Genomic DNA, 72,089 nt, shown 5'->3' with positions numbered 1-72,089 from the left:
TAATTGCCAAAATCATATAAATACATAAGTTTTGAACAATATCAGAGGTCAGCAACGGTCTTTCCTCTATAATACTAAGATAATATGGGAATATTTCATCATTTTTTCCCTTATACATTTATACATATAATATTAATCATTTTTATATGTATATTATTTTTACTCATATAATTGCCAAAATCATATAAATACATAAGTTTTGAACAATATCAGAGGTCGGCAACGGTCTTTCCTCTATAATACTAAGATAATATGGGAATATTTCAGCATTTTTTCCCTTATACATATAATAATTAATCATTTTCATATGTATATTATTTAATTTACTCGTATAATTGCCAAAATCCTATGAAGACATAAGAGAATACAATATGAGAGGTCGGCGCAACCATAATATAGTAGTTGATGACGAGGTGTTTGGCAACTTGATACAATTCTTTAAAAAGTCTTTATATTAATTATATGATAGGGACAATATCATATGCGTCACTAAATTGATGACGAGGTGTTTGGCAACGTGACACAAATCATTAAAGTCTTTATATTAATTATATGATAGAGACAATATCATATGCGTCACTAAATTGATGACGAGGTATTTGGCAACTTGATAGAATTCTTTAAAGTCTTTATATCAAAAATTATATGATAGGGACAATATCATATGCGTCACTAAATTGATGACGAGGTGTTTGGCAACTTGACACAATTCATTAAAGTCTTTATTAATTATATGATAGAGACAATATCATATGCGTCACTAAATTGATGACGAGGTATTTGGCAACTTGATACAATTCTTTAAAGTTTTTATATCAAAAATTATATGATAGGGACAATATCATATGCGTCACTAAATTGATGACGAGGTGTTTGGCAACTTGACACAATTCATTAAAGTCTTTATATTAATTATATGATAGGGACAATATCATATGCGTCACTAAATTGATGACGAGGTATTTGGCAACTTGATACAATTCTTTAAAGTTTTATATCAAAAATTATATGATAGGGACAATATCATATGCGTCACTAAATTGATGACGAGGTGTTTGGCAACTTGACACAATTCATTAAAGTCTTTATATTAATTATATGATAGGACAATATCATATGCGTCACTAAATTGATGACGAGGTATTTGGCAACTTGATACAATTCTTTAAAGTTTTTATATCAAAAATTATATGATAGGGACAATATCATATGCGTCACTAAATTGATGACGAGGTGTTTGGCAACTTGACACAATTCATTAAAGTCTTTATATTAATTATATGATAGGGACAATATCATATGCGTCACTAAATTGATGACGAGGTATTTGGCAACTCTTTAAAGTCTTTATATCAAAAATTATACGATAGGGACAATATCATATGCGTCACTAAATGATGACGAGGTATTTGGCAACTTGATATAATCTTTAAAGTCTTTATATCAAAAATTATATGATAGGGACAATATCATATGCGTCACTAAATTGATGACGAGGTGTTTGTTTGGCTACAGGAAAAATCATTTATTTATCGAATCATCAAGCAAAGGATAAGCTTCAGTGGATCGCAGTATGGCAGCTGCTCAACCACTTACAACACCTTGCCTGTTACAAAAGTCGTTTACAATTGATTCTAGGCTTTGTCATTGTATTAAATAATGCTTTTATATGTAACTAGCGCGGCATCAGGTGATCGAAGATCCTCCTAATTTACTATGTTACAAATTACATTGGCATCACATCCATTGTCGTTTATAAAATAAATTATAAACTTTAAATGGTTTAGAAGCCATACAATGCAAATTGCCCCTTTTATCATTGCAGTCCAGCACGGATACGACCTTAGAGGCGTTCAGGCATAATCCAACGGACGTAGCGTCATACCACTGTTCGCTCGAACAAGTATTGTGCCATTGGTCCGTACCTGCGGTTCCTCTCGTACTACGCAGGAATGCTGTCGCAACAACGTTTTGTCATTAGTAGGGTAAAACTAACCTGTCTCACGACGGTCTAAACCCAGCTCACGTTCCCTTGCATGGGTGAACAATCCAACGCTTGGTGAATTTTGCTTCACAATGATAGGAAGAGCCGACATCGAAGGATCAAAAAGCGACGTCGCTATGAACGCTTGGCCGCCACAAGCCAGTTATCCCTATGGTAACTTTTCTGACACCTCTTGTTAAAAACTCTTTAAACCAAAAGGATCGATAGGCCGAGCTTTGCTGTCCCTGTGTGTACTGAACACCGAGATCAAGTCAGCATTTGCCCTTTTGCTCTATGTGTGGTTTCTGTCCGCACTGAGCTGGCCTTGGGACACCTCCGTTATTATTTGAGAGATGTACCGCCCCAGTCAAACTCCCTACCTGGCAATGTCCTTGAATTGGATCATACCTGAGTAATTGGAGTTATACCAAATTTTCAAATCAAAATACATAAATGCATCGTTTTATTAAAGAATTGTTTGCGATTATATAACAAACTCGTGATACTTTGATCAAGAAGCTTGCATCAAAACCCAATACCATAAGATATAATAAATATATCCGTATAATGGCTAGGAAATGATACACGTTCCATTTAATCAAGTAAGTAAGGAAACAATAAGAGTAATTTCATTGACGATACCAAACCGAGGTCTAATATCTCCCACTTATTCTACACCTCTTATGTCTCCTTACACTGCCAGATTAGAGTCAAGCTCAAAAGGGTCTTCTTTCCCCGATTTCGCTAGATAGGACCTCGTTAATCCATTCATCACTAATTAGATTTTGGCCGCCTATCGAGAAGCATTCATTTGGCCCATATGGTTCCATGAATTGGACGCGGCGCGCCCCAAAACGAAGGAGGAACGCCTAATTTTATTAAAGGGCAAAAAGGCAAGTAAAGTACCTTACCGCAGAAATTGTAGTGAGATAACGGGGAGCTAACCTTCCTTGGGTCATTATTCCCCATAAAATTAAATTTGCTGAGCAAGGAGTTAATTACCCGCTTGTGGACCGGGTTCTCCTTGGCTTGAATTTCTTCACTTTGACATTCAGAGCACTGGGCAGAAATCACATTGTGTCAACACCCGCTAGGGCCATCACAATGCTTTGAGTCGGATTCCCCAAGTCCGTGCCAGTTCTGAATTGATTGTTAATTGATAATCGTTATAATTGATAAGAACTAATTGGTTTAACCCAAATATATTTAAAAATTTTAGCAAGAAACAATTGGCTACGTAAAAAACTATCCGGGGAACAAGTAACTAACATAAATGCTAGAAACTCTATTTACCCAGAACGAGCACATAAACCATGTTATTGTTTCCCAATCAAGCCCGACTATCTCAATCTTCAGAGCCAATCCTTATCCCGAAGTTACGGATCTAATTTGCCGACTTCCCTTACCTACATTATTCTATCGACTAGAGACTCTTCACCTTGGAGACCAGCTGCGGATATTGGTACGGCCTGTTGAGAAGTTTGCGTGTCCCACCATAAATTTTCAAGGTCCGAGGAGAAAATATCGACACAACAGTATATGTCATGCTCTTCTAGCCCATCTACCATATCTCTCTGCGAAAGACTTCCATGGTAGTACGGCTATAAAACAGAAAAGAAAACTCTTCCGATATCTCTCGACGGCTTCTTTATGGTCGTTCCTGTTGCCAGGATGAGCACGAGGCCCATATTTAATAACAAACGGATACTCAACAGGTTACGGAATTGGAACCGTATTCCCTTTCGTTCAAAATTATTCAAGTGTATTATATTCGCTTTGTTTATATAGTTAGGCATTTTTGTTTTACTTGAAAATTTTCGGCTTTCGCCTTGAACTTAGGACCGACTAACTCGTGATCAACCACTGTTCACACGAAACCCTTCTCCACTTCAGTCCTCCAAGGTCTCATTCGATTATTTGCTACTACCACCAAGATCTGTACCAATGGCAGCTCCATGCAGGCTTACGCCAAACACTTCTACGCATACCATTGTACCTTCCTACTCACTAAAGTTTCAAAATTTATATCACAAGTAATATAAATCATCTACTTTAGCGGTAATGTATAGGTATACAACTTAAGCGCCATCCATTTTAAGGGCTAGTTGCTTCGGCAGGTGAGTTGTTACACACTCCTTAGCGGATTTCGACTTCCATGATCACCGTCCTGCTGTTTTAAGCAACCAACGCCTTTCATGGTATCTGCATGAGTTGTTAATTTGGGCACCGTAACATTACGTTTGGTTCATCCCACAGCGCCAGTTCTGCTTACCAAAAGTGGCCCACTGGGCACATTATATCATAACCTTGAACTTCATATCAGAAAGTTAAGGTTCTTACCCATTTAAAGTTTGAGAATAGGTTAAGATCGTTTCGACCCTAAGGCCTCTAATCATTCGCTTTACCAGATAAGATTATTTTATATAATATTAAAATGCACCAGCTATCCTGAGGGAAACTTCGGAAGGAACCAGCTACTAGATGGTTCGATTGGTCTTTCGCCCCTATACTCAATTCTGACAATCGATTTGCACGTCAGAACTGTTTCGGTCTTCCATCAGGGTTTCCCCTGACTTCAACCTGATCAAGTATAGTTCACCATCTTTCGGGTCACAGCATATATGCTCAAGGTACGTTCCAGTTAGAGGCATAAATAATATAAATATACATTATACATAACTATATAGAACGCCCCGGGATTGTGTTAATTAGCTATAAATAGCTAAAAAACTAATCCCATTATTAGTCAAGTTAATTACGCTATTAGGTTTACATCCCAATAACTTGCACATATGTTAGACTCCTTGGTCCGTGTTTCAAGACGGGTCCCGAAGGTATCCTGAATCTTTCGCATTGTTAATCATACAAGAGCATATAATAACACAAAAAATCAATGATAATTATGCCATTATATAATTCCGAAAAATTAACGCTCTGTAATAATATAAATCTATCAGCACTTTATCAAATTAATAACATTTATTCTGTGTTAAAATGCAAGCAATTTAATTGGAATAAACTATAAGTTATATTTTATGATAAATTTGGGATATGCTAATAGATTACAATGTCCTTATATGGAAAAAATGCACATTATTCTTAATAATATTATTTAAATATTACAATTTTAATGATGAATTTTCCATAACGGATATTCAGGTTCATCGGGCTTAACCTCTAAGCAGTTTCACGTACTGTTTAACTCTCTATTCAGAGTTCTTTTCAACTTTCCCCCTCACGGTACTTGTTTACTATCGGTCTCATGGTTATATTTAGTTTTAGATGGAGTTTACCACCCACTTAGTGCTGCACTATCAAGCAACACGACTCTTTGGAAACATCATCTAGTAATCATTAACGTTATACGGGCCTGGCACCCTCTATGGGTAAATGGCCTCATTTAAGAAGGACTTAAATCATTAATTTCTCATACTAGAATATTGACGCTCCATACACTGCATCTCACATTTGCCATATAGACAAAGTGACTTAGTGCTGAACTGTTTTCTTTTCGCTCGCCGCTACTAAGAAAATCCTTGTTAGTTTCTTTTCCTCCCCTAATTAATATGCTTAAATTCAGGGGGTAGTCCCATATGAGTTGAGGTTGTATATATAACTATTTTTTGCCATAAATTCTTTATATATAAATGATAAAACAATCAATTAAATTCGTTATAAATAGTTCCAATAGTTCTTGTAAGCAAAGTTATTTTTTATCCATTTAACGAACCAACGAAGAATAATAACAAAACCAAGATTTTTCTTTTTCCGAATCATTAATAAGAGACAATTCTAGATGAAAAATATTTCAATTTTTTATGCTAGACATTTCTCAGTATTATTTGATTGAAAAAGAAAATATTTCTCTTCGTTTTTCACATTCAAATGTGAGATAATGTTTTTCTTTTTTTTAATATTATGAATAAAATCATTATTTAATCCAATAATATACCATATGCTTATAAAAAATTTATAAACACTTAATTAGCATAGTCTTACAACCCTCAACCATATGTAGTCCAAGCAGCACTATAAAATTAATTAAAGTACATAACAGCATGGACTGCGATATGCGTTCAAAATGTCGATGTTCATGTGTCCTGCAGTTCACACGATGACGCACAGTTTGCTGCGTTCTTCATCGACCCATGAGCCGAGTGATCCACCGCTTAGAGTTTTATAATTCATTTTATATAATATCAATATTGTTTTTATTGAAAGAAATTAAAAATACACCATTTTACTGGCATATATCAATTCCTTCAATAAATTTATTTTTATACCTAAAAATAAATGTTGCGATATGTCTTAGTTTCATATAAGCATTATGTATCATAAAAATCTGGTTATGGTTTGCTATTTTGGGTGACACATACTGCAAAATTTATATAAAACATTAACCTGATGGATGACAGGTACAAACATTGTATATTTTAGGTTGTTGCATTAGCCAACGTATGCTCATAACATAGATGAACAATACATATTCGCAACGCGTGTATATTATGGTCCATATACACACACACTTATTTTGAATACCACATTCAAAATTATTTTAATTTTAATTCGACTTCTACTTTCAAATTTTGTTCAGTTTTCTTCGATTTCCATTTTCGAGAATTTGTTTTTATAGGAAACGCCATTGTTGTAGTAGGTACTGCCACAAATACGCACAACAACATTAATAATGTTAAAGTCTTTTTATGAGGTTGCCAAGCCCCACATATAAAATAAAAGCCATCTTCATTTTATTTTGACTTTAACTTTTGATTCCGTGGAATCATTTTGTAATATTTTTATTTTGGTAAATTGTATTTATTTGTATTATAACAAATGTTTATTAACGATAAGGATTATTATACAATAATGATCCTTCCGCAGGTTCACCTACGGAAACCTTGTTACGACTTTTACTTCCTCTAAATAATCAAGTTCGGTCAACTTTTGCGAAACAACCGTAACACGCAAGGCGTCACAGTGATCACGTCCGGAGACCTCACTAAATAATTCAATCGGTAGTAGCGACGGGCGGTGTGTACAAAGGGCAGGGACGTAATCAATGCGAGTTAATGACTCACACTTACTGGGAATTCCAAGTTCATGTGAACAGTTTCAGTTCACAATCCCAAGCATGAAAGTGGTTCAGCGGTTTACCCGGACCTCTCGGTCTAGGAAATACACGTTGATACTTTCATTGTAGCGCGCGTGCAGCCCAGGACATCTAAGGGCATCACAGACCTGTTATTGCTCAATCTCATTATTGCTAGACGCAATTTGTCCATTTAAGAAGCTAGTGTCCTTATAATGGGACAAACCAACAGGTACGGCTCCACTTACATAAACACATTCAAACACAATAAACATTTTACTGCCACCATGAATGAAGGCTACATAAGCTTCAGCACCATAATCCTGAAGATATCTATTTAATATATTTGAGTCTCGTTCGTTATCGGAATTAACCAGACAAATCACTCCACGAACTAAGAACGGCCATGCACCACCACCCATAGATTCGAGAAAGAGCTATCAATCTGTCTTACACACTTATGTTCGGACCTGGTAAGTTTTCCCGTGTTGAGTCAAATTAAGCCGCAGGCTCCACTCCTGGTGGTGCCCTTCCGTCAATTCCTTTAAGTTTCAGCTTTGCAACCATACTTCCCCCGGAGCCCAAAAGCTTTGGTTTCCCGGGAAGCGACTGAGAGAGCCATAAAAGTAGCTACACCCAATTGCTAGCTGGCATCGTTTATGGTTAGAACTAGGGCGGTATTGATCGCCTTCGAACCTCTAACTTTCGTTCTTGATTAATGAAAACATCTTTGGCAAATGCTTTCGCTTAAGTTAGTCTTACGACGGTCCAAGAATTTCACCTCTCGCGTCGTAATACTAATGCCCCCAAACTGCTTCTATTAATCATTACCTCTTGATCTGAAAACCAATGAAAGGCAGAACAGAGGTCTTATTTCATTATCCCATGCACAGAATATTCAGGCATTTGAAGCCTGCTTTAAGCACTCTAATTTGTTCAAAGTAATAGTACCGGCCCACAATAACACTCGTTTAAGAGCACTAGTGCAGGTTTTTAAATAGGAGGAACATATGAAAAAATACAAGTATTTAATCACATATAAGAACTCCACCGGTAATACGCTTACATACATAAAGGTATAGTACTAACCACAATTGTAAGTTGTACTACCCGTATGAAGCACAAGTTCAACTACGAACGTTTTAACCGCAACAACTTTAATATACGCTATTGGAGCTGGAATTACCGCGGCTGCTGGCACCAGACTTGCCCTCCAATTGGTCCTTGTTAAAGGATTTAAAGTGTACTCATTCCAATTACAGGGCCTCGGATATGAGTCTGTATTGTTATTTTTCGTCACTACCTCCCCGAGCTGGGAGTGGGTAATTTACCGCCTCTGCTTCCTTAGTGTGGTAGCCGTTTCTCGGCCCTCTCCGGAATCGAACCCTGATTCCCCGTTACCCGTTGCAACCATGGTAGTCCTAGATACTACATCAAAAGTGATAGGGCAGACATTTGAAAGATCTGTCGTCGTACAAGACCATACGATCTGCATGTTATCTAGAGTTCAACCAATATAACGATCTTGCGATCGCTTGGTTTTAGCCTAATAAAAGCACATGTCCCATAAGGTTCATGTTTTAATTGCATGTATTAGCTCTAGAATTACCACAGTTATCCAAGTAACTGTTAACGATCTAAGGAACCATAACTGATATAATGAGCCTTTTGCGGTTTCACTTTTAATTCGTGTGTACTTAGACATGCATGGCTTAATTTTGAGACAAGCATATAACTACTGGCAGGATCAACCAGAATAATGTTTTTCCTTCATATTCCATTCATATATTTTGAATCGAAATAAGCAATATAATAGATATATAGATATATAGATTTTTTCACTTTATATAATTCCATGATTTTTATTATATTGAATAAAATTCAATATTTCGCCTTTGGGTAAAATTTTAAATATATAAGTAAAAAATCCATTCGATTACGGCCATTTTTATATAGCATTCGTAATCCATATTTTCATTTTTAATTTATACTTGTTTTACCAATATAACAAGAATTTCATCTAATTATTGTAATATATATATTTCTATAATTTTATCTTTTATACATACATATTTCATTATAAAATATCATTTTATTTCCAACATACATAATTATTGTATCCACACATGTACAATTTTTGTTTAACCAATATAAATATTAAGTTAAATCATTTGCATTTTGAAGATAAATTTAAAATTTATCTCTTTTCATATATATCTCTGGTAAAACCAAGCGCATATGATAATATTTCCACATTTAATATATAATTTTATATTTCTTTCATAAGAATCCATATTTGTATTATACCGTAACGATATAATAATCCAACTATACGGCAGGTAATAAATTAATATTTGCCTGCCTCCAAAAATTAACGATAATATATGGAAACGATTTGTTATTCTATATATAATAGAAACTTGACTTTTGTTTCAACGATATTATCTATAAAGCGTATATTCCTATTATCCGCGGAGCCAAGTCCCGTGTTCTATAGAACTGAGAAACAAATTTGTACGGATAATAATATACTTTATTGTATGTAACCAATATAAACATAATCCGAAATAAATATTTCGAATAATGCGGGAGGTCGGCACCACTGCCTACCTATAGTAGTTTTGAACCCGCTGTCCTAAAGCGGGTATTTTCAATTCCGTTTGCCACCCAACATACGGGCTATTCTCTTATATATTAGAGATTATAGGAACATTTCATTTTTTTTCCATTATTCATATATATATGATATTTTTTCCCCTATACATATAATAATTAATCATTTTCATATGTATATTATTTAATTTATCATATTATTGCCAAATCATATGAATACATAAGTTTTGAACAATATGAGAGGTCGGCAACCACTGCCTACCTATAGTAGTTTTTGAACCCTCTGTCGTAATTCCGGTCGTTTACACTACTATACCCTCTCACTATAATGGCTTTTTCTCTATAATACTAAGAGAATGTGGGATATTTTCAGCATTTTTTCCCTTATACATATAATAATTAATCATTTTCATATGTATATTATTTAATTTACTCATATATTGCCAAAATCATATGAATACATAAGTTTGAACAATATGAGAGGTCGGCAACCACTGCCTACCTATAGTAGTTTTTGAACCCTCTGTCGTAATTCCGGTCGTTTACACTACTATACCCCTTCACTATAATGGCTTTTCTCTATAATACTAGAGAATGGGATATTTTCAGCATTTTTTCCCTTATACATATAATAATTAATCATTTTCATATGTTATTATTTAATTACTCATATTAATTGCCAAAATCATATGAATACATAAGTTTTGAACAATATGAGAGGTCGGCAACCACTGCCTACCTATAGTAGTTTTTGACCCTCTGTCGTAATTCCGGTCGTTTACACTACTATACCCTCTCACTATAATGGCTTTTCTCTATAATACTAAGAGAATGTGGGATATTTTCAGCATTTTTTCCCTTATACATATAATAATTAATCATTTTCATATGTATATTATTTAATTTACTCATATTATTGCCAAAATCATATGAATACATAAGTTTTGAACAATATGAGAGGTCGGCAACCACTGCCTACCTATAGTAGTTTTTGAACCCTCTGTCGTAATTCCGGTCGTTTACACTACTATACCCTCTCACTATAATGGCTTTTCTCTATTATACTAAGAGAATGTGGGATATTTTCAGCATTTTTTCCCTATACATATAATAATTAATATTTTCATATGTATATTATTTAATTTACTCATATAATTGCCAAAATCATATGATATACATAAGTTTTGAACAATATGAGAGGTCGGCAACCACTGCCTACCTATAGTAGTTTTTGAACCCTCTGTCGTAATTCCGGTCGTTTACACTACTATACCCTCTCACTATAATGGCTTTTCTCTATAATACTAAGAGAATGTGGGATATTTTCAGCATTTTTTCCCTATACATATAATAATTAATAATTTTCATATGTATATTATTTAATTTACTCATATAATTGCCAAAATCATATGTATACATAAGTTTTGAACAATATGAGAGGTCGGCAACCACTGCCTACCTATAGTAGTTTTTGAACCCTCTGTCGTAATTCCGGTCGTTTACACTACTATACCCTCTCACTATAATGGCTTTTCTCTATAATACTAAGAGAATGTGGGAATTTCAGCATTTTTTCCCTATACATATAATAATTAATAATTTTCATATGTATATTATTTAATTTACTCATATAATTGCCAAAATCATATAATACATAAGTTTTGAACAATATCAGAGGTCAGCACGGTCTTTCCTCTATAATACTAAGATAATATGGGAATATTTCATCATTTTTTCCCTTATACATTTATACATATAATATTTAATCATTTTATATGTATATTATTTAATTTACTCATATAATTGCCAAAATCAAATAAATACATAAGTTTTGAACAATATCAGAGGTCGGCAACGTCTTTCCTCTATAATACTAAGATAATATGGGAATATTTCAGCATTTTTCCCTTATACATATAATAATTAATCATTTTCATATGTATATTATTTAATTTACTCGTATAATTGCCAAAATCCTATGAAGACATAAGAGAATACAATATGAGAGGTCGGCGCAACCATAATATAGTAGTTGATGACGAGGTGTTTGGCAACTTGATACAATTCTTTAAAAAGTCTTTATATTAATTATATGATAGGACAATATCATATGCGTCACTAATTGATGACGAGGTGTTTTGGCAACGTGACACAAATCATTAAAGTCTTTATATTAATTATATGATAGAGACAATATCATATGCGTCACTAAATTGATGACGAGGTATTTGGCAAACTTGATACAATTCTTTAAAGTTTTTATATCAAAAATTTATATGATAGGGACAATATCATATGCGTCACTAAATTGATGACGAGTGTTTGGGCAACTTGACACAATTCATTAAAGTCTTTATATTAAATTATATGATAGGGACAATATCATATGCGTCACTAATTGATGACGAGGTATTTGGCAACTTGATACAATTCTTTAAAGTTTTTATATCAAAAAATTATATTGATAGGGACAATATCATATGCGTCACTAAATTGATGACGAGGTGTTTGGCAACTTGACACAATTCATTAAAGTCTTTATATTAATTATATGATAGGGACAATATCATATGCGTCACTAAATTGATGACGAGGTATTTGGCAACTTGATACAATTCTTTAAAGTTTTTATATCAAAATTATATGATAGGGACAATATCATATGCGTCACTAAATTGATGACGAGGTGTTTGGCAACTTGACACAATCATTAAAGTCTTTATATTAATTATATGTAGGGACAATATCATATGCGTCACTAAATTGATGACGAGGTATTGGCAACGTTGATATAGAATTCTTTTAAAGTCTTTATATCAAAAATTATACGATAGGGACAATATCATATGCGTCACTAAATTGATGACGAGGTATTTGGCAACTTGATATAATTCTTTAAAGATCATTTTTTATATCAAAAATATATTATGATAGGGACAATATCATATGCGTCACTAAATTGATGACGAGGTGTTTGTTTGGCTACAGGAAAAATCATTTATTTATCGAATCATCAAGCAAAGGATAAGCTTCAGTGGATCGCAGTATGGCAGCTGCTCAACCACTTACAACACCTTGCCTGTTACAAAAGTCGTTACAATTGATTCTAGGCTTTGTCATTGTATTAAATAATGCTTTTATATGTAACTAGCGCGGCATCAGGTGATCGAAGATCCTCCTAATTTACTATGTTACAAATTACATTGGCATCACATCCATTGTCGTTTATAAAATAAATTATAAACTTTAAATGGTTTAGAAGCCATACAATGCAAATTGCCCCTTATTTATCATTGCAGTCCAGCACGGATACGACCTTAGAGGCGTTCAGGCATAATCCAACGGACGTAGCGTCATACCACTGTTCGCTCGAACAAGTATTGTGCCATTGGTCCCGTACCTGCGGTTCCTCTCGTACTACGCAGGAATGCTGTCGCAACAACGTTTTGTCATTAGTAGGGTAAAACTAACCTGTCTCACGACGGTCTAAACCCAGCTCACGTTCCCTTGCATGGGTGAACAATCCAACGCTTGGTGAATTTGCTTCACAATGATAGGAAGAGCCGACATCGAAGGATCAAAAAGCGACGTCGCTATGAACGCTTGGCCGCCACAAGCCAGTTATCCCTATGGTAACTTTTTCTGACACCTCTTGTTAAAAACTCTTTAAACCAAAAGGATCGATAGGCCGAGCTTTTGCTGTCCCTGTGTGTACTGAACACCGAGATCAAGTCAGCATTTGCCCTTTTGCTCTATGTGTGGTTTCTGTCCGCACTGAGCTGGCCTTGGGACACCTCCGTTATTATTTGAGAGATGTACCGCCCCAGTCAAACTCCCTACCTGGCAATGTCCTTGAATTGGATCATACCTGAGTAATTGGAGTTATACCAAATTTTCAAATCAAAAATACATAAATGCATCGTTTTATTAAAGAATTTGTTTGCGATTATATAACAAACTCGTGATACTTTGATCAAGAAGCTTGCATCAAAACCCAATACCATAAGATATAATAAATATATCCGTATAATGGCTAGGAAATGATACACGTTCCATTTAATCAAGTAAGTAAGGAAACAATAAGAGTAGTGGTATTTCATTGACGATACCAAACCGAGGTCTAATATCTCCCACTTATTCTACACCTCTTATGTCTCCTTACACTGCCAGATTAGAGTCAAGCTCAAAAGGGTCTTCTTTCCCCGCTAATTATTCCAAGCCCGTTCCCTTGGCTGTGGTTTCGCTAGATAGTAGATAGGGACAGTAGGAATCTCGTTAATCCATTCATGCGCGTCACTAATTAGATGACGAGGCATTTGGCTATTTTTTTTTTTTTTTTTTTGATCGCGGAGGTATGGAAATCTATCGAAAGATACTAGGTCTGTCAACACTTCAGTTTCCTAGCATGCACGATTCATTGCTGAACCGAAGTTCCGCAACGCCTACGTACTAAAACCATCCTCATAGCCATTTATATATTACCATTATTTGCGATGTTTATGCCTTTATTGATGTTATGCCAAGACAGCAAGCAAATGTTTTGAACCAAACGTTTTAGCTAAGTCCAATCTCGGGAAAACCCGCTCAGGTACATGAACTGTTTAAAACAACCGAGACTGCCTCTCATAACCTGGACGCTAATGATATGACTATCATATTTGCTGAGGAGACCCTTCGCTATCAATCTTTTAACGGATTGACCACTCCAGATCCCCCTCCAGTTCAGGGTGGCAGAATGGAATTCAATGTCACCTGCGGCTTCGAATCTGCGACGCAATTCAGTTCGTATGTCCGGTCTGTCGTATCTATTGATTTTGCGCTGGTGCGCATCATCCATAGAGTGTCCGTCTGTCACAATTTGTATGTCGATCACATCAATGTGATTTTGTCGTAGTGCCACCAGGTCCGGTTTATTAAGGCCGGATTCGCACTGCAGACTTGGTTCAACAATGACCGCGCAGCCTCTCTCCTCAAGTCCCCGCTTGATTCGATTTACTACGCAGTTGTGTCTAGCTACGCGCCTCCCATGCGATCGGTAACATTTTTGCATTATATGGTTTGTTGTTTCGGGAGCGTCACATCCTGCACGACACTGTCGTTCCAATTCGTGCCTTCCCCTTGTAGTACGAGACTTCGTGGGTAGGGCATTTATCCGCAGACGAATACCGTCTATATATTCCTTTCCTGTTAGTAAACGCGTGGGTTGATTAACCCACCCGTGTTGCGGTCCCCAATGGCCCGCTTCACGGAGTCCGCTGCCATCAACTGAGAGGTACAATTTGTTCGCCCAATATTTTTCTATTGCCGGACGCGATAACAATTCATGTTGTTCTGCAAATAATCTATCTCGGGCCCGTTGTTTTTCGGCTTCGAGGAAAGAGCTGGCTACCTCGTTTTGCGTGAGGTGAGGCCATTTAATGTTACTCAAACGTCTTAGCCTTAACATTGGAGCTACCCATCTAAGTGATGGAATTCCGAGACCTCCACTTTTTGGGGCTGCGTGAATGAATGCTATCGGCACATCCAGCGGAAGATTTAGCCATCTTCGCACATAGTATCGTATTAGTTTGTCAGTTTTTCGTAGGACGCCTATCGCCACACTCCAAGGGCTAACTTGTGATAGAGCTGTGGGATAAGGACAGTCCTTAGGGCGAACATCCTCTGTTGTGGTTTGAGGGGGGCCTTTGTCAATCTTTGTAGCTTTGGACCAATGTCCTCGGCCGGATTGCATCGAACCCTCCCAGTTGCAGTGAAGTTGATGCCTAAGTACTTCCACTCGTCCGTTCGCTTCAATGATGGAATCTCTCTTGAGCCTACGTAAAAGCTCTGTGCCTCTAGCACGGTACACTTCTGTTTCGGCTGGCCCTTAATGCCAACGGTAAAACATTTGTCGGCATTAAGTTTGAGGCCGACGAGAGATAGAAAATCCAACGTTCTGTCCAACAATACTTGAAGTCCCATTCGAGTTTCAGCAAATAGTACCAAATCATCTGCAAACGCGGCCGCGTTAGTAATGGCATTTCCGACTCTGGCACCAATTTCGCTGGGTAGGTTTCTAAGTAACCTGTCCATTACCAAGTTAAATAGAATAGGAGACAAAGGGTCACCCTGCTTCACTCCTCTAGCAGGGACGAATTCCTCTGAACTCCAACCGTCCCCATTGAGACTGGTACCGCCACCCTCGTACGTATTCTGTACGTAGTCAACGAAGCCCTTTGGCGCACCATAAGCACGTAAGGTGTCATATATAGATGCATGCGATAGAGAGTCATAGTTACTCCCGCCGTTGACCCGCGCTTACTTGAATTTCTTCACTTTGACATTCAGAGCACTGGGCAGAAATCACATTGTGTCAACACCCGCTAGGGCCATCACAATGCTTTGTTTTAATTAGACAGTCGGATTCCCCAAGTCCGTGCCAGTTCTGAATTGATTGTTAATTGATAATCGTTATAATTGATAAGAACTAATTGGTTTAACCCAAATAGTATTCATAAAAATTTTAGCAAGAAAGTTCCACAATTGGCTACGTAACTAAACTATCCGGGGAACAAGTAACTAACATAAATGCTAGAAACTCTATTTACCCAGAACGAGCACATAAACCATGTTATTGTTTCCCAATCAAGCCCGACTATCTCAATCTTCAGAGCCAATCCTTATCCCGAAGTTACGGATCTAATTTGCCGACTTCCCTTACCTACATTATTCTATCGACTAGAGACTCTTCACCTTGGAGACCAGCTGCGGATATTGGTACGGCCTGTTGAGAAGTTTGCGTGTCCCCACCATAAATTTTCAAGGTCCGAGGAGAAAATATCGACACAACAGTATATGTCATGCTCTTCTAGCCCATCTACCATATCTCTCTGCGAAAGACTTCCATGGTAGTACGGCTATAAAACAGAAAAGAAAACTCTTCCGATATCTCTCGACGGCTTCTTTATGGTCGTTCCTGTTGCCAGGATGAGCACGAGGCCCATATTTAATAACAAACGGATACTCAACAGGTTACGGAATTGGAACCGTATTCCCTTTCGTTCAAAATTATTCAAGTGTATTATATTCGCTTTGTTTATATAGTTAGGCATTTTTGTTTTACTTGAAAATTTTCGGCTTTCGCCTTGAACTTAGGACCGACTAACTCGTGATCAACCACTGTTCACACGAAACCCTTCTCCACTTCAGTCCTCCAAGGTCTCATTCGATTATTTGCTACTACCACCAAGATCTGTACCAATGGCAGCTCCATGCAGGCTTACGCCAAACACTTCTACGCATACCATTGTACCTTCCTACTCACTAAAGTTTCAAAATTTATATCACAAGTAATATAAATCATCTACTTTAGCGGTAATGTATAGGTATACAACTTAAGCGCCATCCATTTTAAGGGCTAGTTGCTTCGGCAGGTGAGTTGTTACACACTCCTTAGCGGATTTCGACTTCCATGATCACCGTCCTGCTGTTTTAAGCAACCAACGCCTTTCATGGTATCTGCATGAGTTGTTAATTTGGGCACCGTAACATTACGTTTGGTTCATCCCACAGCGCCAGTTCTGCTTACCAAAAGCGGCCCACTGGGCACATTATATCATAACCTTGAACTTCATATCAAGAAAGTTAAGGTTCTTACCCATTTAAAGTTTGAGAATAGGTAAAGATCGTTTCGACCCTAAGGCCTCTAATCATTCGCTTTACCAGATAAGATAGCACCAGCTATCCTGAGGGAAACTTCGGAAGGAACCAGCTACTTGCCCTCCAATTGGTCCTTGTTAAAGGATTTAAAGTGTACTCATTCCAATTACAGGGCCTCGGATATGAGTCCTGTATTGTTATTTTTCGTCACTACCTCCCCGAGCTGGGAGTGGGTAATTTACGCGCCTGCTGCCTTCCTTAGATGTGGTAGCCGTTTCTCAGGCTCCCTCTCCGGAATCGAACCCTGATTCCCCGTTACCCGTTGCAACCATGGTAGTCCTAGATACTACCATTAAAAGTTGATAGGGCAGACATTTGAAAGATCTGTCGTCGGTACAAGACCATACGATCTGCATGTTATCTAGAGTTCAACCAATATAACGATCTTGCGATCGCTTGGTTTTAGCCTAATAAAAGCACATGTCCCTTAAGGTTCATGTTTTAATTGCATGTATTAGCTCTAGAATTACCACAGTTATCCAAGTAACTGTTAACGATCTAAGGAACCATAACTGATATAATGAGCCTTTTGCGGTTTCACTTTTAATTCGTGTGTACTTAGACATGCATGGCTTAATCTTTGAGACAAGCATATAACTACTGGCAGGATCAACCAGAATAATGTTTTTCCTTCATATTCCATTCATATATTTTGAATCGAAATAAGCAATATAATAGATATATAGATATATAGATTTTTCACTTTATATAATTCCATGATTTTTATTATATTGAATAAAATTCAATATTTCGCCTTTGGGTAAAATTTTAAATATATAAGTAAAAAATCCATTCGATTACGGCCATTTTTATATAGCATTCGTAATCCATATTTTCATTTTTAATTTATACTTGTTTTACCAATATAACAAGAATTTCATCTAATTATTGTAATATATATATTTCTATAATTTTATCTTATTATACATACATATTTCATTATAAAATATCATTTTATTTCCAACATACATAATTATTGTATCCACACATGTACAATTTTGTTTAACCAATATAAATATTAAGTTAAATCATTTGCATTTTGAAGATAAATTTAAAATTTATCTCTTTTCATATATATCTCTGGTAATATATAACATAAAACCAAGCGCATATGATAATATTTCCACATTTAATATATAATTTTATATTTCTTTCATAAGAATCCATATTTGTATTATACCGTAACGATATAATAATCCAACTATACGGCAGGTAATAAATTAATATTTGCCTGCCTCCAAAAATTAACGATAATATATGGAAACGATTTGTTATTCTATATATAATAGAAACTTGACTTTTGTTTCAACGATATTATCTATAAAGCGTATATTCCTATTATCCGCGGAGCCAAGTCCCGTGTTCTATAGAACTGAGAAACAAATTTGTACGGATAATAATATACTTTATTGTATGTAACCAATATAAACATAATCCGAAATAAATATTTCGAATAATGCGGGAGGTCGGCAACCACTGCCTACCTATAGTAGTTTTTGAACCCGCTGTCCTCAAAGCGGGTATTTTCATTTCCGTTTGCCACCCAACATACGGGCTATTCTCTTATATATTAAGAGATTATAGGAACATTTCATTTTTTTTCCATTATTCATATATAATATGATTATTTTTTCCCTTATACATATAATAATTAATCATTTTCATATGTATATTATTGAATTTACTCATATTATTGCCAAAATCATATGAATACATAAGTTTTGAACAATATGAGAGGTCGGCAACCACTGCCTACCTATAGTAGTTTTTGAACCCTCTGTCGTAATTCCGGTCGTTTACACTACTATACCCTCTCACTATAATGGCTTTTCTCTATAATACTAAGAGAATGTGGGATATTTTCAGCATTTTTTCCCTTATACATATAATAATTAATCATTTTCATATGTATATTATTTAATTTACTCATATTATTGCCAAAATCATATGAATACATAAGTTTTGAACAATATGAGAGGTCGGCAACCACTGCCTACCTATAGTAGTTTTTGAACCCTCTGTCGTAATTCCGGTCGTTTACACTACTATACCCTCTCACTATAATGGCTTTTCTCTATAATACTAAGAGAATGTGGGATATTTTCAGCATTTTTTCCCTTATACATATAATAATTAATCATTTTCATATGTATATTATTTAATTTACTCATATTATTGCCAAAATCATATGAATACATAAGTTTTGAACAATATGAGAGGTCGGCAACCACTGCCTACCTATAGTAGTTTTTGAACCCTCTGTCGTAATTCCGGTCGTTTACACTACTATACCCTCTCACTATAATGGCTTTTCTCTATAATACTAAGAGAATGTGGGATATTTTCAGCATTTTTTCCCTTATACATATAATAATTAATCATTTTCATATGTATATTATTTAATTTACTCATATTATTGCCAAAATCATATGAATACATAAGTTTTGAACAATATGAGAGGTCGGCAACCACTGCCTACCTATAGTAGTTTTTGAACCCTCTGTCGTAATTCCGGTCGTTTACACTACTATACCCTCTCACTATAATGGCTTTTCTCTATTATACTAAGAGAATGTGGGATATTTTCAGCATTTTTTCCCTTATACATATAATAATTAATAATTTTCATATGTATATTATTTAATTTACTCATATAATTGCCAAAATCATATGAATATACATAAGTTTTGAACAATATGAGAGGTCGGCAACCACTGCCTACCTATAGTAGTTTTTGAACCCTCTGTCGTAATTCCGGTCGTTTACACTACTATACCCTCTCACTATAATGGCTTTTCTCTATAATACTAAGAGAATGTGGGAATATTTCAGCATTTTTTCCCCTATACATATAATAATTAATAATTTTCATATGTATATTATTTAATTTACTCATATAATTGCCAAAATCATATGAATACATAAGTTTTGAACAATATGAGAGGTCGGCAACCACTGCCTACCTATAGTAGTTTTTGAACCCTCTGTCGTAATTCCGGTCGTTTACACTACTATACCCTCTCACTATAATGGCTTTTCTCTATAATACTAAGAGAATGTGGGAATATTTCAGCATTTTTTCCCCTATACATATAATAATTAATAATTTTCATATGTATATTATTTAATTTACTCATATAATTGCCAAAATCATATAAATACATAAGTTTTGAACAATATCAGAGGTCAGCAACGGTCTTTCCTCTATAATACTAAGATAATATGGGAATATTTCATCATTTTTTCCCTTATACATTTATACATATAATATTTAATAATTTTATATGTATATTATTTAATTTACTCATATAATTGCCAAAATCAAATAAATACATAAGTTTTGAACAATATCAGAGGTCGGCAACGGTCTTTCCTCTACCATATAATACTAAGATAATATGGGAATATTTCAGCATTTTTTCCCTTATACATATAATAATTAATCATTTTCATATGTATATTATTTAATTTACTCGTATAATTGCCAAAATCCTATGAAGACATAAGAGAATACAATATGAGAGGTCGGCGCAACCATAATATAGTAGTTGATGACGAGGTGTTTGGCAACTTGATACAATTCTTTAAAAAGTCTTTATATTAATTATATGATAGGGACAATATCATATGCGTCACTAAATTGATGACGAGGTATTTGGCAACTTGATACAATTCTTTAAAGTCTTTATATTAATTATATGATAGGGACAATATCATATGCGTCACTAAATTGATGACGAGGTATTTGGCAACTTGATACAATTCTTTAAAGTTTTTATATCAAAAATTATATGATAGGGACAATATCATATGCGTCACTAAATTGATGACGAGGTGTTTGGCAACTTGACACAATTCATTAAAGTCTTTATATTAATTATATGATAGGGACAATATCATATGCGTCACTAAATTGATGACGAGGTATTTGGCAACTTGATACAATTCTTTAAAGTTTTTATATCAAAAATTATATGATAGGGACAATATCATATGCGTCACTAAATTGATGACGAGGTGTTTGGCAACTTGACACAATTCATTAAAGTCTTTATATTAATTATATGATAGAGACAATATCATATGCGTCACTAAATTGATGACGAGGTATTTGGCAACTTGATACAATTCTTTAAAGTTTTTATATCAAAAATTATATGATAGGGACAATATCATATGCGTCACTAAATTGATGACGAGGTGTTTGGCAACTTGACACAATTCATTAAAGTCTTTATATTAATTATATGATAGGGACAATATCATATGCGTCACTAAATTGATCAGTCGCGATCGAACACTCAACGAGTGCAGACGTGCCTGCGGACCGCAAGCAAGAAATTGTTTCGCTTTTTTCGTATTTCGTTACCTCCGTTATTCGCATACCGGTCACCGCGTCGCGAGATATCGCCGCGCGCTCTGATTGGTTCAGCTCGCGTGCCTAACGGACTCGCACCAACACTAACGCACACTCGAGCGTGCGTGTTATCTGGTTGTTTACATCAAGCGCATAGTTAAGCAACTTTAACACAGCAGCAGCCACGTGCAGTGGTTTGTTCTCCGACCAACTGTACCCAGCTCCCCCCCCCCCCCCCCCCCCCCCCCCCCCCCCCCCTTCTACCCATCACCCTACACCATGGATTGGCAGGCCCCCCCGCGTGTCATCAAGCCAGGCAAATCTACGCCCTGCAAGAAGGCCCTAAGAGCAAGGGAGCCCAGCACTAGCAGCGACTCCAGCACCTCGCATTCGGAGCCCGGTGAGGTCAAGCGCAAGCCTGCGCGCAAGCCCCAAATGGAGGAACTAGACGTCACGCCCAGCACCAGCGCAGCTTCGCGTCGTAGGTTAGCAAACAACCAGTTTGCCATCCTCTCGAGCGATGAGGAAGACAATGACGACGACGACCAAGCCGCCTCAGACGAAGAACCTGTACCCGCTGCCAACAAAACCCCGGACAAACCCAAGCCTACCCCGAGGACTTTCAAGCCACCCCCGATATTCATCCCGGACGTGACCAACATTTCTGCTCTGATCAAGATGATTACGACTCTCGTGGGTCCCAGCAAAGACTTCACATACAAATCGGAACGCAACAACGTGCGTGTAATGATGCCTGACAAGGAGTCTTACTCCGAGCTTCGTAGGCACCTGGTTTCCCAGAACAAAAGGCATCGCACGTTCCAGCCCAAAGATGAGAGGGCATACAGAGTCGTAATCAAGGGATTACACCACACCGCCGATCGTGACGAGATTCAAGAGGAACTTGAAAGACTAGGGCATAAGGTCAGAGACCTGCATAATCCTATTGGTAGGAAAACCAAGGAGCCACTCGGGTTATTTTTCGCCAACATGGAACCCGCCAGTAACAACAAGGAGGTCTACCAAATCAGGAGACTGTGCAGGTCGGTCGTCACCATCGAGCCTCCCCGTAAATTCAACGACGTGCCTCAGTGCTTTAGATGCCAAGGGTTTGGACATACCCAGCGCTACTGCTTCCTCGAGCACCGATGCGTGAAATGTGGTGGCCAACACGACTCCAGGACTTGCACTAAGAAGGAGGATGAGAAGGCATGCTGCCTTCACTGCCAAGCTGACCACCCCGCTTCATACAGAGGATGCCCTGCCTACAAGAAGGCCAAGGCACAGCAAGCCCCTAAACCCAGACCGGCCACACCCACCAGCAAGCCCAGCACCATCCAGATCCCAAACATCTCCAACATGAGCTATAAAGACGCGCTCAAGGCTACTCATGTACCACAGCAATCCGATCCCAACCAAAACCGCCAAACCCCACCCGAAGCTCCGCAATCCAATAACCTGGAACAAATCTTTTCCCCGTTTTCAAGGAATGGTTGAAAGTATGATGGAGAAAATGTTCTCCCAAATGACGCAGCTTATTGCTTCCATCCTCAATGCCAAATCATGGAAATAAGCCTGAACATAGTCATTTGGAATGCTAACGGCCTGCAGAGGAGCAGAGCCGAGGTAGAATACCTTATAAAAACGGAAGCGATTGACATACTCCTTGTATCCGAAACCCATTTTTGTCCACGATCCCACTACAACATCAGCGGCTATGATGTTTTACTCGCCAACCATCCATCTGGCAGAGCGCGCGGAGGAGCAGCCATGCTCATCAGGAGTGGTATCCAGTACACGGAGCTACCTGCGTTCCAGGAGGAATGGGCCCAGTGTGCCCTGGCTCGAATCTCCAGCCTTCAGGGGGACATCACCATTGGAGCGGTCTACTTCCCCCCAGACACTCAGTCACCGAGACTCGCTTACAAGAGCTTTTCGAGTCCTTTGGTCCTCGATTCATAGCAGCCGGTGACTTTAACGCCAAACACTCTTGGTGGGGGTCCCGCTCCATCAACCCCAAAGGCAGAACGCTCCACAAGTTCGTGCAGAGCAGAAGACTGAATTGCCACTCCACTGGTGAGCCAACCCACTGGCCTACTAACCCTGCCTTGTCTCCCGACCTCTTGGATTTTGCCATCTCCAAAGGCATAGGACAAGCCATGCTTCACCGGGAAGCATACCGACTCCTCCAAATTTACCTTCTGGATGCTATCCTCCCTGGACCTGGATCCTCCTCTTTCCTCCCCAAGAGACATTGATGCGGCGATTAATACACTCACTGAGGAAATGCACAATGCGGCTAAGTTCGCCAACACTCCTCCTCCAACTACCCCGAGAACACCTGAGCGAGATCTCCACCTTTGGTCTCCAGAGATTGCGGCCTTCGTGGCGGAGAAGAGGCGCCTCAGACGTATTTGGTTCTCCTCGCGCAACCCAAGGGATAAAGCGGCACTCAACAGAGCCAGCAAGGAGCTTAAGGTCAAGCTTTGCACACTACGGCAGATCTCATTCAATCGATTCCTTGAAGAGCTGGAACCTGGTGACCCGCAACACAATCTGTGGCATGTCACGCGCCACATCAGGAGGCCTGCAAAAAAGGCGTCGCCAGTGCGCAAAGCGGATGGCTCTTGGTGCCGTTCCGATGACGAAAGAGCAGAAGCATTCGCAGATCACCTCCAGAACGCATTCACCCCATTCAACAGATGCACTGGTGAAGAGCGTGCTGCCACCACCAGGTTCCTTGAGAGTCCATCTCCACCCAGCTTGCCGATAGAGCCCGTCACCCCTGAAGAGGTTGCGCAGGAGATCGCCTCCCTAAAGGCCAGCAAATCCCCCGGACTGGATCGTATCGACGCCACTTCCCTCAAAATTATGCCTCCTCCTTGCTCCCAGATGTTGGCTAACATCTTCAACAGCTGCTTCTCACTAGGGTACTTCCCGAGATCATGGAAACGTGCAGAAGTCATCCTCATCCTTAAACCCGGAAAACCTGAAGCCAATCTTGCCTCATATAGACCGATTAGTTTGCTGGCAATACTCTCCAAAATACTCGAAAGAGTATTTCTGCGCAGAGTGTTGCCAGTACTGGACGAGGCTGGTTTGATCCCGGATCACCAGTTTGGATTCAGGCGATCTCATGGAACACCCGAACAATGCCACCGGCTCGTATCAAGAATCCTCGATGCATTCGAGAAGAAAAGATACTGTTCGGCCGTCTTCCTCGATGTCAAGCAGGCGTTTGACAGAGTGTGGCATTCCGGTCTCCTCCACAAACTCAAGTCCCACCTTCCCAGTTCCCACTACGCTCTACTCAAATCTTACACCGAAGGAAGAGAATTCCAAGTGCGTTGCGGATCCTCATCCAGCACGCCAAGGCCCATAAGAGCCGGAGTACCTCAAGGCAGCGTCCTTGGTCCCATCCTCTACACCCTCTTCACAGCAGACCTTCCTATAATACCCTCCCGTCACCTCACAATAGCCACCTATGCCGACGACACCGCGTTCCTCGCCACCGCTACTAATCCAGATGGAGCTTCAGCCATCATCCAGAGGCAACTGGATGCTTTGAATCCATGGCTAAAACGATGGAATATTGCGGTTAACGCCGAAAAATCCTCCCATACAACATTTTCCCTGCGCAGAGGAGAATGCCCTCCGGTCACTCTTGACGGCGACACGATCCCCACTACCAGCACCTCCAAATACCTAGGGCTTACACTGGATAGAAGGCTGACATGGGGCCCTCACATTGATAGGAAGCGTACCCAGGCCAACATACGCCTTAAGCAACTCCACTGGCTTGTTGGGAAAAGTTCCAAGCTGAGGGACAAAACGAAGCTGCTTGTCTACAAGACTATTCTCAAGCCAATATGGACTTATGGAATCCAGCTGTGGGGCACCACAAGTGCTTCAAACAGAAGAAAGATCCAGCAATTCCAGAACCGATGCTTGAGAATAGTCTCCAACGCCCATCCCTATCACGAGAATACTGCCATCCACGAGGAGCTCGGAATTCCCTGGGTGGAAGACGAGATCTACCGACTCAGTGAGAGATACGCCAGAAGACTGGAGAATCACCCCAACCACCTGGCCATCAATCTGTTAGACAACAGTCAATCCACAAGACGTCTGCAGAGAACGCACCCGCTTGACCTCACGCAACATTAATGTAAATTTGTAACCCCTACCCAAGTACATTTTAAGTACTCCCCGTATGTCAATGTTCCCCCACATAAAATTTAATTATTGTCCATTAGGACAGATTTTAAATAAATAAAACAGATACACAAAAAAAAAAAAAAAAAAAAAAAAAAAAACTAAATTGATGACGAGGTGTTTGGCAACGTGACACAAATCATTAAAGTCTTTATATTAATTATATGATAGAGACAATATCATATGCGTCACTAAATTGATGACGAGGTATTTGGCAACTTGATAGAATTCTTTAAAGTCTTTATATCAAAAATTATATGATAGGGACAATATCATATGCGTCACTAAATTGATGACGAGGTGTTTGGCAACTTGACACAATTCATTAAAGTCTTTATATTAATTATATGATAGAGACAATATCATATGCGTCACTAAATTGATGACGAGGTATTTGGCAACTTGATACAATTCTTTAAAGTTTTTATATCAAAAATTATATGATAGGGACAATATCATATGCGTCACTAAATTGATGACGAGGTGTTTGGCAACTTGACACAATTCATTAAAGTCTTTATATTAATTATATGATAGGGACAATATCATATGCGTCACTAAATTGATGACGAGGTATTTGGCAACTTGATACAATTCTTTAAAGTTTTTATATCAAAAATTATATGATAGGGACAATATCATATGCGTCACTAAATTGATGACGAGGTGTTTGGCAACTTGACACAATTCATTAAAGTCTTTATATTAATTATATGATAGGGACAATATCATATGCGTCACTAAATTGATGACGAGGTATTTGGCAACGTGATAGAATTCTTTAAAGTCTTTATATCAAAAATTATACGATAGGGACAATATCATATGCGTCACTAAATTGATGACGAGGTATTTGGCAACTTGATATAATTCTTTAAAGTCTTTATATCAAAAATTATATGATAGGGACAATATCATATGCGTCACTAAATTGATGACGAGGTGTTTGTTTGGCTACAGGAAAAATCATTTATTTATCGAATCATCAAGCAAAGGATAAGCTTCAGTGGATCGCAGTATGGCAGCTGCTCAACCACTTACAACACCTTGCCTGTTACAAAAGTCGTTTACAATTGATTCTAGGCTTTGTCATTGTATTAAATAATGCTTTTATATGTAACTAGCGCGGCATCAGGTGATCGAAGATCCTCCTAATTTACTATGTTACAAATTACATTGGCATCACATCCATTGTCGTTTATAAAATAAATTATAAACTTTAAATGGTTTAGAAGCCATACAATGCAAATTGCCCCTTATTTATCATTGCAGTCCAGCACGGATACGACCTTAGAGGCGTTCAGGCATAATCCAACGGACGTAGCGTCATACCACTGTTCGCTCGAACAAGTATTGTGCCATTGGTCCGTACCTGCGGTTCCTCTCGTACTACGCAGGAATGCTGTCGCAACAACGTTTTGTCATTAGTAGGGTAAAACTAACCTGTCTCACGACGGTCTAAACCCAGCTCACGTTCCCTTGCATGGGTGAACAATCCAACGCTTGGTGAATTTTGCTTCACAATGATAGGAAGAGCCGACATCGAAGGATCAAAAAGCGACGTCGCTATGAACGCTTGGCCGCCACAAGCCAGTTATCCCTATGGTAACTTTTCTGACACCTCTTGTTAAAAACTCTTTAAACCAAAAGGATCGATAGGCCGAGCTTTTGCTGTCCCTGTGTGTACTGAACACCGAGATCAAGTCAGCATTTGCCCTTTTGCTCTATGTGTGGTTTCTGTCCGCACTGAGCTGGCCTTGGGACACCTCCGTTATTATTTGAGAGATGTACCGCCCCAGTCAAACTCCCTACCTGGCAATGTCCTTGAATTGGATCATTCCTGAGTAATTGGAGTTATACCAAATTTTCAAATCAAAAATACATAAATGCATCGTTTTATTAAAGAATTTGTTTGCGATTATATAATAAACTCGTGATACTTTGATCAAGAAGCTTGCATCAAAACCCAATACCATAAGATATAATAAATATATCCGTATAATGGCTAGGAAATGATACACGTTCCATTTAATCAAGTAAGTAAGGAAACAATAAGAGTAGTGGTATTTCATTGACGATACCAAACCGAGGTCTAATAACTCCCACTTATTCTACACCTCTTATGTCTCCTTACACTGCCAGATTAGAGTCAAGCTCAAAAGGGTCTTCTTTCCCCGCTAATTATTCCAAGCCCGTTCCCTTGGCTGTGGTTTCGCTAGATAGTAGATAGGGACACGACGACGACGACTTTTCAGATCTCTCCGAACTTGTTTTACGTGGCGTGTTCCACACTGAAGGGATTACAACCACGACACCCTGAACACCCACAAGTGGTGCATGTATCAACATGGTGTATGTGTCTGGATATGCCAGACAAGCGTCCCGGACTAGAAGCTATAGCTATGTACATAGCGACCACCCCGGTAGCAATTCGAGTACTTGCTTGCCGGGCAAGCACTCCCCCTTGCTGAGGAGCGAGATCTACCTAAAATCTCTACTGATCTCTGGGTCACAGCACCCGAGTTTTGCGCAACTAGCACCGTAACTCAAACGTCGAACACGAAGGCTCTACCCGCGATATGGGTACCAACCACAGCCACCACGATACTCCCACCAGGGGGCCTACCTCAATGTGCAGTCTTGGATAGCTGCACAACCCGTGGTACCGAAAGAGAGGCTCGGTGGGCCTCCTCCTTTTGCTCCGACAAGCAGGGTTAGAGGGACCTATGGCTATATTAGTCGCCTCTTACGACAAGCAATAGCGGACTGTGGAAGTATTCTCGCCCGCTAACCACACGGCGAAGTTGTTGGGCTAAACACCCCTCCTCCTACGGAACACTTCGTCTGCAAACACTGCCAGCCGTTGAGTCCTCTGTTGATCTTCCAGGATTCTATCGAAGGTCCAGTTTTCGCCAAGGCGCTGCACTCCAAGTCCATCGAGGTTCCGCAAATCTGCATATAGGGGGCAAGCGCACAATATGTGCATCCAGTCCTCATATGGATCTCCACAAGCGCAAGCAGTGGTATCGCTGAGGGCTCTCCCTTGCAAAAATGCGTTAAACGACCCGTGACCTGTCAGCAGGTCGTTAATCCATTCATGCGCGTCACTAATTAGATGACGAGGCATTTGGCTATTTTTTTTTTTTTTGATCGCGGAGGTATGGAAATCTATCGAAAGATACTAGGTCTGTCAACACTTCAGTTTCCTAGCATGCACGATTCATTGCTGAACCGAAGTTCCGCAACGCCTACGTACTAAAACCATCCTCATAGCCATTTATATATTACCATTATTTGCGATGTTTATGCCTTTATTGATGTTATGCCAAGACAGCAAGCAAATGTTTTGAACCAAACGTTTTAGCTAAGTCCAATCTCGGGAAAACCCGCTCAGGTACATGAACTGTTTAAAACAACCGAGACTGCCTCTCATAACCTGGACGCTAATGATATGACTATCACATTTGCTGAGGAGACCCTTCGCTATCAATCTTTTAACGGATTGACCACTCCAGATCCCCCTCCAGTTCAGGGTGGCAGAATGGAATTCAATGTCACCTGCGGCTTCGAATCTGCGACGCAATTCAGTTCGTATGTCCGGTCTGTCGTATCTATTGATTTTGCGCTGGTGCGCATCATCCATAGAGTGTCCGTCTGTCACAATTTGTATGTCGATCACATCAATGTGATTTTGTCGTAGTGCCACCAGGTCCGGTTTATTAAGGCCGGATTCGCACTGCAGACTTGGTTCAACAATGACCGCGCAGCCTCTCTCCTCAAGTCCCCGCTTGATTCGATTTACTACGCAGTTGTGTCTAGCTACGCGCCTCCCATGCGATCGGTAACATTTTTGCATTATATGGTTTGTTGTTTCGGGAGCGTCACATCCTGCACGACACTGTCGTTCCAATTCGTGCCTTCCCCTTGTAGTACGAGACTTCGTGGTAGGGCATTTATCCGCAGACGAATACCGTCTATATATTCCTTTCCTGTTAGTAAACGCGTGGGTTGATTAACCCACCCGTGTTGCGGTCCCCAATGGCCCGCTTCACGGAGTCCGCTGCCATCAACTGAGAGGTACAATTTGTTCGCCCAATATTTTTCTATTGCCGGACGCGATAACAATTCATGTTGTTCTGCAAATAATCTATCTCGGGCCCGTTGTTTTTCGGCTTCGAGGAAAGAGCTGGCTACCTCGTTTTGCGTGAGGTGAGGCCATTTAATATTACTCAAACGTCTTAGCCTTAACATTGGAGCTACCCATCTAAGTGATGGAATTCCGAGACCTCCACTTTTTGGGGGTGCGTGAATGAATGCTATCGGCACATCCAGCGGAAGATTTAGCCATCTTCGCACATAGTATCGTATTAGTTTGTCAGTTTTTCGTAGGACGCCTATCGCCACACTCCCAAGGGCTAACTTGTGATAGAGCTGTGGGATAAGGACAGTCCTTAGGGCGAACATCCTCTGTTGTGGTTTGAGGGGGGCCTTTGTCAATCTTTGTAGCTTTGGACCAATGTCCTCGGCCGGATTGCATCGAACCCTCCCAGTTGCAGTGAAGTTGATGCCTAAGTACTTCCACTCGTCCGTTCGCTTCAATGATGGAATCTCTCTTGAGCCTACGTAAAAGCTCTGTGCCTCTAGCACGGTACACTTCTGTTTCGGCTGGCCCTTAATGCCAACGGTAAAACATTTGTCGGCATTAAGTTTGAGGCCGACGAGAGATAGAAAATCCAACGTTCTGTCCAACAATACTTGAAGTCCCATTCGAGTTTCAGCAAATAGTACCAAATCATCTGCAAACGCGGCCGCGTTAGTAATGGCATTTCCGACTCTGGCACCAATTTCGCTGGGTAGGTTTCTAAGTAACCTGTCCATTACCAAGTTAAATAGAATAGGAGACAAAGGGTCACCCTGCTTCACTCCTCTAGCAGGACGAATTCCTCTGAACTCCAACCGTCCCCATTGAGACTGGTACCGCCACCCTCGTACGTATTCTGTACGTAGTCAACGAAGCCCTTTGGCGCACCATAAGCACGTAAGGTGTCATATATAGATGCATGCGATAGAGAATCGAATGCCTTGCTTACATCTAAATTTGCGATGTAGCAAGATCTAAAGTGCTTATGGCTATGCCTCAAGACTAAGTCAACTATCGTCGCATTATCGGCACATCCGTCGGTAGGTAAGAAGCCCGCTGGCGCGGGTCCCAATTGATTGATGAGTTCAACCGGGTTGCTAATATTGCATTTAGCTGTCTTACCAGGACTGAAGGCACCGATATTGGACGAAAGTCTTGCGGTCGCTTCGCCGTCACCGTCTTCGGGATGAAGACAGTTCTGGCCAGTCGGATAGAGTGTGGTAGATTGCCGCACCATAGAATTAGGTTCATTATTCGTAGCATAATACCTGACGGCACCTCCCTGGCTGTTTTTGGAGTTATCCCGTCAGGCCCCGGAGATGAAGATAATGAGATTCTTGATGCCCTAAGGTCATGCTCCGTAATAGCAGACCAAACCCTCTCAAGCGAGTGATCCATTTGTATCACTTCTCCACTGCAAGAGCTTGGGCTAGGCTGAGTCATTACTTCTCTCCAGTAGGGAACCATTACTTCTTGGCTTGGCATTACCGACTCATCAGTTCCATTTAGCAAGGACTTAATGCATCTTCCTTTATGCTTATCCCAGTTGCGCTGGGTGACAGCATACTGTTGCCTTCTGCTTCTCTCCTATTTCGAGGTCTCCGAGGAGGTCTCGTCAGCGTGTGTCGTACACCCTGTGCCGGAAAAATTCCTAGGAGATATAGCGATAAGCATTGGAGAGTGGTTTCCTTTCCCTCGAGCTCTGCCCTGTCAATGATCGTTTGTAGCTCTTGGGCTCTCCATTTGGAATGGCATTCTACGGGGCTATACCCACGCAGTGTCCGCAAAATTTCCCTGTTCGACTGTTCGAAGGGAGTGATTGGAGTTGTTTCTGATGTTGTTACTTGGTGGTTTTGCTCACTTCTACTAGGGCGGCGCCTTATGGTTAGATTAGCAACTTCCGGGACGCGAGCTGATTGCCCTCTTATCTGCTCTATTTTCTCCTTATAATCGCCCCTCTGTCTTAGCTTTTTGATGGCTTCGACGCTGCGGTTTGCAAAATACACCGCTAGTTGCTTGTTTATGTGTTTATGTCCATTTGCTGTGAGCTCAACCTCCTTTCTCGCCATCATCCACTTCTCTTCCTCACTCCACCTTGCCTTTATCTCGACACGTCGACGTTCTTCATCAAGTTCGTCTGGGTGCCGAGATCGCATGTGAACACCGAGTCTCTCTTGCTGTTAAAGGACCGGCCCATCTGTGCAGGAACCCTAGATAGAGTAGCGCTGCGTTGGTTCATTGGTCCCGGGAAGGTGTCCACGGAGGGTCGGTCGCATCAGATTGTAAATTCATCCGAGGCCGTATTTCTATTGTATTCCAATATGAATAAATTTCCTCTGGAACCAACCCATCGGAAAAGTTTTCCGCTAAATTAGCTGCTAAACAAGTTTAGCATACCGGGACCACACAGGAGGTTTTAGTCGATTGATAAAGAAACTTGAGTTACAGATAAAATTCCCTTCCGCACACCATATATATGACTAGAATTACAGAAAATACTCCCCCTCTCGCAATTACCCCAGATCCCTAAGAGAGTAAGTTACTCCGCCGTACCCGCTTACTTGAATTTCTTCACTTTGACATTCAGAGCACTGGGCAGAAATCACATTGTGTCAACACCCGCTAGGGCCATCACAATGCTTTGTTTTAATTAGACAGTCGGATTCCCCAAGTCCGTGCCAGTTCTGAATTGATTGTTAATTGATAATCGTTATAATTGATAAGAACTAATTGGTTTAACCCAAATAGTATTCTTAAAAATTTTAGCAAGAAAGTTCCACAATTGGCTACGTAACTAAACTATCCGGGAACAAGTAACTAACATAAATGCTAGAAACTCTATTTACCCAGAACGAGAACATAAACCATGTTATTGTTCCCAATCAAGCCGACTATCTCAATCTTCAGAGCCAATCCTTATCCCGAAGTTACGGATCTAATTTGCCGACTTCCCTTACCTACATTATTCTATCGACTAGAGACTCTTCACCTTGGAGACCAGCTGCGGATATTGGTACGGCCTGTTGAGAAGTTTGCGTGTCCCCACCATAAATTTTCAAGGTCCGAGAGAAAATATCGACACAACAGTATATGTCATGCTCTTCTAGCCCATCTACCATATCTCTCTGCGAAAGACTTCCATGGTAGTACGGCTATAAAACAGAAAAGAAAACTCTTCCGATATCTCTCGACGGCTTCTTTATGGTCGTTCCTGTTGCAGGATGAGCACGAGGCCCATATTTAATAACAAACGGATACTCAACAGGTTACGGAATTGGAACCGTATTCCCTTCGTTCAAAATTATTCCAATGTATTATATTCGCTTGTTATATAGTTAGGCATTTTTGTTTTACTTGAAAATTTTCGGCTTTCGCCTTGAACTTAGGACCGACTAACTCGTGATCAACCACTGTTCACACGAAACCCTTCTCCACTTCATCCTCCAAGGTCTCATTCGATTATTTGCTACTACCACCAAGATCTGTACCAATGGCAGCTCCATGCAGGCTTACGCCAAACACTTCTACGCATACCATTGTACCTTCCTACTCACTAAAGTTTCAAAATTTATATCACAAGTAATATAAATCATCTACTTTAGCGGTAATGTATAGGTATACAACTTAAGCGCCATCCATTTTAAGGCTAGTTGCTTCGGCAGGTGAGTTGTTACACACTCCTTAGCGGATTTCGACTTCCATGATCACCGTCCTGCTGTTTTAAGCAACCAACGCCTTTCATGGTATCTGGCATGAGTTGTTAATTTGGGCACCGTAACATTACGTTTGGTTCATCCCACAGCGCCAGTTCTGCTTACCAAAAGTGGCCCACTGGGCACATTATATATAACCTTGAACTTCATATCAAGAAAGTTAAGGTTCTTACCCATTTAAAGTTTGAGAATAGGTTAAGATCGTTTCGACCCTAAGGCCTCTAATCATTCGCTTACCAGATAAGATTATTTTATATAATATTAAATGCACCAGCTATCCTGAGGGAAACTTCGGAAGGAACCAGCTACTAGATGGTTCGATTGGTCTTTCGCCCCTATACTCAATTCTGACAATCGATTTGCACGTCAGAACTGTTTCGGTCTTCCATCAGGTTTCCCCTGACTTCAACCTGATCAAGTATAGTTCACCATCTTTCGGGTCACAGCATATATGCTCAAGGTACGTTCCAGTTAGAGGCATAAATAATATAAATATACATTATACATAACTATATAGAACGCCCCGGGATTGTGTTAATTAGCTATAATAGCTAAAAAACTAATCCCATTATTAGTCAAGTTAATTACGCTATTAGGTTTACATCCAATAACTTGCACATATGTTAGACTCCTTGGTCCGTGTTTCAAGACGGTCCCGAAGGTATCCTGAATCTTTCGCATTGTTAATCATACAAGAGCATATAATAAACACAAAAATCAATGATAATTATGCCATTATATAATTCCGAAAAATTAACGCTCTGTAATAATATAAATCTATCAGCACTTTATCAAATTAATAACATTTATTCTGTGTTAAAATGCAAGCAATTTAATTGGAATAAACTATAAGTTATATTTATGATAAATTTGGGATATGCTAATAGATTACAATGTCTTATATGGAAAAAATGCACATTATTCTTAATAATATTATTTAAATATTACAATTTTAATGATGAATTTTCCATAACGGATATTCAGGTTCATCGGGCTTAACCTCTAAGCAGTTTCACGTACTGTTTAACTCTCTATTCAGAGTTCTTTCAACTTTCCCTCACGGTACTTGTTTACTATCGGTCTCATGGTTATATTTAGTTTAGATGGAGGTTTACCACCCACTTAGTGCTGCACTATCAAGCAACACGACTCTTTGGAAACATCATCTAGTAATCATTAACGTTATACGGCCTGGCACCTCTATGGGTAAATGGCCTCATTTAAGAAGGACTTAAATCATTAATTCTCATACTAGAATATTGACGCTCCATACACTGCATCTCACATTTGCCATATAGACAAAGTGACTTAGTGCTGAACTGTTTTCTTTTCGCTCGCCGCTACTAAGAAAATCCTTGTTAGTTTCTTTCCTCCCCTAATTAATATGCTTAAATCAGGGGGTAGTCCCATATGAGTTGAGGTTGTATATATAACTATATTTTGCCATAAATTCTTTATTTATAAATGATAAAACAATCAATTAAATTCGTTATAAATAGTTCCAATAGTTCTTGTAAGCAAAGTTATTTTTTATCCATTTAACGAACCAACGAAGAATAATAACAAAACCAAGATTTTCTTTTTCCGAATCATTAATAAGAGACATTCTAGATGAAAAATATTTCAATTTTTTATGCTAGACATTTCTCAGTATTATTTGATTGAAAAAGAAAATATTTCTCTTCGTTTTTCACATTCAAATGTGAGATAATGTTTTTCATTTCTTTTTAATATTAGAATAAAATCATTATTTAATCCAATATATACCATATGCTTATAAAAAATTTATAAACAACTTAATTAGCATAGTCTTACAACCCTCAACCATATGTAGTCCAAGCAGCACTATAAAATTAATTAAAGTACATAAACAGCATGGACTGCGATATGCGTTCAAAATGTCGATGTTCATGTGTCCTGCAGTTCACACGATGACGCACAGTTTGCTGCGTTCTTCATCGACCCATGAGCCGAGTGATCCACCGCTTAGAGTTTTATAATTCATTTTTATATAATATCAATATTGTTTTATTGAAAGAAATTAAAAATACACCATTTTACTGGCATATATCAATTCCTTCATAAATTTATTTTATACCTAAAAATAAATGTTGCGATATGTCTTAGTTTCATATAAGCATTATGTATCATAAAAATCTGGTTATGGTTTGCTATTTGGGTGACACATACTGCAAAATTTATATAAAACATTAACTGATGGATGACAGGTACAAACATTGTATATTTTAGGTTGTTGCATTAGCCAACGTATGCTCATACATAGATGAACAATACATATTCGCAACGCGTGTATATTATGGTCCATATACACACACACTATTTTGAATACCACATTCAAAATTATTTTAATTTTAATTCGACTTCTACTTTCAAATTTTGTTCAGTTTCTTCGATTTCCATTTTCGAGAATTTGTTTTATAGGAAACGCCATTGTTGTATAGTACTGCCACAAATACGCACAACAACATTAATAATGTTAAAGTCTTTTTATGAGGTTGCCAAGCCCCACATATAAAATAAAAGCCATCTTCATTTTATTTTGACTTTAACTTTTGATTCCGTGGAATCATTTTGTAATATTTTTATTTGGTAAATTGTATTTATTTGTATTATAACAAATGTTTATTAACGATAAGGATATTATACAATAATGATCCTTCCGCAGGTTCACCTACGGAAACCTTGTTACGACTTTTACTTCCTCTAAATAATCAAGTTCGGTCAACTTTTGCGAAACAACCGTAACACGCAAGGCGTCACAGTGATCACGTCCGGAGACCTCACTAAATAATTCAATCGGTAGTAGCGACGGGCGGTGTGTACAAAGGGCAGGGACGTAATCAATGCGAGTTAATGACTCACACTTACTGGGAATTCCAAGTTCATGTGAACAGTTTCAGTTCACAATCCCAAGCATGAAAGTGTTCAGCGGTTTACCCGGACCTCTCGGTCTAGGAAATACACGTTGATACTTTCATTGTAGCGCGCGTGCAGCCCAGGACATCTAAGGGCATCACAGACCTGTTATTGCTCAATCTCATTATTGCTAGACGCAATTTGTCCATTTAAGAAGCTAGTGTCCTTATAATGGGACAAACCAACAGGTACGGCTCCACTTACATAAACACATTCAAACACAATAAACATTTTACTGCCACCATGAATGAAGGCTACATAAGCTTCAGCACCATAATCCTGAAGATATCAATATTTTGCGTTCGTTAAGAAGACCAACAAAACTCCAAAAAACCCCATGCACCACCACCCATAGATTCGAGAAAGAGCTATCAATCTGTCTTACACACTTATGTTCGGACCTGGTAAGTTTTCCCGTGTTGAGTCAAATTAAGCCGCAGGCTCCACTCCTGGTGGTGCCCTTCCGTCAATTCCTTTAAGTTTCAGCTTTGCAACCATACTTCCCCCGGAGCCCAAAAGCTTTGGTTTCCCGGGAAGCGACTGAGAGAGCCATAAAAGTAGTCAATTCCTTAAGTTTCAGCTTTGCAACCATACTTCCCCGGACCAAAAGCTTGGTTTCCGGGAAGCGACTGAGAGAGCCATAAAAGTAGCTACACACCCAATTGCTAGCTGGCATCGTTTATGGTTAGAACTAGGGCGGTATCTGATCGCCTTCGAACCTCTAACTTTCGTTCTTGATTAATGAAAACATCAAATGCTTCGCTTAAGTTAGTCTTACGACGGTCCAAGAATTTCACCTCTCGCGTCGTAATACTAATGCCCCAAACTGCTTCTATTAATCATTACCTCTTGATCTGAAAACCAATGAAAGCAGAACAGAGGTCTTATTTCATTATCCATGCACAGAATATTCAGGCATTTGAAGCCTGCTTTAAGCACTCTAATTTGTTCAAAGTAATAGTACCGGCCCACAATAACACTCGTTTAAGAGCACTAGTGCAGGTTTTTAAATAGGAGGAACATATGAAAAAATACAAGTATTTAATCACATATAAGACTCCACCGGTAATACGCTTACATACATAAAGGTATAGTACTAACCACAATTGTAAGTTGTACTACCGTATGAAGCACAAGTTCAACTACGAACGTTTAACCGCAACAACTTTAATATACGCTATTGGAGCTGGAATTACCGCGGCTGCTGGCACCAGACTTGCCCTCCCAATTGGTCCTTGTTAAAGGATTTAAAGTGTACTCATTCCAATTACAGGGCTCGGATATGAGTCCTGTATTGTTATTTTCGTCACTACCTCCCCGAGCTGGGAGTGGTAGGCCTGTGAATTGCTTTAGCCGCGCCTGACCCTTGGCTGGAAGTCCTTACCACATTAGATAGTAGGAGAATTAAGATCCTCCAACCAAATATAACCGATCTTGCCGATCGCTTGGTTTTAGCCTAATAAAAGCAATGTCCCATAAGGTCATGTTTTAATTGCATGTATTAGCTCTAGAATTACCACAGTTATCCAAGTAACTGTTAACGATCTAAGGAACCATAACTGATATAATGAGCCTTTTGCGGTTTCACTTTTAATTCGTGTGTACTTAGACATGCATGGCTTAATCTTTGAGACAAGCATATAACTACTGGCAGGATCAACCAGAATAATGTTTTTCCTTCATATTCCATTCATATATTTTGAATCGAAATAAGCAATATAATAGATATATAGATATATAGATTTTTCACTTTATATAATTCCATGATTTTTATTATATTGAATAAAATTCAATATTTCGCCTTTGGGTAAAATTTTAAATATATAAGTAAAAAAATCCATTCGATTACGGCCATTTTTATATAGCATTCGTAATCCATATTTTCATTTTTAATTTATACTTGTTTTACCAATATAACAAGAATTTCATCTAATTATTGTAATATATATATTCTATAATTTTATCTTTTATACATACATATTTCATTATAAAATATCATTTTATTTCCAACATACATAATTATTGTATCCACACATGTACAATTTTTGTTTAACCAATATAAATATTAAGTTAAATCATTTGCATTTTGAAGATAAATTTAAAATTTATCTCTTTTCATATATATCTCTGGTAATATATAACATAAAACCAAGCGCATATGATAATATTTCCACATTTAATATATAATTTTATATTTCTTTCATAAGAATCCATATTTGTATTATACCGTAACGATATAATAATCCAACTATACGGCAGGTAATAAATTAATATTTGCCTGCCTCCAAAAATTAACGATAATATATGGAAACGATTTGTTATTCTATATATAATAGAAACTTGACTTTTGTTTCAACGATATTATCTATAAAGCGTATATTCCTATTATCCGCGGAGCCAAGTCCCGTGTTCTATAGAACTGAGAAACAAATTTGTACGGATAATAATATACTTTATTGTATGTAACCAATATAAACATAATCCGAAATAAATATTTCGAATAATGCGGGAGGTCGGCAACCACTGCCTACCTATAGTAGTTTTTGAACCCGCTGTCCTCAAAGCGGGTATTTTCAATTCCGTTTGCCACCCAACATACGGGCTATTCTCTTATATATTAAGAGATTATAGGAACATTTCATTTTTTTCCATTATTCATATATAATATGATTATTTTTCCCTTATACATATAATAATTAATCATTTTCATATGTATATTATTTAATTTACTCATATTATTGCCAAAATCATATGAATACATAAGTTTTGAACAATATGAGAGGTCGGCAACCACTGCCTACCTATAGTAGTTTTTGAACCCTCTGTCGTAATTCCGGTCGTTTACACTACTATACCCTCTCACTATAATGGCTTTTTACTAAGAGAATGTGGGATTTTCAGCATTTTTTCCCTTATACATATAATAATTAATCATTTTCATATGTATATTATTTAATTTACTCATATTATTGCCAAAATCATATGAATACATAAGTTTTGAACAATATGAGAGGTCGGCAACCACTGCCTACCTATAGTAGTTTTTGAACCCTCTGTCGTAATTCCGGTCGTTTACACTACTATACCCTCTCACTATAATGGCTTTTCTCTATAATACTAAGAGAATGTGGGATATTTTCAGCATTTTTTCCCTTATACATATAATAATTAATCATTTTCATATGTATATTATTTAATTTACTCATATTATTGCCAAAATCATATGAATACATAAGTTTTGAACAATATGAGAGGTCGGCAACCACTGCCTACCTATAGTAGTTTTTGAACCCTCTGTCGTAATTCCGGTCGTTTACACTACTATACCCTCTCACTATAATGGCTTTTCTCTATATACTAAGAGAATGTGGGATATTTTCAGCATTTTTTCCCTTATACATATAATAATTAATTTTTCATATGTATATTATTTAATTTACTCATATAATTGCCAAAATCATATGAATACATAAGTTTTGAACAATATGAGAGGTCGGCAACCACTGCCTACCTATAGTAGTTTTTGAACCCTCTGTCGTAATTCCGGTCGTTACACTACTATACCCTCTCACTATAATGGCTTTTCTATATACTAAGAGAATGTGGGATATTTTCAGCATTTTTTCCCATATTATAATTATTTTAATTTACTCATATAATTGCCAAAATCATATGAATACATAAGTTTTGAACAATATGAGAGGTCGGCAACCACTGCCTACCTATAGTAGTTTTTGAACCCTCTGTCGTAATTCCGGTCGTTTACACTACTATACCCTCTCACTATAATGGCTTTTCTCTATAATACTAAGAGAATGTGGGAATATTTCAGCATTTTTTCCCCTACATATATAATTAATAATTTTCATATGTATATTATTTAATTTACTCATATAATTGCCAAAATCATATAAATACATAAGTTTTGAACAATATCAGAGGTCAGCAACGGTCTTTCCTCTATAATACTAAGATAATATGGGAATATTTTCAGCATTTTTTCCCTTATACATTTATACATATAATAATTAATCATTTTCATATGTATATTATTTAATTTACTCATATTATTGCCAAAATCATATAAATACATAAGTTTTGAACAATATCAGAGGTCAGCAACGGTCTTTCCTCTATAATACTAAGATAATGTGGGAATATTTCATCATTTTTTCCTTTATACATTTATACATATAATATTTAATCATTTTATATGTATTTATTTAATTTACTCATATAATTGCCAAAATCATATAAATACATAAGTTTTGAACAATATCAGAGGTCGGCAACGGTCTTTCCTCTATAATACTAAGATAATATGGGAATATTTCAGCATTTTTTCCCTTATACATATAATAATTAATCATTTTCATATGTATATTATTTAATTTATAAAAATCCTATGAAGACATAAGAGAATACAATATGAGAGGTCGGCGCAACCATAATATAGTAGTTGATGACGAGGTGTTTGGCAACTTGATACAATTCTTTAAAAAGTCTTTATATTAATTATATGATAGGGACAATATCATATGCGTCACTAAATTGATGACGAGGTGTTTGGCAACGTGACACAAATCATTAAAGTCTTTATATTAATTATATGATAGAGACAATATCATATTAAATTGATGACGAGGTCACTTTAAAGTCTTTGATAGGGACAATATCATATGCGTCACTAAATTGATGACGAGGTTTGGCAACTTGACACAATTCATTAAAGTCTTTATATTAATTATATGATCAATATCATATGCAAATTGATGACGACAACTTTATATGATAGACTACAGGGATTAAAACCGATTGAACCCGATATTCAATCATATGCGTCACTAAATTGATGACGAGGTATTTGGCACTTGATACAATTCTTAAAGTTTTTATATCAAAAATTATATGATAGGGACAATATCATATGCGTCACTAAATTGATGACGAGGTGTTTGGCAACTTGACACAATTCATTAAAGTCTTTATATTAATTATATGATAGAGACAATATCATATGCGTCACTAAATTGATGACGAGGTATTTGGCAACTTGATATAATTCTTTAAAGTCTTTATATCAAATCAATATCATATGCGTCACTAAATTGATGACGAGGTGTTTGGCAACTTGACACAATTCATTAAAGTCTTTATATTAATTATATGATAGGGACAATATCATATGCGTCACTAAATTGATGACGAGGTATTTGGCAACTTGATAAATTCTTAAAGTCTTTATATCAAAATTATATGATAGGGACAATATCATATGCGTCACTAAATTGATGACGAGGTGTTTGGCAACTTGACACAATTCATTAAAGTCTTTATATTAATTATATGATAGGGACAATATCATATGCGTCACTAAATTGATGACGAGGTATTTGGCAACTTGATACAATTCTTTAAAGTTTTTATATCAAAAATTATATGATAGGGACAATATCATATGCGTCACTAAATTGATGACGAGGTGTTTGGCAACTGACACAATCATTAAAGTCTTTATATTAATTATATGATAGAGACAATATCATATGCGTCACTAAATTGATGACGAGGTATTTGGCAACTTGATAGAATTCTTTAAAGTCTTTATATCAAAAATTATATGATAGGGACAATATCATATGCGTCACTAAATTGATGACGAGGTGTTTGGCAACTTGACACAATTCATTAAAGTCTTTATATTAATTATATGATAGAGGACCCTTGGTCCAATATCATATGCGTCACTAAATTGATGACGAGGTATTTGGCAACTTGATACAATTCTTTAAAGTTTTTATATCAAAAATTATATGATAGGGACAATATCATATGCGTCACTAAATTGATGACGAGGTGTTTGGCAACTTGACACAATTCATTAAAGTCTTTATATTAATTATATGATAGGGACAATATCATATGCGTCACTAAATTGATGACGAGGTATTTGGCTTGATACAATTCTTTAAAGTTTTTATATCAAAAATTATATGATGCGTCACTAAATTGATGACGAAACACAATTCATTAAAGTCTTTATATCAATATCATATGCGTCACTAAATGATGACGACAACTTGAGGATAGGGTCACTAAATTGATGACAACTTGACACAATTCATCACGGGATTCATATGCGTCACTAAATTGATGACGAGGTATTTGGCAACCGATAGGACAATATCATATGCGTCACTAAATTGATGACGAGGTATTTGGCAACTTGATATAATTCTTTAAAGTCTTTATATCAAAAATTATATGATAGGGACAATATCATATGCGTCACTAAATTGATGACGAGGTGTTTGTTTGGCTACAGGAAAAATCATTTATTTATCGAATCATCAAGCAAAGGATAAGCTTCAGTGGATCGCAGTATGGCAGCTGCTCAACCACTTACAACACCTTGCCTGTTACAAAAGTCGTTTACAATTGATTCTAGGCTTTGTCATTGTATTAAATAATGCTTTTATATGTAACTAGCGCGGCATCAGGATCGAAGATCCTCCTAATTTACTATGTTACAAATTACATGGCATCACATCCATTGTCGTTTATAAAATAAATTATAAACTTTAAATGGTTTAGAAGCCATACAATGCAAATTGCCCCTTATTTATCATTGCAGTCCAGCACGGATACGACCTTAGAGGCGTTCAGGCATAATCCAACGGACGTAGCGTCATACCACTGTTCGCTCGAACAAGTATTGTGCCATTGGTCCGTACCTGCGGTTCCTCTCGTACTACGCAGGAATGCTGTCGCAACAACGTTTTGTCATTAGTAGGGTAAAACTAACCTGTCTCACGACGGTCTAAACCCAGCTCACGTTCCCTTGCATGGGTGAACAAACGCTTGGAATTTTGCTTCACAATGATAGGAAGAGCCGACATCGAAGGATCAAAAAGCGACGTCGCTATGAACGCTTGGCCGCCACAAGCCAGTTATCCCTATGGTAACTTTTCTGACACCTCTTGTTAAAAACTCTTTAAACCAAAAGGATCGATAGGCGAGCTTTTGCTGTCCCTGTGTGTACTGAACACCGAGATCAAGTCAGCATTTGCCCTTTTGCTCTATGTGTGGTTTGTCCGCACTGAGCTGGCCTTGGGACACCTCCGTTATTTTGAGAGATGTACCGCCCCAGTCAAACTCCCTACCTGGCAATGTCCTTGAATTGGATCATACCTGAGTAATTGGAGTTATACCAAATTTTCAAATCAAAAATACATAAATGCATCGTTTTATTAAAGAATTTGTTTGCGATTATATAACAAACTCGTGATACTTTGATCAAGAAGCTTGCATCAAAACCCAATACCATAAGATATAATAAATATATCCGTATAATGGCTAGGAAATGATACACGTTCCATTTAATCAAGTAAGTAAGGAAACAATAAGAGTAGTGGTATTTCATTGACGATACCAACCGAGGTCTAATATCTCCCACTTATTCTACACCTCTTATGTCTCCTTACACTGCCAGATTAGAGTCAAGCTCAAAAGGGTCTTCTTTCCCATTATTCAAGCCCGTTCCCTTGGCTGTGGTTTCGCTAGATAGTAGATAGGGACAGTAGGAATCTCGTTAATCCATTCATGCGCGTCACTAATTAGATGACGAGGCATTTGGCTACCTTAAGAGAGTCATAGTTACTCCCGCCGTTGACCCGCGCTTACTTGAATTTCTTCACTTTGACATTCAGAGCACTGGGCAGAAATCACATTGTGTCAACACCCGCTAGGGCCATCACAATGCTTTGTTTTAATTAGACAGTCGGATTCCCCAAGTCCGTGCCAGTTCTGAATTGATTGTTAATTGATAATCGTTATAATTGATAAGAACTAATTGGTTTAACCCAAATAGTATTCTTAAAAATTTAGCAAGAAAGTTCCACAATTGGCTACGTAACTAAACTATCCGGGAACAAGTAACTAACATAAATGCTAGAAACTCTATTTACCCAGAAGCACATAAACCATGTTATTGTTTCCCAATCAAGCCCGACTATCTCAATCTTCAGAAATCCTTATCCCGAAGTTACGGATCTAATTTGCCGACTTCCCTTACCTACATTATTCTATCGACTAGAGACTCTTCACCTTGGAGACCAGCTGCGGATATTGGTACGGCCTGTTGAGAAGTTTGCGTGTCCCCACCATAAATTTCAAGGTCCGAGGAGAAAATATCGACACAACAGTATATGTCATGCTCTTCTAGCCCATCTACCATATCTCTCTGCGAAAGACTTCCATGGTAGTACGGCTATAAAACAGAAAAGAAAACTCTTCCGATATCTCTCGACGGCTTCTTTATGGTCGTTCCTGTTGGATGAGCACGAGGCCCATATTTAACAACGGATACTCAACAGGTTACGGAATTGGAACATTCCCTTTCGTTCAAAATTATTCAAGTGTATTATATTCGCTTTGTTATATACATTTTTGTTTTACTTGAATTTTCGGCTTTCGCCTGACTAACGTGACAACCACGCCTTCAGTCCTCCAAGGTCTCATTCGATTATTTGCTACTACCACCAAGATCTGTACCAATGGCAGCTCCATGCACTTACGCCAAACACTTCTACGCATACCATTGTACCTTCCTACTCACTAAAGTTTCAAAATTTATATCACAAGTAATATAAATCATCTACTTTAGCGGTAATATACACAACTTAAGCGCCATCCATTTTAAGGGCTAGTTGCTTCGGCAGGTGAGTTGTTACACACTCCTTAGCGGATTTCGACTTCCATGATCACCGTCCTGCTGTTTTAAGCAACCAACGCCTTTCATGGTATCTGCATGAGTTGTTAATTTGGGCACCGTAACATTACGTTTGGTTCATCCACAGCGCCAGTTCTGCTTACCAAAAGTGGCCCACTGGGCACATTATATCATAACCTTGAACTTCATATCAAGAAAGTTAAGGTTCTTACCCATTTAAAGTTTGAGAATAGGTTAAGATCGTTTCGACCCTAAGGCCTCTAATCATTCGCTTTACCAGATAAGATTATTTTATATAATATTAAAATGCACCAGCTATCCTGAGGGAAACTTCGGAAGGAACCAGCTACTAGATGGTTCGATTGGTCTTTCGCCCCTATACTCAATTCTGACAATCGATTTGCACGTCAGAACTGTTTCGGTCTTCCATCAGGGTTTCCCCTGACTTCAACCTGATCAAGTATAGTTCACCATCTTTCGGGTCACAGCATATATGCTCAAGGTACGTTCCAGTTAGAGGCATAAATAATATAAATATACATTATACATAACTATATAGAACGCCCCGGGATTGTGTTAATTAGCTATAAATAGCTAAAAAACTAATCCCATTATTAGTCAAGTTAATTACGCTATTAGGTTTACATCCCAATAACTTGCACATATGTTAGACTCCTTGGTCCGTGTTTCAAGACGGGTCCCGAAGGTATCCTGAATCTTTCGCATTGTTAATCATACAAGAGCATATAATAAACACAAAAATCAATGATAATTATGCCATTATATAATTCCGAAAAATTAACGCTCTGTAATAATATAAATCTATCAGCACTTTATCAAATTAATAACATTTATTCTGTGTTAAAATGCAAGCAATTTAATTGGAATAAACTATAAGTTATATTTTATGATAAATTTGGGATATGCTAATAGATTACAATGTCCTATATGGAAAAAATGCACATTATTTTAATAATATTATTTAAATATTACAATTTTAATGATGAATTTTCCATAACGGATATTCAGGTTCATCGGGCTTAACCTCTAAGCAGTTTCACGTACTGTTTAACTCTCTATTCAGAGTTCTTTTCAACTTTCCCTCACGGTACTTGTTTACTATCGGTCTCATGGTTATATTTAGTTTTAGATGGAGTTTACCACCCACTTAGTGCTGCACTATCAAGCAACACGACTCTTTGGAAACATCATCTAGTAATCATTAACGTTATACGGGCCTGGCACCCTCTATGGGTAAATGGCCTCATTTAAGAAGGACTTAAATCATTAATTTCTCATACTAGAATATTGACGCTCCATACACTGCATCTCACATTTGCCATATAGACAAAGTGACTTAGTGCTGAACTGTTTTCTTTTCGCTCGCCGCTACTAAGAAAATCCTTGTTAGTTTCTTTTCCTCCCCTAATTAATATGCTTAAATTCAGGGGGTAGTCCCATATGAGTTGAGGTTGTATATATAACTATTTTTTGCCATAAATTCTTTATATATAAATGATAAAACAATCAATTAAATTCGTTATAAATAGTTCCAATAGTTCTTGTAAGCAAAGTTATTTTTTATCCATTTAACGAACCAACGAAGAATAATAACAAAACCAAGATTTTTCTTTTTCCGAATCATTAATAAGAGACAATTCTAGATGAAAAATATTTCAATTTTTTATGCTAGACATTTCTCAGTATTATTTGATTGAAAAAGAAAATATTTCTCTTCGTTTTTCACATTCAAATGTGAGATAATGTTTTTCATTTCTTTTTAATATTATGAATAAAATCATTATTTAATCCAATAATATACCATATGCTTATAAAAATTTATAAACAACTTAATTAGCATAGTCTTACAACCCTCAACCATATGTAGTCCAAGCAGCACTATAAAATTAATTAAAGTACATAACAGCATGGACTGCGATATGCGTTCAAAATGTCGATGTTCATGTGTCCTGCAGTTCACACGATGACGCACAGTTTGCTGCGTTCTTCATCGACCCATGAGCCGAGTGATCCACCGCTTAGAGTTTTATAATTCATTTTTATATAATATCAATATTGTTTTTATTGAAAGAAATTAAAAATACACCATTTTACTGGCATATATCAATTCCTTCAATAAATTTATTTTTATACCTAAAAATAAATGTTGCGATATGTCTTAGTTTCATATAAGCATTATGTATCATAAAAATCTGGTTATGGTTTGCTATTTTGGGTGACACATACTGCAAAATTTATATAAAACATTAACCTGATGGATGACAGGTACAAACATTGTATATTTTAGGTTGTTGCATTAGCCAACGTATGCTCATAACATAGATGAACAATACATATTCGCAACGCGTGTATATTATGGTCCATATACACACACACTTATTTTGAATACCACATTCAAAATTATTTTAATTTTAATTCGACTTCTACTTTCAAATTTTGTTCAGTTTCTTCGATTTCCATTTTCGAGAATTTGTTTTTATAGGAAACGCCATTGTTGTAGTAGGTACTGCCACAAATACGCACAACAACATTAATAATGTTAAAGTCTTTTTATGAGGTTGCCAAGCCCCATATAAAATAAAAGCCATCTTCATTTTATTTTGACTTTAACTTTTGATTTCCGTGGAATCATTTTGTAATTTTTTATTTTGGTAAATTGTATTTATTTGTATTATAACAAATGTTTATTAACGATAAGGATATTATACAATAATGATCCTTCCGCAGGTTCACCTACGGAAACCTTGTTACGACTTTTACTTCCTCTAAATAATCAAGTTCGGTCAACTTTTGCGAAACAACCGTAACACGCAAGGCGTCACAGTGATCACGTCCGGAGACCTCACTAAATAATTCAATCGGTAGTAGCGACGGGCGGTGTGTACAAAGGGCAGGGACGTAATCAATGCGAGTTAATGACTCACACTTACTGGGAATTCCAAGTTCATGTGAACAGTTTCAGTTCACAATCCCAAGCATGAAAGTGGTTCAGCGGTTTACCCGGACCTCTCGGTCTAGGAAATACACGTTGATACTTTCATTGTAGCGCGCGTGCAGCCCAGGACATCTAAGGGCATCACAGACCTGTTATTGCTCAATCTCATTATTGCTAGACGCAATTTGTCCATTTAAGAAGCTAGTGTCCTTATAATGGGACAAACCAACAGGTACGGCTCCACTTACATAAACACATTCAAACACAATAAACATTTTACTGCCACCATGAATGAAGGCTACATAAGCTTCAGCACCATAATCCTGAAGATATCTATTTAATATTTTGAGTCTCGTTCGTTATCGGAATTAACCAGACAAATCACTCCACGAACTAAGAACGGCCATGCACCACCACCCATAGATTCGAGAAAGAGCTATCAATCTGTCTTACACACTTATGTTCGGACCTGGTAAGTTTTCCCGTGTTGAGTCAAATTAAGCCGCAGGCTCCACTCCTGGTGGTGCCTTCCGTCAATTCCTTTAAGTTTCAGCTTTGCAACCATACTTCCCCCGGAGCCCAAAAGCTTTGGTTTCCCGGGAAGCGACTGAGAGAGCCATAAAAGTAGCTACACCCAATTGCTAGCTGGCATCGTTTATGGTTAGAACTAGGGCGGTATCTGATCGCCTTCGAACCTCTAACTTTCGTTCTTGATTAATGAAAACATCTTTGGCAAATGCTTTCGCTTAAGTTAGTCTTACGACGGTCCAAGAATTTCACCTCTCGCGTCGTAATACTAATGCCCCCAAACTGCTTCTATTAATCATTACCTCTTGATCTGAAAACCAATGAAAGCAGAACAGAGGTCTTATTTCATTATCCCATGCACAGAATATTCAGGCATTTGAAGCCTGCTTTAAGCACTCTAATTTGTTCAAAGTAAAGAATTTCACCTCTCGCGTCGTAATACTAATGCCCCCAAACTGCTTCTATTAATCATTACCTCTTGATCTGAAAACCAATGAAAGCAGAACAGAGGTCTTATTTCATTATCCCATGCACAGAATATTCAGGCATTTGAAGCCTGCTTTAAGCACTCTAATTTGTTCAAAGTAATAGTACCGGCCCACAATAACACTCGTTTAAGAGCACTAGTGCAGGTTTTTAAATAGGAGGAACATATGAAAAAATACAAGTATTTAATCACATATAAGAACTCCACCGGTAATACGCTTACATACATAAAGGTATAGTACTAACCACAATTGTAAGTTGTACTACCCGTATGAAGCACAAGTTCAACTACGAACGTTTTAACCGCAACAACTTTAATATACGCTATTGGAGCTGGAATTACCGCGGCTGCTGGCACCAGACTTGCCCTCCAATTGGTCCTTGTTAAAGGATTTAAAGTGTACTCATTCCAATTACAGGGCCTCGGATATGAGTCCTGTATTGTTATTTTTCGTCACTACCTCCCCGAGCTGGGAGTGGGTAATTTACGCGCCTGCTGCCTTCCTTAGATGTGGTAGCCGTTTCTCAGGCTCCCTCTCCGGAATCGAACCCTGATTCCCCGTTACCCGTTGCAACCATGGTAGTCCTAGATACTACCATCAAAAGTTGATAGGGCAGACATTTGAAAGATCTGTCGTCGGTACAAGACCATACGATCTGCATGTTATCTAGAGTTCAACCAATATAACGATCTTGCGATCGCTTGGTTTTAGCCTAATAAAAGCACATGTCCCATAAGGTTCATGTTTTAATTGCATGTATTAGCTCTAGAATTACCACAGTTATCCAAGTAACTGTTAACGATCTAAGGAACCATAACTGATATAATGAGCCTTTTGCGGTTTCACTTTTAATTCGTGTGTACTTAGACATGCATGGCTTAATCTTTGAGACAAGCATATAACTACTGGCAGGATCAACCAGAATAATGTTTTTCCTTCATATTCCATTCATATATTTTGAATCGAAATAAGCAATATAATAGATATATAGATATATAGATTTTTCACTTTATATAATTCCATGATTTTTATTATATTGAATAAAATTCAATATTTCGCCTTTGGGTAAAATTTTAAATATATAAGTAAAAAAATCCATTCGATTACGGCCATTTTTATATAGCATTCGTAATCCATATTTTCATTTTTAATTTATACTTGTTTTACCAATATAACAAGAATTTCATCTAATTATTGTAATATATATATTTCTATAATTTTATCTTTTTATACATACATATTTCATTATAAAATATCATTTTATTTCCAACATACATAATTATTGTATCCACACATGTACAATTTTTGTTTAACCAATATAAATATTAAGTTAAATCATTTGCATTTTGAAGATAAATTTAAAATTTATCTCTTTTCATATATATCTCTGGTAATATATAACATAAAACCAAGCGCATATGATAATATTTCCACATTTAATATATAATTTTATATTTCTTTCATAAGAATCCATATTTGTATTATACCGTAACGATATAATAATCCAACTATACGGCAGGTAATAAATTAATATTTGCCTGCCTCCAAAAATTAACGATAATATATGGAAACGATTTGTTATTCTATATATAATAGAAACTTGACTTTTGTTTCAACGATATTATCTATAAAGCGTATATTCCTATTATCCGCGGAGCCAAGTCCCGTGTTCTATAGAACTGAGAAACAAATTTGTACGGATAATAATATACTTTATTGTATGTAACCAATATAAACATAATCCGAAATAAATATTTCGAATAATGCGGGAGGTCGGCAACCACTGCCTACCTATAGTAGTTTTTGAACCCGCTGTCCTCAAAGCGGGTATTTTCAATTCCGTTTGCCACCCAACATACGGGCTATTCTCTTATATATTAAGAGATTATAGGAACATTTCATTTTTTTTCCATTATTCATATATAATATGATTATTTTTTCCCTTATACATATAATAATTAATCATTTTCATATGTATATTATTTAATTTACTCATATTATTGCCAAAATCATATGAATACATAAGTTTTGAACAATATGAGAGGTCGGCAACCACTGCCTACCTATAGTAGTTTTTGAACCCTCTGTCGTAATTCCGGTCGTTTACACTACTATACCCTCTCACTATAATGGCTTTTCTCTATAATACTAAGAGAATGTGGGATATTTTCAGCATTTTTTCCCTTATACATATAATAATTAATCATTTTCATATGTATATTATTTAATTTACTCATATTATTGCCAAAATCATATGAATACATAAGTTTTGAACAATATGAGAGGTCGGCAACCACTGCCTACCTATAGTAGTTTTTGAACCCTCTGTCGTAATTCCGGTCGTTTACACTACTATACCCTCTCACTATAATGGCTTTTCTCTATAATACTAAGAGAATGTGGGATATTTTCAGCATTTTTTCCCTTATACATATAATAATTAATCATTTTCATATGTATATTATTTAATTTACTCATATTATTGCCAAAATCATATGAATACATAAGTTTTGAACAATATGAGAGGTCGGCAACCACTGCCTACCTATAGTAGTTTTTGAACCCTCTGTCGTAATTCCGGTCGTTTACACTACTATACCCTCTCACTATAATGGCTTTTCTCTATAATACTAAGAGAATGTGGGATATTTTCAGCATTTTTTCCCTTATACATATAATAATTAATCATTTTCATATGTATATTATTTAATTTACTCATATTATTGCCAAAATCATATGAATACATAAGTTTTGAACAATATGAGAGGTCGGCAACCACTGCCTACCTATAGTAGTTTTTGAACCCTCTGTCGTAATTCCGGTCGTTTACACTACTATACCCTCTCACTATAATGGCTTTTCTCTATTATACTAAGAGAATGTGGGATATTTTCAGCATTTTTTCCCTTATACATATAATAATTAATAATTTTCATATGTATATTATTTAATTTACTCATATAATTGCCAAAATCATATGAATACATAAGTTTTGAACAATATGAGAGGTCGGCAACCACTGCCTACCTATAGTAGTTTTTGAACCCTCTGTCGTAATTCCGGTCGTTTACACTACTATACCCTCTCACTATAATGGCTTTTCTCTATAATACTAAGAGAATGTGGGAATATTCAGCATTTTTTCCCCTATACATATAATAATTAATAATTTTCATATGTATATTATTTAATTTACTCATATAATTGCCAAAATCATATGAATACATAAGTTTTGAACAATATGAGAGGTCGGCAACCACTGCCTACCTATAGTAGTTTTTGAACCCTCTGTCGTAATTCCGGTCGTTTACACTACTATACCCTCTCACTATAATGGCTTTTCTCTATAATACTAAGAGAATGTGGGAATATTTCAGCATTTTTTCCCCTATACATATAATAATTAATAATTTTCATATGTATATTATTTAATTTACTCATATAATTGCCAAAATCATATAAATACATAAGTTTTGAACAATATCAGAGGTCAGCAACGGTCTTTCCTCTATAATACTAAGATAATATGGGAATATTTCAGCATTTTTTCCCTTATACATTTATACATATAATAATTAATCATTTTCATATGTATATTATTTAATTTACTCATATTATTGCCAAAATCATATAAATACATAAGTTTTGAACAATATCAGAGGTCAGCAACGGTCTTTCCTCTATAATACTAAGATAATGTGGGAATATTTCATCATTTTTTCCTTTATACATTTATACATATAATATTTAATCATTTTATATGTATATTATTTAATTTACTCATATAATTGCCAAAATCATATAAATACATAAGTTTTGAACAATATCAGAGGTCGGCAACGGTCTTTCCTCTATAATACTAAGATAATATGGGAATATTTCAGCATTTTTTCCCTTATACATATAATAATTAATCATTTTCATATGTATATTATTTAATTTACTCGTATAATTGCCAAAATCCTATGAAGACATAAGAGAATACAATATGAGAGGTCGGCGCAACCATAATATAGTAGTTGATGACGAGTGTTTGGCAACTTGATACAATTCTTTAAAAAGTCTTTATATTAATTATATGATAGGGACAATATCATATGCGTCACTAAATTGATGACGAGGTGTTTGGCAACGTGACACAATCATTAAAGTCTTTATATTAATTATATGATAGAGACAATGCGTCACTAAATTGATGACGAGGTATTTGGCAACTTGATAGAATTCTTTAAAGTCTTTATATCAAAAATTATATGATAGGGACACTACGACGAGTGCAGACGTGCCTGCGGATCGACAGCAAATTGTTAGCAAATTGTTCACAGTTGTAAGTCCCGTTACTTGTGCCCAGCCACTTCGCGTCGCGTGATCTTGTCGCGCGTTTTGATTGGCCCAGCCAACGTACCTAACGGTAGTTCGCACTAACACCATCGCACACCCGAGTGTGCGTGTTATCAGCGCAAAAAACCCAGTGCTCGAAGCAGCGGTATAATTGCAAAGCAGCAGCCACGTGCTGCCTGGCTCACCGGCTTACGGTGCCCAGCTTCCCCCCCCCCCCCCCTCCTCACTCCTTATCAACTTTGGAGAAGATGGACTGGCAGGCCCCCCGCGCACCCACAAGCTTGGAACAACACCACGCAAAAAGGCTCTGAGAACACGCAAGAGCAGCTCCAGCAGCGAGGAAGCACTCGCATACAGACCGGGCGAGATAAAGCGAAAACGCGCAAAGAAAGCACAGGGAGGAAGCTGGAAGATAAGCCAAGCACTAGCGCAGCTCTGCGCAAGAAGCTCGCCAACAACGCCTTCGCTTTACTCTCGACCGAAGAAGACGAGTACGACCAAGAGAGCTCTGATGACGAACCCGGACCTAAAGACGATTCCAAGCCCAAGACCCCCGAGAAACCAAAGCCCACCCCGAAGACCATCAAGCCACCTCCGATTTTTATCCCCGATGTGACCAACATCTCGGCACTCGTCAAGATGATCACGACTCTTGTAGGCCCGAAGAACAATTTTTACCTACAAGACCGTGAATGCAACAACGTACGTGTCATGATGCCGGACAAAGAGTCCTATACAGCTCTGGCGTCTCCAACTTGTGGCCCAAAACAAGAGGCATCGGACTTTCCAGCCGAAAGATGAACGTGCATACAAGGTTGTCATCAAAGGACTCCACCACTCCACCGATCGTGAGGAAATCATTGAAGACCTTCGCAGACAAGGGCACGCTGTTAGAGATCTGCACAATCCCATTGGCAGAAGAACTAAAGAACCGCTGGGAATATTCTTCGCCAACCTGGAGCCTTCCAGCAACAACAAAGACGTCTACCAAGTCAAGCGGATCTGCAGGTCGGTAGTAACCATTGAACCGCCGCAGAAGTTCAACGACGTGCCTCAATGCTTCAGGTGCCAAGGATTCGGTCATACACAGCGTTACTGCTTCCTGGAATACCGATGTGTAAAGTGTGGAGGCCCTCACGAATCGAGGGCATGTGAGAAGAGGGAGGACGACAAAGCGTGCTGCTTCCACTGCCAGGCGGACCATCCTGCGTCTTTCAAGGGATGCCCTGCATACAAAAGGGCCAAAGCACTCGCTGCTCCGAAAACAAGGCCCGTCGCTAATGCTAACAAGGCGCCGCCCGTGGCATCACCAAACGTCACCTCTGGCAGGAGCTACCGAGACGCCCTCAACGGAGTGCACGCAGCACCGCAGAATCCCACAACCCCAGTCCAAACCCAAACAGAAACCCCACACTCCGGTCAGATAGAAGCGATGTTCGCTCGCATGGAAGGAATGATGGAAAGGATGATGGAGCGCATGTTCACCCAGATGACACAGCTGGTGGCCACCATTCTCAACAGCAAGTCATGCAACTAAAGCTCCACCTAGTCGTCTGGAATGCGAACGGCCTGCAGAACAGCAAGGCCATAGTCGAGCACCATCTGAAGACCCACCAGATCGATATCCTACTCGTAGCCGAAACCCACTTCTCCCCCAGATCCCACTTTAATATCAGCGGATATGACCTCATCCATGCAGACCATCCTTCTGGCAGAGCACGCGGTGGAGCAGCCATCCTCATCAGGAGCGGTATTCAATACCTAGAGCTGCCCGCGTTTCAGCAAGACTGGGCACAATGTCCTGTCATCAGGATTGTCAGCCCGCAAGGAGATTTAGACATTGGAGCGGTCTACTTTCCCCCCAGATACCGCATAACAGCATCTCACCTCAGTGAGTTCTTCGAGCATTTTGGGCCCCGCTTCATAGCAGCTGGAGATTATAACGCCAAACATTCTTGGTGGGGATCGCGCGCCAACAACCCCAAAGGGAAAACTCTGTTTGGGTACCTGCAACGCCACCGACTGGACTGCCACTCCACTGGCGAGCCCACTCACTGGCCAACGAATCCCCTCAAGACTCCAGACCTACTGGACTTTGCTGTGTCGAAAGGCATAGGGCATGCGAAGATCAGCTGCACAACAAATGCTGATCTCCTGTCAGACCACTGTGCAATAAACGTGCTAATCAACACGCCAGTCCTCAGGAAAACCCCGCTCAGAAGGCTCACTGGAAAATATACCGACGCCGCCAAGTTCGCGTCCTGGATGCTCTCCACCGTCAATCCGAACCCCATCCTCAACACACCCAGGAACATTGATGAAGCTATCGGGAATCTCACCAGGCAGATGCAAAACGCTGCGGAATTCGCAAGCCCACCGCCACCAAAGACTGCGAGAACACCTAGCAGGGACCTCCACCTCTGGTCCCCGGAAATTGCGGCACTCGTGACTGAGAAGAGGCGTCTCAGGAGAGTTTGGTTCTTGACGCGCAATCCAAGAGACAAAACAGCGCTCAATCACGCCACAAAGGAGTTGAAGGACAAGATCTCCAGCCTACGCCAGGACTCCTTCCTCAGATTCCTCGAGGAACTCTCTCCCGGGGACCCAGACCACAATCTGTGGAACGTCACCCGCCACATTAAACGACCAGCCAAAAAGGTTTCCGCAGTGCGCAAAGCAGATGGATCCTGGTGCCGTTCGGATGCTGAAAGAGCAGAAGCTTTCGCCGAACACCTTTACAACGCCTTCTCTCCGTTCGACTGCTGCACTGCCGAAGAACATGCTGAAACAGCCCGGTTTCTCAATAGCCCAAGCTCTCCCGGTCCCCCGTTGGAACCAGTCGACCCTGAGGAAGTTGCGCAGGAGATTGCTCTACTGAAGAACAACAAATCTCCAGGCCTGGATCGTATAGATGCGGCGGCCCTAAAAATGCTCCCATTCCGCTGCACACAAATGCTGGCCAGCATTTACAACAGCTGCTTCCGGCTAGGGTACTTCCCGGAAGAGTGGAAAAGAGCAGAGGTTATTGTCCTCCTCAAGCCTGGTAAGCCTGAAGCCAATCTCGCCTCCTATCGTCCGATTAGTTTGCTGGCAATCCTCTCCAAAATACTCGAAAGAGTATTTTTGCGCAGAGTATTGCCAGTACTGGATGAGGCTGGTTTGATCCCCGATCACCAGTTTGGCTTCAGGCGCTCCCACGGAACACCAGAGCAATGCCACCGGCTAGTCGAACGGATCCTCGAGGCATTCGAGCAAAAGAAATACTGCTGCGCTGTAATGCTCGACGTGAAGCAGGCATTCGACAGAGTTTGGCATCCTGGACTCCTCCATAAACTCAAATCCTACCTCCCAAGCCCCCATTTTACCCTCCTCAAATCCTACACTGAGGGAAGAGCATTCCAAGTCAGATGCGGAAGTGCAATAAGCCTACCCAGACTGATCAGAGCTGGAGTTCCGCAAGGCAGTGTGCTCGGACCAATACTGTACACCCTTTACACCGCAGACCTTCCCATAATCCCCTCCAGGAACCTAACTATAGCGACTTATGCAGATGACACGGCTTTCCTCGCCTCCTCATCCGACCCACGAGAAGCCTCCGAAACAATCCAAAGGCAAATGGACGCGCTACATCCCTGGCTCAGCAGGTGGAACATCGTAGTGAACGCGGAAAAATCTACCCAAACAACATTTGCACTAAGGAGAGGAGACTGCCCACCGGTCACGCTAAACGGAGTCATCATTCCCAACGCACCCGCACCCAAGTACCTAGGACTTACCCTGGACCGCAGGCTCACTTGGCGTCCCCACATCGTCAGCAAACGCATACAGGCCGATGCGCGTCTGAGGCAGATGCATTGGCTTATTGGGAGAGGGTCCAAGCTAAGGCAGAACCACAAAATCCTGGTGTACAAGGCAATTCTCAAGCCCATCTGGACCTACGGGATACAGCTATGGGGCACGGCAAGCCACACGAATCGCCTGCGTATACAGCGGTTCCAGAATAGGTGCTTGAGAATTGCCTGTAATGCGCATCCCTACCACGAGAATGTCGCCATACATAGGGAACTTGGAATCCCACAAGTCGCTGATGAAATCTCCAGGCTCAGCGAGAGATACCTGAAAAGGCTCGAAAACCACCCTAACCACCTCGCCACCAACCTGTTAGACAATAGCCAAACAAGCAGACGTCTCATGAGGAGACACCCTCTCGATCTTCCACAACAATAGACAACACATATAAAACCCGCCACAAATACATGTACAATAGTATCCCTTAAGCTAATGTTCCCCCGCAAAACCATTTAATTATTGTCCACTAGGACAGATTTTAAATAAAAAAACGCACGCTAAAAAAAAAAAAAAAAAAAAAAAAAAAACTAAATTGATGACGAGGTGTTTGTTTTTATATAATTATATGATAGGGACAATATCATATGCGTCACTAAATATGACATATTATTTAAATCGATATCATCAAAGCATATCAGATAGATATCATATGCTTCAGGTGGATCGAATCAGTATGGGATCAGCTGCTCAACCACTTACAACACCTTGCCTGTTACAAAAGTCGTTTACAATTGATTCTAGGCTTTGTCATTGTATTAAATAATGCTTTTATATGTAACTAGCGCGGCATCAGGTGATCGAAGATCCTCCTAATTTACTATGTTACAAATTACATTGGCATCACATCCATTGTCGTTTATAAAATAAATTATAAACTTTAAATGGTTTAGAAGCCATACAATGCAAATTGCCCCTTATTTATCATTGCAGTCCAGCACGGATACGACCTTAGAGGCGTTCAGGCATAATCCAACGGACGTAGCGTCATACCACTGTTCGCTCGAACAAGTATTGTGCCATTGGTCCGTACCTGCGGTTCCTCTCGTACTACGCAGGAATGCTGTCGCAACAACGTTTTGTCATTAGTAGGGTAAAACTAACCTGTCTCACGACGGTCTAAACCCAGCTCACGTTCCCTTGCATGGGTGAACAATCCAACGCTTGGTGAATTTTGCTTCACAATGATAGGAAGAGCCGACATCGAAGGATCAAAAAGCGACGTCGCTATGAACGCTTGGCCGCCACAAGCCAGTTATCCCTATGGTAACTTTTCTGACACCTCTTGTTAAAAACTCTTTAAACCAAAAGGATCGATAGGCCGAGCTTTTGCTGTCCCTGTGTGTACTGAACACCGAGATCAAGTCAGCATTTGCCCTTTTGCTCTATGTGTGGTTTCTGTCCGCACTGAGCTGGCCTTGGGACACCTCCGTTATTATTTGAGAGATGTACCGCCCCAGTCAAACTCCCTACCTGGCAATGTCCTTGAATTGGATCATACCTGAGTAATTGGAGTTATACCAAATTTTCAAATCAAAAATACATAAATGCATCGTTTTATTAAAGAATTTGTTTGCGATTATATAACAAACTCGTGATACTTTGATCAAGAAGCTTGCATCAAAACCCAATACCATAAGATATAATAAATATATCCGTATAATGGCTAGGAAATGATACACGTTCCATTTAATCAAGTAAGTAAGGAAACAATAAGAGTAGTGGTATTTCATTGACGATACCAAACCGAGGTCTAATATCTCCCACTTATTCTACACTCTTATGTCTCCTTACACTGCCAGATTAGAGTCAAGCTCAAAAGGGTCTTCTTTCCCCGCTAATTATCCAAGCCCGTTCCCTTGCTGTGGTTTCGCTAGATAGTAGATAGGGACAGTAGGAATCTCGTTAATATCCATTCATGCGCGTCATAATTAGAATGACGAGGCATTTGGCTACCTTAAGAGAGTCATAGTTACTCCCGCCGTTGACCCGCGCTTACTTGAATTTCTTCACTTTGACATTCAGAGCACTGGGCAGAAATCACATTGTGTCAACACCCGCTAGGCCATCACAATGCTTTGTTTTAATTAGACAGTCGGATTCCCCAAGTCCGTGCCAGTTCTGAATTGATTGTTAATTGATAATCGTTATAATTGATAAGAACTAATTGGTTTAACCCAAATAGTATTCTTAAAAATTTTAGCAAGAAAGTTCCACAATTGGCTACGTAACTAAACTATCCGGGGAACAAGTAACTAACATAAATGCTAGAAACTCTATTTACCCAGAACGAGCACATAAACCATGTTATTGTTTCCCAATCAAGCCCGACTATCTCAATCTTCAGAGCCAATCCTTATCCCGAAGTTACGGATCTAATTTGCCGACTTCCCTTACTACATTATTCTATCGACTAGAGACTCTTCACCTTGGAGACCAGCTGCGGATATTGGTACGGCCTGTTTGAGAAGTTTGCGTGTCCCCACCATAAATTTTCAAGGTCCGAGGAGAAAATATCGACACAACAGTATATGTCATGCCTCTTCTAGCCCATCTACCATATCTCTCTGCGAAAGACTTCCATGGTAGTACGGCTATAAAACAGAAAAGAAACTCTTCCGATATCTCTCGACGGCTTCTTTATGTCGTTCCTGTTGCCAGGATGAGCACGAGGCCATATTTAATAACAAACGGATACTCAACAGGTTACGGAATTGGAACCGTATTCCCTTTCGTTCAAAATTATTCAGTGTATTATATTCGCTTGTTTATATAGTTAGGCATTTTTGTTTTACTTGAAAATTTTCGGCTTTCGCCTTGAACTTAGGACCGACTAACTCGTGATCAACCACTGTTCACACGAAACCCTTCTCCACTTCAGTCCTCCAAGGTCTCATTCGATTATTTGCTACTACCACCAAGATCTGTACCAATGGCAGCTCCATGCAGGCTTACGCCAAACACTTCTACGCATACCATTGTACCTTCCTACTCACTAAAGTTTCAAAATTTATATCACAAGTAATATAAATCATCTACTTTAGCGGTAATGTATAGGTATACAACTTAAGCGCCATCCATTTTAAGGGCTAGTTGCTTCGGCAGGTGAGTTGTTACACACTCCTTAGCGGATTTCGACTTCCATGATCACCGTCCTGCTGTTTTAAGCAACCAACGCCTTCATGGTATCTGCATGAGTTGTTAATTTGGGCACCGTAACATTACGTTTGGTTCATCCCACAGCGCCAGTTCTGCTTACCAAAAGTGCCCACTGGGCACATTATATCATAACCTTGAACTTCATATCAAGAAAGTTAAGGTTCTTACCCATTTAAAGTTTGAGAATAGGTTAAGATCGTTCGACCTAAGGCCTCTAATCATTCGCTTTACCAGATAAGATTATTTTATATAATATTAAAATGCACCAGCTATCCTGAGGGAAACTTCGGAAGGAACCAGCTACTAGATGGTTCGATTGGTCTTTCGCCCCTATACTCAATTCTGACAATCGATTTGCACGTCAGAACTGTTTCGGTCTTCCATCAGGGTTTCCCCTGACTTCAACCTGATCAAGTATAGTTCACCATCTTTCGGGTCACAGCATATATGCTCAAGGTACGTTCCAGTTAGAGGCATAAATAATATAAATATACATTATACATAACTATATAGAACGCCCCGGATTGTGTTAATTAGCTATAAATAGCTAAAAAACTATCCCATTATTAGTCAAGTTAATTACGCTATTAGGTTTACATCCCAATAACTTGCACATATGTTAGACTCCTTGGTCCGTGTTTCAAGACGGGTCCCGAAGGTATCCTGAATCTTTCGCATTGTTAATCATACAAGAGCATATAAAACACAAAAATCAATGATAATTATGCCATTATATAATTCCGAAAAATTAACGCTCTGTAATAATATAAATCTATCAGCACTTTATCAAATTAATAACATTTATTCTGTGTTAAAATGCAAGCAATTTAATTGGAATAAACTATAAGTTATATTTTATGATAAATTTGGGATATGCTAATAGATTACAATGTCCTTATATGGAAAAAATGCACATTATTCTTAATAATATTATTTAAATATTACAATTTTAATGATGAATTTTCCATAACGGATATTCAGGTTCATCGGGCTTAACTCTAAGCAGTTTCACGTACTGTTTAACTCTCTATTCAAGTTCTTTTCAACTTTCCCTCACGGTACTTGTTTACTATCGGTCTCATGGTTATATTTAGTTTTAGATGGAGTTTTACCACCCACTTAGTGCTGCACTATCAAGCAACACGACTCTTTGGAAACATCATCTAGTAATCATTAACGTTATACGGCCTGGCACCTCTATGGGTAAATGGCTCATTTAAGAAGGACTTAAATCATTAATTTCTCATACTAGAATATTGACGCTCCATACACTGCATCTCACATTTGCCATATAGACAAAGTGACTTAGTGCTGAACTGTTTTCTTTTCGCTCGCCGCTACTAAGAAAATCCTTGTTAGTTTCTTTCCTCCCCTATTAATATGCTTAAATTCAGGGGTAGTCCCATATGAGTTGAGGTTGTATATATAACTATTTTTGCCATAAATTCTTTATATATAAATGATAAAACAATCAATTAAATTCGTTATAAATAGTTCCAATAGTTCTTGTAAGCAAAGTTATTTTTTATCCATTTAACGAACCAACGAAGAATAATAACAAAACCAAGATTTTCTTTTTCCGAATCATTAATAAGAGACAATCTAGATGAAAAATATTTCAATTTTTTATGCTAGACATTTCTCAGTATTATTTGATTGAAAAAGAAAATATTTCTCTTCGTTTTTCACATTCAAATGTGAGATAATGTTTTTCATTCTTTTTTAATATTATGAATAAAATCATTATTTAATCCAATAATATACCATATGCTTATAAAAAATTTATAAACAACTTAATTAGCATAGTCTTACAACCCTCAACCATATGTAGTCCAAGCAGCACTATAAAATTAATTAAAGTACATAACAGCATGGACTGCGATATGCGTTCAAAATGTCGATGTTCATGTGTCCTGCAGTTCACACGATGACGCACAGTTTGCTGCGTTCTTCATCGACCCATGAGCCGAGTGATCCACGCTTAGAGTTTTATAATTCATTTTTATATAATATCAATATTGTTTTTATTGAAAGAAATTAAAAATACACCATTTACTGGCATATATCAATTCCTTCAATAAATTTATTTTTATACCTAAAAATAAATGTTGCGATATGTCTTAGTTTCATATAAGCATTATGTATCATAAAAATCTGGTTATGGTTTGCTATTTTGGGTGACACATACTGCAAAATTTATATAAAACATTAACCTGATGGATGACAGGTACAAACATTGTATATTTTAGGTTGTTGCATTAGCCAACGTATGCTCATAACATAGATGAACAATACATATTCGCAACGCGTGTATATTATGGTCCATATACACACACACTTATTTTGAATACCACATTCAAAATTATTTTAATTTTAATTCGACTTCTACTTTCAAATTTTGTTCAGTTTCTTCGATTCCATTTTCGAGAATTTGTTTTTATAGGAAACGCCATTGTTGTAGTAGGTACTGCCACAAATACGCACAACAACATTAATAATGTTAAAGTCTTTTTATGAGGTTGCCAAGCCCCACATATAAAATAAAAGCCATCTTCATTTTATTTTGACTTTAACTTTTGATTCCGTGGAATCATTTTGTAATATTTTTATTTTGGTAAATTGTATTTATTTGTATTATAACAAATGTTTATTAACGATAAGGATATTATACAATAATGATCCTTCCGCAGGTTCACCTACGGAAACCTTGTTACGACTTTTACTTCCTCTAAATAATCAAGTTCGGTCAACTTTTGCGAAACAACCGTAACACGCAAGGCGTCACAGTGATCACGGTCCGGAGACCTCACTAAATAATTCAATCGGTAGTAGCGACGGGCGGTGTGTACAAAGGGCAGGGACGTAATCAATGCGAGTTAATGACTCACACTTACTGGGAATTCCAAGTTCATGTGAACAGTTTCAGTTCACAATCCCAAGCATGAAAGTGGTTCAGCGGTTTACCCGGACCTCTCGGTCTAGGAAATACACGTTGATACTTTCATTGTAGCGCGCGTGCAGCCCAGGACATCTAAGGGCATCACAGACCTGTTATTGCTCAATCTCATTATTGCTAGACGCAATTTGTCCATTAAGAAGCTAGTGTCCTTATAATGGGACAAACCAACAGGTACGGCTCCACTTACATAAACACATTCAAACACAATAAACATTTTACTGCCACCATGAATGAAGGCTACATAAGCTTCAGCACCATAATCCTGAAGATATCTATTTAATATATTTGAGTCTCGTTCGTTATCGGAATTAACCAGACAAATCACTCCACGAACTAAGAACGGCCATGCACCACCACCCATAGATTCGAGAAAGAGCTATCAATCTGTCTTACACACTTATGTTCGGACCTGGTAAGTTTTCCCGTGTTGAGTCAAATTAAGCCGCAGGCTCCACTCCTGGTGGTGCCCTTCCGTCATTCCTTTAAGTTTCAGCTTTGCAACCATACTTTCCCCGGAGCCCAAAAGCTTTGGTTTCCCGGGAAGCGACTGAGAGAGCCATAAAAGTAGCTACACCCAATTGCTAGCTGGCATCGTTTATGGTTAGAACTAGGGCGGTATCTGATCGCCTTCGAACCTCTAACTTTCGTTCTTGATTAATGAAACATCTTGGCAAATGCTTTCGCTTAAGTTTAGTCTTACGACGGTCCAAGAATTTCACCTCTCGCGTCGTAATACTAATGCCCCAAACTGCTTCTATTAATCATTACCTCTTGATCTGAAAACCAATGAAAGCAGAACAGAGGTCTTATTTCATTATCCCATGCACAGAATATTCAGGCATTTGAAGCCTGCTTTAAGCACTCTAATTTGTTCAAAGTAATAGTACCGGCCCACAATAACACTCGTTTAAGAGCACTAGTGCAGGTTTTTAAATAGGAGGAACATATGAAAAAATACAAGTATTTAATCACATATAAGAACTCCACCGGTAATACGCTTACATACATAAAGGTATAGTACTAACCACAATTGTAAGTTGTACTACCCGTATGAAGCACAAGTTCAACTACGAACGTTTTAACCGCAACAACTTTAATATACGCTATTGGAGCTGGAATTACCGCGGCTGCTGGCACCAGACTTGCCCTCCAATTGGTCCTTGTTAAAGGATTTAAAGTGTACTCATTCCAATTACAGGGCCTCGGATATGAGTCCTGTATTGTTATTTTTCGTCACTACCTCCCCGAGCTGGGAGTGGGTAATTTACGCGCCTGCTGCCTTCCTTAGATGTGGTAGCCGTTTCTCAGGCTCCCTCTCCGGAATCGAACCCTGATTCCCCGTTACCCGTTGCAACCATGGTAGTCCTAGATACTACCATCAAAAGTTGATAGGGCAGACATTTGAAAGATCTGTCGTCGGTACAAGACCATACGATCTGCATGTTATCTAGAGTTCAACCAATATAACGATCTTGCGATCGCTTGGTTTTAGCCTAATAAAAGCACATGTCCCATAAGGTTCATGTTTTAATTGCATGTATTAGCTCTAGAATTACCACAGTTATCCAAGTAACTGTTAACGATCTAAGGAACCATAACTGATATAATGAGCCTTTTGCGGTTTCACTTTTAATTCGTGTGTACTTAGACATGCATGGCTTAATCTTTGAGACAAGCATATAACTACTGGCAGGATCAACCAGAATAATGTTTTTCCTTCATATTCCATTCATATATTTTGAATCGAATAAGCAATATAATAGATATATAGATATATAGATTTTTCACTTTATATAATTCCATGATTTTTATTATATTGAATAAAATTCAATATTTCGCCTTTGGGTAAAATTTTAAATATATAAGTAAAAAAATCCATTCGATTACGGCCATTTTTATATAGCATTCGTAATCCATATTTTCATTTTTAATTTATACTTGTTTTTACCAATATAACAAGAATTTCATCTAATTATTGTAATATATATATTTCTATAATTTTTATCTTTTTATACATACATATTTCATTATAAAATATCATTTTATTTCCAACATACATAATTATTGTATCCACACATGTACAATTTTTGTTTAACCAATATAAATATTAAGTTAAATCATTTGCATTTTGAAGATAAATTTAAAATTTATCTCTTTTCATATATATCTCTGGTAATATATAACATAAAACCAAGCGCATATGATAATATTTCCACATTTAATATATAATTTTATATTTCTTTCATAAGAATCCATATTTGTATTATACCGTAACGATATAATAATCCAACTATACGGCAGTAATAAATTAATATTTGCCTGCCTCCAAAAATTAACGATAATATATGGAAACGATTTGTTATTCTATATATAATAGAAACTTGACTTTTGTTTCAACGATATTATCTATAAAGCGTATATTCCTATTATCCGCGGAGCCAAGTCCCGTGTTCTATAGAACTGAGAAACAAATTTGTACGGATAATAATATACTTTATTGTATGTAACCAATATAAACATAATCCGAAATAAATATTTCGAATAATGCGGGAGGTCGGCAACCACTGCCTACCTATAGTAGTTTTTGAACCCGCTGTCCTCAAAGCGGGTATTTTCAATTCCGTTTGCCACCCAACATACGGGCTATTCTCTTATATATTAAGAGATTATAGGAACATTTCATTTTTTTTCCATTATTCATATATAATATGATTATTTTTCCCTTATACATATAATAATTAATCATTTTCATATGTATATTATTTAATTTACTCATATTATTGCCAAAATCATATGAATACATAAGTTTTGAACAATATGAGAGGTCGGCAACCACTGCCTACCTATAGTAGTTTTTGAACCCTCTGTCGTAATTCCGGTCGTTTACACTACTATACCCTCTCACTATAATGGCTTTTCTCTATAATACTAAGAGAATGTGGGATATTTTCAGCATTTTTTCCCTTATACATATAATAATTAATCATTTTCATATGTATATTATTTAATTTACTCATATTATTGCCAAAATCATATGAATACATAAGTTTTGAACAATATGAGAGGTCGGCAACCACTGCCTACCTATAGTAGTTTTTGAACCCTCTGTCGTAATTCCGGTCGTTTACACTACTATACCCTCTCACTATAATGGCTTTTCTCTATAATACTAAGAGAATGTGGGATATTTTCAGCATTTTTTCCCTTATACATATAATAATTAATCATTTTCATATGTATATTATTTAATTTACTCATATTATTGCCAAAATCATATGAATACATAAGTTTTGAACAATATGAGAGGTCGGCAACCACTGCCTACCTATAGTAGTTTTTGAACCCTCTGTCGTAATTCCGGTCGTTTACACTACTATACCCTCTCACTATAATGGCTTTTCTCTATAATACTAAGAGAATGTGGGATATTTTCAGAATTTTTTCCCTTATACATATAATAATTAATCATTTTCATATGTATATTATTTAATTTACTCATATTATTGCCAAAATCATATGAATACATAAGTTTTGAACAATATGAGAGGTCGGCAACCACTGCCTACCTATAGTAGTTTTTGAACCCTCTGTCGTAATTCCGGTCGTTTACACTACTATACCCTCTCACTATAATGGCTTTTCTCTATTATACTAAGAGAATGTGGGATATTTTCAGCATTTTTTCCCTTATACATATAATAATTAATAATTTTCATATGTATATTATTTAATTTACTCATATAATTGCCAAAATCATATGAATACATAAGTTTTGAACAATATGAGAGGTCGGCAACCACTGCCTACCTATAGTAGTTTTTGAACCCTCTGTCGTAATTCCGGTCGTTTACACTACTATACCCTCTCACTATAATGGCTTTTCTCTATAATACTAAGAGAATGTGGGAATATTTCAGCATTTTTTCCCCTATACATATAATAATTAATAATTTTCATATGTATATTATTTAATTTACTCATATAATTGCCAAAATCATATGAATACATAAGTTTTGAACAATATGAGAGGTCGGCAACCACTGCCTACCTATAGTAGTTTTTGAACCCTCTGTCGTAATTCCGGTCGTTTACACTACTATACCCTCTCACTATAATGGCTTTTCTCTATAATACTAAGAGAATGTGGGAATATTTCAGCATTTTTTCCCCTATACATATAATAATTAATAATTTTCATATGTATATTATTTAATTTACTCATATAATTGCCAAAATCATATAAATACATAAGTTTTGAACAATATCAGAGGTCAGCAACGGTCTTTCCTCTATAATACTAAGATAATATGGGAATATTTTCAGCATTTTTTCCCTTATACATTTATACATATAATAATTAATCATTTTCATATGTATATTATTTAATTTACTCATATTATTGCCAAAATCATATAAATACATAAGTTTTGAACAATATCAGAGGTCAGCAACGGTCTTTCCTCTATAATACTAAGATAATGTGGGAATATTTCATCATTTTTTTCCTTTATACATTTATACATATAATATTTAATCATTTTATATGTATATTATTTAATTTACTCATATAATTGCCAAATCATATAAATACATAAGTTTTGAACAATATCAGAGGTCGGCAACGGTCTTTCCTCTATAATACTAAGATAATATGGGAATATTTCAGCATTTTTTCCCTTATACATATAATAATTAATCATTTTCATATGTATATTATTTAATTTACTCGTATAATTGCCAAAATCCTATGAAGACATAAGAGAATACAATATGAGAGGTCGGCGCAACCATAATATAGTAGTTGATGACGAGGTGTTTGGCAACTTGATACAATTCTTTAAAAAGTCTTTATATTAATTATATGATAGGGACAATATCATATGCGTCACTAAATTGATGACGAGGTGTTTGGCAACGTGACACAAATCATTAAAGTCTTTATATTAATTATATGATAGAGACAATATCATATGCGTCACTAAATTGATGACGAGGTATTTGGCAACTTGATAGAATTCTTTAAAGTCTTTATATCAAAAATTATATGATAGGGACAATATCATATGCGTCACTAAATTGATGACGAGGTGTTTGGCAACTTGACACAATTCATTAAAGTCTTTATATTAATTATATGATAGAGACAATATCATATGCGTCACTAAATTGATGACGAGGTATTTGGCAACTTGATATAATTCTTTAAAGTCTTTATATCAAATATTATATGATAGGGACAATATCATATGCGTCACTAAATTGATGACGAGGTGTTTGGCAACTTGACACAATTCATTAAAGTCTTTATATTAATTATATGATAGGGACAATATCATATGCGTCACTAAATTGATGACGAGGTATTTGGCAACTTGATACAATTCTTTAAAGTTTTTATATCAAAAATTATATGATAGGGACAATATCATATGCGTCACTAAATTGATGACGAGGTGTTTGGCAACTTGACACAATTCATTAAAGTCTTTATATTAATTATATGATAGGGACAATATCATATGCGTCACTAAATTGATGACGAGGTATTTGGCAACTTGATACAATTCTTTAAAGTTTTTATATCAAAAATTATATGATAGGGACAATATCATATGCGTCACTAAATTGATGACGAGGTGTTTGGCAACTTGACACAATTCATTAAAGTCTTTATATTAATTATATGATAGAGACAATATCATATGCGTCACTAAATTGATGACGAGGTATTTGGCAACTTGATATAATTCTTTAAAGTCTTTATATCAAAAATTATATGATAGGGACAATATCATATGCGTCACTAAATTGATGACGAGGTGTTTGGCAACTTGACACAATTCATTAAAGTCTTTATATTAATTATATGATAGGGACAATATCATATGCGTCACTAAATTGATGACGAGGTATTTGGCAACTTGATACAATTCTTTAAAGTTTTTATATCAAAATTATATGATAGGGACAATATCATATGCGTCACTAAATTGATGACGAGGTGTTTGGCAGTCCAATATCATATGCGTCACTAAATTGATGACGACAACTTGATATAATTCTTTAAAGTCTTTATATCAATTATATGATAGGGACAATATCATATGCGTCACTAAATTGATGACGAGGTGTTTGGCAACTTGACACAATTCATTAAAGTCTTTATATTAATTATATGATAGGGACAATATCATATGCGTCACTAAATTGATGACGAGGTATTTGGCAACGTGATAGAATTCTTTAAAGTCTTTATATCAAAAATTATACGATAGGGACAATATCATATGCGTCACTAAATTGATGACGAGGTATTTGGCAACTTGATATAATTCTTTAAAGTCTTTATATCAAAAATTATATGATAGGGACAATATCATATGCGTCACTAAATTGATGACGAGGTGTTTGTTTGGCTACAGGAAAAATCATTTATTTATCGAATCATCAAGCAAAGGATAAGCTTCAGTGGATCGCAGTATGGCAGCTGCTCAACCACTTACAACACCTTGCCTGTTACAAAAGTCGTTTACAATTGATTCTAGGCTTTGTCATTGTATTAAATAATGCTTTTATATGTAACTAGCGCGGCATCAGGTGATCGAAGATCCTCTAATTTACTATGTTACAAATTACATTGGCATCACATCCATTGTCGTTTATAAAATAAATTATAAACTTTAAATGGTTTAGAAGCCATACAATGCAAATTGCCCCTTATTTATCATTGCAGTCCAGCGGATACGACCTTAGAGGCGTTCAGGCATAATCCAACGGACGTAGCGTCATACCACTGTTCGCTCGAACAAGTATTGTGCCATTGGTCCGTACCTGCGGTTCCTCTCGTACTACGCAGGAATGCTGTCGCAACAACGTTTTGTCATTAGTAGGGTAAAACTAACCTGTCTCACGACGGTCTAAACCCAGCTCACGTTCCCTTGCATGGGTGAACAATCCAACGCTTGGTGAATTTTGCTTCACAATGATAGGAAGAGCCGACATCGAAGGATCAAAAAGCGACGTCGCTATGAACGCTTGGCCGCCACAAGCCAGTTATCCCTATGGTAACTTTTCTGACACCTCTTGTTAAAAACTCTTTAAACCAAAAGGATCGATAGGCCGAGCTTTTGCTGTCCCTGTGTGTACTGAACACCGAGATCAAGTCAGCATTTGCCCTTTTGCTCTATGTGTGGTTTCTGTCCGCACTGAGCTGGCCTTGGGACACCTCCGTTATTATTTGAGAGATGTACCGCCCCAGTCAAACTCCCTACCTGGCAATGTCCTTGAATTGGATCATACCTGAGTAATTGGAGTTATACCAAATTTTCAAATCAAAAATACATAAATGCATCGTTTTATTAAAGAATTTGTTTGCGATTATATAACAAACTCGTGATACTTTGATCAAGAAGCTTGCATCAAAACCCAATACCATAAGATATAATAAATATATCCGTATAATGGCTAGGAAATGATACACGTTCCATTTAATCAAGTAAGTAAGGAAACAATAAGAGTAGTGGTATTTCATTGACGATACCAAACCGAGGTCTAATATCTCCCACTTATTCTACACCTCTTATGTCTCCTTACACTGCCAGATTAGAGTCAAGCTCAAAAGGGTCTTCTTTCCCCGCTAATTATTCCAAGCCCGTTCCCTTGGCTGTGGTTTCGCTAGATAGTAGATAGGGACAGTAGGAATCTCGTTAATCCATTCATGCGCGTCACTAATTAGATGACGAGGCATTTGGCTACCTTAAGAGAGTCATAGTTACTCCCGCCGTTGACCCGCGCTTACTTGAATTTCTTCACTTTGACATTCAGAGCACTGGGCAGAAATCACATTGTGTCAACACCCGCTAGGGCCATCACAATGCTTTGTTTTAATTAGACAGTCGGATTCCCCAAGTCCGTGCCAGTTCTGAATTGATTGTTAATTGATAATCGTTATAATTGATAAGAACTAATTGGTTTAACCCAAATAGTATTCTTAAAAATTTTAGCAAGAAAGTTCCACAATTGGCTACGTAACTAAACTATCCGGGGAACAAGTAACTAACATAAATGCTAGAAACTCTATTTACCCAGAACGAGCACATAAACCATGTTATTGTTTCCCAATCAAGCCCGACTATCTCAATCTTCAGAGCCAATCCTTATCCCGAAGTTACGGATCTAATTTGCCGACTTCCCTTACCTACATTATTCTATCGACTAGAGACTCTTCACCTTGGAGACAGCTGCGGATATTGGTACGGCCTGTTGAGAAGTTTGCGTGTCCCCACCATAAATTTTCAAGGTCGAGGAGAAAATATCGACACAACAGTATATGTC

General features: G+C 37.8%; 7 non-coding genes and 4 pseudogenes across 7 annotated transcripts; all 11 read right to left on the bottom strand.

Moving 5' to 3' along the window:
* Positions 1-1,532: 1,532 nt before the first annotated feature.
* Positions 1,533-5,591, bottom strand: LOC117149698. Its single transcript, XR_004460462.1, has one exon. It is a non-coding gene; the product is annotated as a large subunit ribosomal RNA (ribosomal RNA).
* A 391-nt stretch (positions 5,592-5,982) lies between these two features.
* Positions 5,983-6,161, bottom strand: LOC117149696. Its single transcript, XR_004460460.1, has one exon. It is a non-coding gene; the product is annotated as a 5.8S ribosomal RNA (ribosomal RNA).
* A 6,530-nt stretch (positions 6,162-12,691) lies between these two features.
* Positions 12,692-18,329, bottom strand: LOC117149700 (annotated as a pseudogene).
* Positions 18,330-26,933: 8,604 nt separating this feature from the next.
* LOC117149699 lies at positions 26,934-35,234 on the bottom strand (annotated as a pseudogene).
* A 390-nt stretch (positions 35,235-35,624) lies between these two features.
* LOC117149703 lies at positions 35,625-35,804 on the bottom strand. Its single transcript, XR_004460464.1, has one exon. It is a non-coding gene; the product is annotated as a 5.8S ribosomal RNA (ribosomal RNA).
* Positions 35,805-43,089: 7,285 nt separating this feature from the next.
* LOC117149697 lies at positions 43,090-46,953 on the bottom strand. Its single transcript, XR_004460461.1, has one exon. It is a non-coding gene; the product is annotated as a large subunit ribosomal RNA (ribosomal RNA).
* Positions 46,954-47,346: 393 nt separating this feature from the next.
* Positions 47,347-47,525, bottom strand: LOC117149688. Its single transcript, XR_004460456.1, has one exon. It is a non-coding gene; the product is annotated as a 5.8S ribosomal RNA (ribosomal RNA).
* Positions 47,526-48,209: 684 nt separating this feature from the next.
* On the bottom strand, positions 48,210-50,375 carry LOC117149692 (annotated as a pseudogene).
* Positions 50,376-58,269: 7,894 nt separating this feature from the next.
* LOC117149695 lies at positions 58,270-62,216 on the bottom strand. The gene has a single exon (XR_004460459.1). It is a non-coding gene; the product is annotated as a large subunit ribosomal RNA (ribosomal RNA).
* A 391-nt stretch (positions 62,217-62,607) lies between these two features.
* LOC117149689 lies at positions 62,608-62,785 on the bottom strand (annotated as a pseudogene).
* Positions 62,786-63,469: 684 nt separating this feature from the next.
* Positions 63,470-65,461, bottom strand: LOC117149693. Its single transcript, XR_004460458.1, has one exon. It is a non-coding gene; the product is annotated as a small subunit ribosomal RNA (ribosomal RNA).
* Positions 65,462-72,089: the final 6,628 nt, after the last annotated feature.

Source organism: Drosophila mauritiana, unplaced genomic scaffold (assembly GCF_004382145.1).
Source record: "Drosophila mauritiana strain mau12 unplaced genomic scaffold, ASM438214v1 U_290, whole genome shotgun sequence".
Classification (NCBI taxonomy): Eukaryota; Metazoa; Arthropoda; class Insecta; order Diptera; family Drosophilidae; genus Drosophila; species Drosophila mauritiana.
Note: the sequence above shows the minus strand (reverse complement) of the source record. Positions and strands in the feature narration are given on the sequence as shown.